The sequence below is a fragment of the Notamacropus eugenii genome, chromosome 5, assembly GCF_028372415.1.
Source record: "Notamacropus eugenii isolate mMacEug1 chromosome 5, mMacEug1.pri_v2, whole genome shotgun sequence".
NCBI classification, from domain to species: domain Eukaryota; kingdom Metazoa; phylum Chordata; class Mammalia; order Diprotodontia; family Macropodidae; genus Notamacropus; species Notamacropus eugenii.
Window position 1 is genome coordinate 392,633,962 of NC_092876.1, and position 72,089 is coordinate 392,706,050.

The following is a 72,089-nucleotide window of genomic DNA, read 5'->3' on the forward strand; positions in this document are numbered from 1 at the left end:
CATAAAGTCATTAGCCTCCATCTGAGCCATTTGAATTTTAAAAGAACTATTTTCTTCAGTGAGCTTTTGAATCTCCTTTTCCATTTGCCTAATTCTGCTTTTGAAAGCATTCTTCTCCTCACTGGCTTTTTGAACCTCTTTTGCCAGTTCAGTTAGGCTAGTTTTCAAGGTGTTAATTTCTTCAACATTTTTTGGGTCTCCTTTAGCAGGGAGCTGATCTGCTGTTCATGCTTTTCTTTCATCTCTCTCATTTCTCTTCCCAGTTTTTCCTCCACCTCTCTAACTTGATTTTCAAAATTCTTTTTGAGCTCTTCCATGGCCTGAGCCCATTGGATGGGCTCGGACACAGAAGCCTTGATTTCTGTGTCTTTGCCTGATGGTAAGCATTGTTCTTCCTCATCAGAAAGGAAGGGAGGAAATGTCTGTTTTCCAAGAAAGTAACCTTCTATTGTCTTATTTCTTTTCCCTTTTCTGGGCATTTTCCCAGCCAGTGACTTGACCTCTGAATATTCTCCTCACACCCACCTTGCCTCTTGATCCTCCCAGCCAGAGTTTGGGGTCTGAGATTCAAATGCTGCTTCCAGCCTTAGGGCTTTTGGCCGGGGGCAGGGCTGCTATTCAGTGTGTGAATTAAGTTCAGGTGGTCAGGTTGGGGCAGGGCCGCCTCTCAGGCTCAGTTCCCTCAGGGGGTTTATGCACAGACCTTCAACAATGGATCCAGGCTCCCGCCCGCTTGGGGAGCCCTGGTCTGCAGCTGCCTCTCAGCTTCTACCTCCCGGGGAGGGGGCCTGAGTTATAGGGGCACCCCACTCCCCTCTCGACCCGCCAAAGAGACTCTCTCACCGACCCCCGTCACCTGTGGGTGGAGGGACTTGTGCGGCCGCTGGAGATCCCATCCCTGAAGCCTGCTCGAATCTGTATCTCTCGGTGCCGCGGCCGCTGCCACAGCAGGTCTTGGCTGGGCTCCGCGTCTGCAGCACGACGGACCTTTTGCGAGAGGTTTGCAGGTCCCTCTGTGGGTGGAGGTACCCGCGTGGCCACTGGAGATCCCATCCCTGAAGCCCACTCGGATCTTTTCCTCTCGGTGCCGCAGCTGCAGCAGGGCTGCACTCAGCTCCCAGTCCTGGCGCCCAGTCCGCAGCGCAAAGGACCCCCCACGCGAGAGGTTTGCAGGTCTCTCCGGAACAGAAATCTCCCTCGCTCCAATGTTCCGTGGCCTCTGTGTGCAGAATTCGCTGTGAGTTACTTCCTTGTAACCATTCTATGTGTTGTGGGTTCAGAGATATGTGTATGTACTCTGCCATCTTGGCTCCGCCCCTCCAGATCCTTCTTAAAGTAGAATTGAATTTTAGGTTGGCTCTGAAACTTACCCAAATTTCGTAAAGACCTCCTGAGCCTCTTCCATACTGCATTCACTGATGAAAAGACACCTAGAACATAGTAACTTCTTAATAAACATTTGCTGGATTGAATTGAATTAAGTTACATCAGTCACACTAGCTCTCAACTCAGTTAATCAGTTGTTCTGTCCATTTTCTGTAGCATCTAATAAATTCCTATACATGCCAATGATCAACGGATTTTATCTTCTCCCACCAATCAAAGTTCAGACTCCAAGTGTGCAGTTCTAAAAATTATACTCCAGAGATTCAGCTTTCACAGTTCAATGTAACATCCTTGATTAAAGCATCAATTCATAATTTTAGACTATCAAAAGACACTTCAATGTAGTTTCTTGAATTTTATGTCTGTTTCAAATGAGCTTGTACTTTCTCAATTTGTAATCAAGCTTGAACAGTTGAAAAAAATTCATTTTAATACTTATAATTACTTTTTAGTATAGGAAGCCCAATAATAATTGCAACCTGGGAGAACTGTGACAGAAAATTTCACTTCTAGTATAAGCATATGCATTGGTCGCATCTCTAAACTTTATTTAGAAAAGAAGGAATGAAGGGGAAAGCTGAGTAACTCATTCAGACCATCCTTATCACTTCAATTTCACAATCATTCTTCCTTGAATTCATACTCATCTTTGATTTAAAAACAAACTTTTCTGCAGTACTAAGTAGCATATTCTGAATTATTTTCGAAAAGTGAGATATAGTAAAAAAGGAACAAGTTTCGTTTATAAGGAAGAAAGACAGGGAAGAGAAAGCCACAGATTTGGGGTCTAAAATATTTGCTCCTTGGGATAAGACCAATATGGTACAAAGGTCATTTTTATTTAGTTGTATGATATTCTTCAATAAAGGACTCTGGGTCTGTTATCTTAGTTTATGTTCTTTAGGCAAAGTGCATTCTGGTAATTTGTGGTGAGGACACAGAAAATAGGTGTTTTATGAATTAATATTTACCATAGTTGAAAATTTGGGCATTTTTGTCTTTCAAAAGCATTGATTGAAGACAGAATGGTGGTACCTATGTTTGCATTAAGTGAAAGTATCCAAAGAACAATTTATAATAGTTCAATCAAAAACACAGATGGGACTTAAAACCAAAGTCTTCCTAACTCTAAGGTCATTTCTCCATGTCATGCTTCATCTCTTTAAGGCTATTCTATGATTATAAATACCAGGGAAGGAATAAACCAGCATTACTGGAGAAGTACTGCACAAGGAGTTCTCATACTGAGATAATAAAAGACTCTGTCTCTACCTATAGGCATATATGTATATATATACACACACATACATATGTACATGTACACACAAAGATAAATAAACACATATCAGAAAGAGGAAAAACTATTTGATAAAAATAGTTTTGTATCATGTGAATCATTCAGGTTAGCTGTTTAAATTGATCAAACCCATCTGTTTGGATATATACACAAAACCTTATAACAGACAGTCAAATTTACATAAAAAATATATTTTACCTTCAAAAATGAATGTTAAGAAAAGCTTAACAGGGGGCGGAGCCAAGATGGCGGAGTAGAAAGATGCAAATACACATAGCTCTGAACCCACAACCAATACAACATCGGTATAAAGTAACTCACTGCGAATTCTGGAGCACTGAGGCCACAGAACAGTGAAGAGAAGGAGATTTCTGTTCCAGAGGGACCTGCAAACCTCTCGCAAAAGGTCCGTCGTGCTGCAGACGCGGAGCCCAGCCCAGCACAGACCTGCAGCGGCTGTGGCACCAAAAGGAACAGACCCGAGCAGGCTTCAGGGATGGGATCTCCAGCGGCCGCACAAGTCCCTCCACCCACAGGTGACGGGGGTCGGTGACAGAGTCTCTTTGGTGCATCAAGAGGGGAGTGGGGTGCCCCCACAACTCAGGCCCCCTCCCCGGGAGGTAGAAGCTGAGAGGCAGCTGCAGACCAGGGCTCCCCAAGCAGGCAGGAGCCTGGATCCATTGTTGAAGGTCTGTGCATAAACCCCCTGAGGGAACTGAGCCTGAGAGGCGGCCCTGCCCCAACCTGACCACCTGAACTTAATTCTCACACTGAATAGCAGCCCTGCCCCCACCAAAAGCCCTAAGGCTGGAAGCAGCATTTGAATCTCAGACCCCAAACTCTGGCTGGGAGGATCAGGAGGCAAGGTGGGTGTGAGGAGAATACTCAGAAGTCAAGTCACTGGCTGGGAAAATGCCCAGAAAAGGGAAAAGAAATAAGACAATAGAAAGTTACTTTCTTGGAAAACAGACATTTCCTTCCTGCCTTTCTGATGAGGAAGAACAATGCTTACCATCAGGCAAAGACACAGAAATCAAGGCTTCTGTGTCCCAGCCCACTCAATGGGCTCAGGCCATGGAAGAGCTCAAAAAGAATTTTGAAAGTCAAGTTAGAGAGGTAGAGGAAAAGCTGGGAAGAGAAATGAAAGATATGAAGTCAAAGCATGAACAGCAGATCAGCTCCCTGCTAAAGGAGACCCAAAAAATGTTGAAGAAAATAACACCTTGAAAAATAGGCTAAATCAATTGGCAAAAGAGGTTCAAGAAGCCAATTAGGAGAAGAATGCTTTCAAAAGCAGAATTAGGCAAATGGAAAAGGAGATTCAAAAGCTCACTGAAGAAAATAGTTCTTTTAAAATTAGAATGGCACAGATGGAGGCTAAGGACTTTGTGAGAAAGCAAGATATCACAATACTAAACCAAAAGAATGGAAAAATGGAAGATAATGTCAAATATCTCATTGGAAAAACAACTGACCTGGAAAATAGATCCAGGAGAGACAATTTAAAAATTATGGGACTACCTGAAAGCCATGATCAAAAGAAGAGCCTAGACATCATCTTTCATGAAATTATCAAGGAAAACTGCCCTGAGATTCTAGAACCAGAGGGCAAAATAAATATTCACGAAATCCACAGAACACCGCCTGAAAGAGATCCAAAAAGAGAAACTCCTAGGAACATTGTGGCCAAATTCCAGAATTTCCAGGTGAAGGAGAAAATATTGCAAGCAGCTAGAAAGAAACAATTCAAGTATTGTGGAAATACAATCAGGATAACACAAGATCTAGCAGCCTCTACATTAAGGGATCGAAGGGCATGGAATAGGATATTCCAGAAGTCAAAGGAACTAGGACTAAAACCAAGAATCACCTACCCAGCAAAACTGAGTATAATACTTCAAGGGGAATATTGGTCTTTCAATGAAATAGAGGATTTTCAAGCATTCTTGATGAAAAGACCAGAGCTGAAAAGAAAATTTGACTTTCAAACACAAGAATGAAGAGAAGCATGAAAAGGTGAACAGCAAAGAAAAGTCATAAGGGACTTACTAAAGTTGAACTGTTTACATTCCTACATGGAAAGACAATATTTATAAGTCTTGAAACTTTTCAGTATCTGGGTACTGGGTGGGATTACACACACACACATGCACACACGCACACACACATAGAGACAGAGTTCACAGAGTGAATTGAAGAGGATGGGATCAGATCTTAAAAAAAAATGAAATCAAGCAGTGAGAGAGAAATATATTGGGAGGAGAAAGGGAGAAAATGAATGGGGCAAATTATCTCTCATAAAAGAGGCAAGCAAAAGACTCATTAATGGAGGGATAAAGAGGGGAGGTGAGAGAAAAACATGAAGTCTACTCTCATCACATTCCACTAAAGGGAAGAATAAAATGCACACTCATTTTGGTATGAAAACCTATCTTACAATACAGGACAGTGGGGGATAAGGGGATAAGCAGGGTGGGGGGGGGGATGATAGAAGGGAGGGCATGGGGAGGAGGGTGCAATTTGAAGTCGATTCTCATGGGGAGGGATAGGATCAAAAGAGAATAGAAGTAATGGGGGACAGGATAGGATGGAGGGAAATACAGTTTGTCTTATACAACACAACTATTATGGAAGTCATTTGCAAAACTACACAGATTTGGCCTATATTGAATTGCTTGCCTTCCAAAGGGAAGGGGTGGAGAGGGAGGGAGGTAAAGAAGTTGGAACTCAAAGTGTTAGGATCAACTGTCGAGTAATGTTCTTGCCACTAGGAAACAAGAAATATAGGTAAAGGGGTATAGAAAACTATCTGGCCCTACAGGACAAAAGAGAAGACAGAGACAAAGGCAGAGAGGGATGATAGAAGAGAGAGCAGGTTGGTCATAGGGGCAATTATAATGCTGGTGTTTGGGGGGGGAGGGGATAAAAGGGGAGAAAATTTGTAACCCAAAATTTTGTGAAAATGAATGTTAAAAGTTAAACAAAAAAAAAGAAAAAGAAAAGCTTAACAAAAAGATAGATAAAGTTGAACTGGACTTTTCAAAATGGTTCAGATCCATTCAATGTGTAGAAGAGATGTTATATTCTTAACTTTTTCAAGATACTTTGTTATTTATTGTGATGAATGGCTGGTGCCGAAGTAGGAGAGATTAATAATGGGCTTCATTAGGGATGTGTTTGGGGACTAGCACAATTTAATATATAATTAAACATTTATAGAAAAAGGCAGAAAAGAATTTGTGTGTATTCAGGTTATTAGTCTCCATTGCTGCAAAACAAATGAAGAAAAGGTCCAGGGACTTTCAGAAGCAAAAGATGTGATAACATGAGGCAAATATCCTTGTGGGGATTATTGCCTAGATTCAAATACCGGCTCTGACCAAAGCCTACTCCTGGCCCATGGTATAGAACTATCATTGTGCTCTTTTCCTTTTAACATTTGTTTGTGGTGATCCTTAGGGAAACATACAACTGTTCTTTGGATGCCATATAATCAGTTTAGGAAATCATCACTGAAGTCAACCAGAGAAAATGCTTTATGGAAACTGGATCTGAAAATTTGGTGAATGAACACTTGAAACTTGCCATATTTTGGTTGTAGAGTTATGGGAGAGTTGTGAAGTTTGAAGCATCAGGGCCTAACCTGTTTGTTATTGAATCGATACACCATAATTACTCCCTGCACAGGGCAGAAGAAAATGTTTTTAATGGACTCAAGCATCACTTACTCATGGAATGTAATTGATTTAAATGGTCCACAAGTAGTGTCCATCAAAACAAATCCTGCTTTCCTCAATCTATTTTTTTTTTTTTTGCTCTTGTACTTGGATAAGTTCCCCAGACTGCAGATTTTCATTACTTTGAAAATAATGGCCCTGGCTGAAACAAAACTAAGAAAAATATAAGGAAAGGATGCAAAATATGTACTTTAGTTAAAACATAGATATTAACTATTGTAGTCCCCCCTATAGGCTTCTTACATGCTATTTATCAAAGAACACAGAGAAAAATTACATTTGTTTTCTTATTTTATATAAAAAAGCTTTATAACATATGTTAGCCTACATGCAGGAGTGAAATTTAATATATGAATATTCCATTTTCCTTAAATTTTGCTAAAAGAATCATAAACTATAACAATAAAAGTAAAGAAGGCAATTAAATGTAGATACCTAGAAATTTTTTTCATCTTCTATTTTAAGTTCTTCTGCAAAAAAAAATATTTTAGAAAATCTTACATTATCTAACCCCTCTGAAATGAATCATAGACAAATACTTAGGTTCTTTTTTATTAACTATTATTTATGTGTAAATAATCATTTTTAAAGAAAAAAATTCATATTATGATATCAAGACAGTTATGTAACATTTCAGCATCATAAAAAAACTTTGATTATATTTTATAGAATACATGCCTCAGTTATATTTTATTTCAATTCATTCTTCCTAAGCACAAATTTATTTTCCTTTTTGGAACTTCTTTGAAGCTATCCTTTCACATCTGCTTTCTGTGTTTGTCCTTTGATATGTCCTTTTACTACAAATAATGGTGTTGCTCTGGTTGAATGGTTTTAATGAAATTTTGAATCAGAGGAAATGCTGTGGGGTAAATGAAGGAGTATAGGACTTAGATTCAGGAGACCTGGCTCCTGATCCTGTCCGTGACATTACTATATCTTATTTCTTTAACAAATATTTAATCTATCCAGTATTCAATTCCATGACCTTCAAGATAGGTATCATAAAACCTATAACTCTTACTTTACTTTGCTATTTTATGTCAAAAATTTTATAAATATTAAAATATCAAATAAATGAGAGTTACAATAACATATATTACTACAAATGCCACTTTAGTTTCAATTGATCTCTAGGTTCATTAACATGAATACTCTTTCCAGTAGGAAGGAAAACAACCAATCCATGCCTTATCATCCTATGACTCTCCTCCATGTTCCCATAAATCATCCTAGAATGTCCTTAGGAATTCTCTCTAGTTATTTTAACATTATGTAGATAAAGTAGGACATTCTTACCATATGACAAATGGTTTCTCAATGATGCTGTTTACATCACTTCATGTATTTAAATAATCACAGTAATATGCTACAAACTATAATGTCTGGTACAAGGATACTATTACCTTATGGGTCAATAGTGTTTATTTTTGTATTTTCATGATGTGAGAGATCTAAATTCTGTCACTATTGACTCTTTCTTTTCCTTTCACATCTACTCAGTTGCCTGATTCCTCCTCCACAATACCTCTCACATCCAACTTTTCTATTTCCGCTCCTACTACCCTTGTTCATTAGCCTTGGATTGATCCACTTCGATAAATTTTAGGCAAATTTTAACACATTCTGTTTTGTCTTAAAAAGTTAAAGTTTGAATATATTCAAAGACTCCATTTCTTACGTTATGTCAAAAACAATGTTTGTGGAATCAGGTAGGTTAAAGTCTAGGTAAGAATAAAATCTATCAGAGTCAGAGTCAAGATGGCAGAGTAGAAGCAGGGACCTGTCTGAGCCCTCCCACTAAACCCCTCAAAATACCTGTAAAAATTACTCTAAACAAATTCTAGAGAGACAGAAGTAATAAAGTGACAGAGTGAAACAGATTTCCAGAAAAAAACAGTCTGGAAAGCCAACAAGAATATCTATTGCACCAGACTCAGAGTGGAGCACCGCACAGCATAGCTTGTGCCAGCACACACACTACTGGAGCAGGGCTCAGGGATCTGAATCACTGGAAGCTGCAGTGGTTTCCAGACTTCACAACCTACAAACACCAAATATAGCTTCAAAGGTCAGTGGGAAAACTTACTCACTTAGGTGAGAGAGGAATGTGGTCTGGCCCTGGCATGAGCCCCAGGGCAGCTGCAGCCAGTGATGAAAGAGTGGTTGCTTCTGGAGCTCTCGGCCTACAGAGATGGTGAAATTGAGCAGCTGATCTGGGTTGCAGTACTGGATGGTGGTCCTGGAGCAGGGAGGATGCTGGCATGGCAGAGCTGGTGGCAGCAATGGAGAGGGAATCTTATTCACAGTTCCAGAGTGGAAAAGAGCACTTGTGGTTGCTCACAGAGTATAATGCAGGTCAGGAGAGGAATAAACACCTCTGTTTTGATCATACCACTTTGGAGAAATTGAGAATTTATAGGTCCCTGGAAATATCTCTGAAAACAACTGCACAAAATTCACTAAATTTGGGGTAGTACAACCACCACTTAACAAAGACCTCAAAAGTTAAGTAACTGGCTAGGTAAATGACCAAGAGGGGAAAAAAATAAGAATATAGAAAGTTACTTTCTTGGTGAAAAGGAGTTTTCTCATGACAAGGAAGATCAAAGCATACAACTGGAGGAAGAAAGCAAGATCAAGTCTCCTACACCCAAAGCCTACAAGAAAATTATGAGATGGTTTCAGGCCATGGAAGAGCTTAAAAATGATTTTGAAAATCAAGTGAAAAAACAGAGGAAAAACTGGGAAGAGAAATGAGAGTGATACCATAAAACATGAAAAATGAGTCAAGAGCTTGCTAAAGGAGACTCCAAAAATGCTGAAGAAAATAGCACCTTTAAAATTAGACTAACCCAAATGGTAAAAGAGGTCTAAAAAGTCAACAAGGAGAAGATTGGCTTAAAAAGCAGAATGGGCCAAATGGAAAAAGAAGTCCAAAAGCTCATTGAAGAAAATAATTATTTTAAAATTAGAATGGAGCAAATGGAAGCTAATGACTTCAGAAGAAATTAGGAAATTATAAAAGAAAATGAAAAGAATGAATAAAATAAAAGACAATGTGAAGTGTCTCATTGGAAAAACAATTGACCTGAAAAATGGATCCAGTAGCAATAATTTTAAAATTATTAGACTACCTGAAAGTCATGATAAAAAAAGAGCTTAGATGTCATCTTTTGGGAAGTTATCGGGGAAAACTGCCCTAATTTTTTAGAACCAGAAGGTAAAATAGAAACGGAAAGAATCTACCAATCACCTCCTGAAAGAAATCCCATAAGGAAAACTTCTAGGAGTATTGTAGCCAAAAGCCAGAATTCCCAGGTCAAGGAGAAAATATTATAAGCAGTCAGAAAATAATAATTCTAATATTGCGGAAATATAATCAAGATAACACAAAATTTAGCAGCTTCTCCCCTAAGGGATCTTGGAATATGATATTGCAGAGGACAAAGGAGCTAGGATTAAAACCAAGAATCACTTACCCAGTAAATCTGAGTATAGTATTTTAGGGGGAAAATAGATTTTCAATGAAATAGAGGATCTTCAAGCATAATTGTTGAAAAGACAAGATCTGAAAAGAAAGTTTGACTTTCAAATACAAGAATCAAGAGAAGCATGAAAAGGTAAATAGGAAAGAGAAGCCATAAAAACTCATTAAATTTGAAATTCTGTGCATTCTTACATGGAAAGATGATATTTGTAACTAATGAGACCTTTATCAGTATTTAGGCAATTAGACGGAATATGTGTATGTGTGTGTGTGTGTGTGTGTGTGTGTACATGTGTGTGTGGGGTATTATATATGTGTAGGTATATGTTAATGTATATATATATGAATATATTTATAGACAGAAGGCACAGGGTGAGCTGAATATGAAGGGAGAATACCTGAACAATAAAAATAAGTGTTGAGAGGAATATACTGGAAGAAAGAGAAAGGGAGATGTGGAATGTAGCAAATCATCTCACATACAAGAGGCAAGGAAGGGCTTTTACAATGGAAGGGAAGAGGGGGAAGGTGAGAGGGAATAAGTGGTTTGGCTTAAGCAGAAAATAACACGCATTCAATTGGATATGGAAATCTCTTTAATCCTGTGGGAAGGCAGGAGGAAGGGGAAGGAGAGGGAGGATAACAGAAAGGTTGATAAATTGGAGTAAGAGTTAATCAGAAGTAAACACTATTGTGGGAAAACAGGTCAAAAGAGAGAATAGAATAAATGGACAACAGGACAAGATAGAGTGAAATGTGGTTAGTCTTTTGTAACATGACTGTTATGGATATATTTTGCATGACTACACATGTATCACCTGTATCAATTGCTTGCTTTATCAATGAGGGTGAATGGGGAGGGAGAAAGGAAGAGAATGTGGAGCTCAAAACTTTTAAAATGAATGTGAAAAAATTGCTTTTGCCTGAATCTGAAAAATAAGTTGTACAAGCATTGGGGTACAGAAATCTATCTTGCTCTACTGGAAAAGAGAGGGATGGGGGATGACAGTAGCAGGGCGATAGAAGGGAGGGCAATTTGGGTAAAGCAGTGGTTTGGGTACACCCCATACTGGAGTAGGGGAGGGGAGAGATGAGAGAAAATTTGGAATTCAAAATCTTTTGGAAATGAATGTTGAAAACTGTAAATAAGTAAATTATATTTTGAAAATAATAAAAATCTATTTATTTTCCTAAGATTTTTTCCAGGTTCTATTTTTGGAGAGAGAGAGAATGGTATAATATGTATTCCAAGACCTGGATTCAAGTTTCACCTCTGACACATCCTAGCAAGTGTGATCCTGGGCAAGTCATTTAAATTCTCAGTGGTCTAAGTAACTCTCTAAAAATATTAAGTTTTAGAGAAGGTACATACTTGAATTGGTAAAGGAAATTTCCTCACCTGGTAGTTCCCTAAATGAAATTCTAAATTCAATCCCAATACCTGTCTCTATAGATAAATATTCTCCTGCAGTCCTGATTCTTTTCTTTTGTTTTTCTTTTCATTCCTGATCTATCAAATGTGTCCTGGATCAATACTCGAGGAAAAAACCAAATAAGTCTCCTACTCTAGTTCTAGGGTACCTCTAAGTGATTTGGGACATTTTTTCTCTCCTGTTGAAATTTTGAACTATCCCCCTACCCCTACCCCTGCTGTTTTTTTCTTCTACTCTAACCCATTAGTGATTAATATTCCAGTTGAGCTTAAATGCTTAATAACAACTTGATTTTACAAAGGGATATTTACTTCAACCTTATGAGCAATAAAAATGCACTGATACTCCCAAGACCTGAGAAAAGACACATTGTCCTATATGCCATTCTCTCAGGAAAGTAACCAGACTTAGCAAACGTTTTCATAGCATTGCTCCATTCAGTTCACTTCTAAATGCACTACTAATATCAAATACTCCTGTTCTTAGATACTTGGGTTGGGAAGCAAAGGACATTTCCTGTTCCTTAGAATATTGACCTAGGAACAACTAGGTGATTCAGTGGATAAAACACCAAGTCTAGAATCAGGAAGACTCATTTTTCTGAGTTCAAATCTGGCCTTGGACATGACTAGCTTTGTGACACTGGTCAAGCTATTTAACCCTGTTTGCCTTATTTTCCTCATCTATAAAATGAACTGGAGAAGGAAATGGAAAATCACTTCAGTATCTTTGTCAAGTAAACTCCAACTATAATCACAAAGAGTTGCAACCAACCGAAAATGAGTGAAAAATAACATGCCTTATGTAGAAATCTTCCTTCACAAATTTATTTTGGTAGGGAAATGTACCTGGGAAAGGTCACCCAAATTTCATTGCCCCTTCATGAGCATTTCATAGCCTACTTCTCTTTCAGCGCAGAAGGGAAACTTCAAGCAACTGGACTTTAAAGGAAAAATTTTTCATTGGCCAAACTACAACTACACAATGCCTCTCAGAAACAATACTGAATGAAAACAATTAAGTATCAAACCCAAATTAAAACCATCACATTCTCACAAGCTAGAATTTTAGTGAAGTACAACATAAAAAATGAGTATTCACTGCCCTAAAACCTAGTTTTTTCCATGGTAGAGTTTGAAGCTATCACAGATAACCCCAATTCCTTTTTTTCATTAGCACCCAGGGATTTAGGAGGCTGTAAGGTGAGACATTATAGATATTTGCATTTCTGTGAGGCCAAAGGGACCATCCTATCTCCCTCATCCAAGAATTCCCTTTTTCCTTGCCTGTAGCATCATACTCTGTAGTCTAGCCACTTGAAGACAATGAAGAAAGCCATTCTTTAATGTAAAATTTCGCAAAAAAAAATCCTAGACTGAAATCAGGTCTAAGTGAAAAAAATAGAAGAGGCTTATCACTTATGCAGTTAAAGAATAAAAAGAAGATTCATCTCTGATGCAGTTTCAATTCCCAGTAGGGATTAAAAAATAGGGACAGAAAGACAAAGTCTGAGAAGTTCACTGTTTCATGTTTTGACACCTCATTAAAATGAACTTCCGCTAATGTAATTTGGGAGCTCACTCAGAGGCGGTTCATCCTCCTTCAGTGCATTCATTCCCAGGAGTTTCTGTAAAATCTGAAGAAATTTAGGCAACTCAGCAATAATTTCCAGACAGTTCAGACACTGCAAACTTCCTAAAAGAATTCAATGTGACTTTCTTTTAAAGTCAAGGAGAAATTTGGAGAAAAAAACAGATAAGGATACTAACAGAGATTATTTCAAGAATAGGACTGGGAGGAGAATGAATAACTGGACCACAGAAAAGATAGATGTAAAAATGCAAGATACAATATCACACTCTATAGTTGAAAGGTAGCTGAATGTGACCAACAAAATGGAAGACTAGACATTTTTTACTATCCTCATTTACCCTTGCTGCCTCCCCTCTACCATCAAAGATAGAGAAATGAAAGCTGTCCCTACATGATGAGACAATAAGCTCAACAAAGTAACAGCACTAAGAACTAATAGCAAATAATACTAATTCAAAAAACATTGGCTTGAGCTCTGTTACTCAGGAATATTCCTGCTAATGCAATCTCTGCCTAGATATTCTACATGGGTCCTTCTCCCAAGCATCTTTGCTACAGCACTGAGTAGATATCAATTTTGCTCAGCAAAATTCTGAGCAGAGAAAGAGACAGAAGGATGTGGTCATGCTCAGAAGGGGGCAGTTACTGAGTTTAGAAACATCAAATGTCAGAAACTCTGCCAAGAACACTCACTGTATCCTTTGTCAAGCCCGAAACAAAGTGCCAGACACTAAAATAGTCCATACTCTGGTCCTGGGAAGGACTGGCATCTAGATGGAACAATCCTCTACTTCTAGATGTTACTTGGATCAAGGACCAATGACCATAAAATGTGAATTTATAAATGTGGAAGGAAGCAGGAAGACCTTGAATTCTAACCCCAATAGTAAATCCACCATCAAAGGGAAAGTCAGAAATGGAGCACAATGAAATAGAGCAAGGGGGAAGATTTAGGGAAGTGGAGACAAATTATCAAGGGGGAAAAAAGCAAAACTTAAAATTCTAGAGAATAATCAGGAAAAATTTAGTGAAGATACTGAAAAAGAAGGAAAATAAGTAGGAAGGATAGTAATAATGACATAGTAAATAATGAACCAATTTGAGAACAAGTAATAAATCAAATTTATTATTTATGAAGGCCACGCTAAGGGCAAAATAACATACTAAAAATTTCTGGGATGAAAATAAAGCAGTTCTCAAGGGAATTTTTTTCATTCCTTCAAAACATTCATTATCATAATAGAATAGTAGAGGATTAAGAAATTAAATGTACATTTTAAACATAAAAATAAAATCCTAAGAAATACAAAACAGAAAGAAAAAAGAAAAAAATATTTAAAATTGGAATATAAATTGGTTAGAATATCAAATAAATGAAGTGAAATCTTTTCCAAATTATGGAGAAATGTTCAAAGCATTATTAGAACCTACTCAGTACAGGTATATGGTAACACACCTGAGAAAAACAAAAGAAATATAGAATTACCTTCAAAACCAATAGCCAAACTTCCAAAATATCAAATAAAGATCTTGAATTATCCAATCTCAGAATAAAGTAAGTTTCTTAAAAGGAACTACTAAAGAAAAATTGGTCTTGATGGATTCACAGGAGGTTTTATTCAAACTTTTAAAAAACAATTGGTACAGTACCACACAAATTATCCTTAAAATTGAGAACCAACGTCCCCAACTCTTTTCAGTGGACAAATGTAATCCTAACCTCTAAACTATGGAAGTATGTATCAAAGAGTGGGAACAATGGACCAATATAATTAATAAATACTGATGAAATTTTTTAAAATAAAATCCAATCAAAATACTAGAGGAATTTATATAAGAAATTGCAATTTGTGACCAAATAGGATCTATACCAGGTTTGTAAGGATGGTTCACCATTAATTAAGAAATTAATCAAGATAATCACATTAAAAACAAAAATCCAAAATAGTCCACTTTTCTCAACAGATGCAGAAAACTGTCTTTGACAAAGTACAATGTTCACTTATATGTATAATCATAATACTTGTGTATGTAACATACATACTACATATAACATGTATACACTCTATATATAATTACATACATACACACATAGAGGGATCTATTATTGGTGCAATAAAATATATATCTAAAACCAAAATTAAGAATTGTATGCATTGAAATACACTAGTTTTTCCCCAATAAACAGAAGACTAAAGCAACAATGCCCATACTCCTTATCATTGTTTGATATAATTCTAGAAATACTAGCAAGAACAGTAAGAAAAGAGGAGGGGGGTGGAAAGTCCTAAAAATTGAAGATTAAAGTATCTTCATATGTCATCAGATTTTTTCAATGCATTCAGTAATTTCTCTGTTTTTTTTTCCTCTTGTTCCCCCTTTTCCCCCAAAACAAAACTTCGTTATATTGAATAGCTCTCTAGGAGAAAGGAGAGGGAGGAATATAGAGGCAAATTTTAGGTACAGAAATGAAGTTATCAACAAAAGGCATATAAAAGTAAAAATAACCAATCATTAGAACTTACTGTCTCTTAGATAGTATTTAATCAGACCACATTGTCTCAAACAAATAGAAAAAATAAATAAAAAGTGTTATCACCTAATATTTACTTTGTCTCTTCTTTCAGTTCTCTTTAGCTCTTTATATAATCATAGTGGGTAATAGGACATGTTCCTTTAATACTCTTACCAGCGAACCCACCCAGGCTAATCAAGTTTCTTCCACCCATGCTCAGTACCAAATTTCTATGTAGTTAATTTAAAATTCAGGATACAATATGCTCCCTCCACATAAACATAATTTAGTCTGTCATACTCAGAAACTGTCAACAAAATAGTGCCGTAACAGAATGTTAGAAATTTATCACACAATGCAAAATAAAGAAAAAATTCTTAATCTGAACAAAAATTAAGAGTTCATTATTAGATCTAACTTTGAGGAACCACAAAAATGAAACATTAAACCAGAAAATTTATCTAATTCAATAATAAATTTTTGGTAATAATTTAAATTAATAAAGCCACTAAAACCTCACAAATTGGGGTTATGTATATAGCCAACCACATTTCTTTCTTGTTCAGCTTCTCAACTTCATTTCTTGTCCTTTGATCTTTCCCATTTCTTCTTCTCTTCCTGACCTTTTCTCCTTAATTATACTATGCCTCATATGCCATTTCATTGCCTGTTTCAGGGATAACTTTGTTAGTTATATAAAAACAGTTTTCTTCTGTTTGATTCAAATGTATTTTTAAATGTTCAGGGACAAAATAATCACTATCTTCATGCACTTTGTAAGAGGTTAGGAAGCATGGTATGATAAATAAAAGGCTATTCTGGAAAGTCTAGGTTGCAAGGTTCTCATCTTACCTCTGACACTGACAGTATGAGGCAAGTTAAGCAATCTCTTGGTAGCCTAGGAAACTTTCTAATAGCTAAAATTTATACAGCAGTTTAAAGCTCTCTCAGTGTTATACAAATATTGTCTCATTTGATCTTTTTAAGCACAGTAGGAGTTCGGTGCTTTTTACAGATGACGAAACACTGACAGGCAACAGCTAAATCACTTGCCTAGGAGCATACTAGTACGTTTCAGACTTCTCATTTAAAATCAGGTCTTCCTGACTCCATGTTCACAGTTCTTTCTGCTGTGCCACCCAGCAACCTCTATGATTATAAATGATAGTTTAATTACTAATCTGTATCAGTGGTTTATGATCTCATACTCCCCTTGCCTGTTTCAAAAAGAAAATTCTGTGAAAATTTAATCTTTAGAATTCTAAGCAAAATAAGTTGCGTACAAACATTAATAATGGATTAATTTAATAATTTACGATTTATCTTCTTTTACTCTGTGATAGTCCCTTTCTATATGGTTTTCTGAAACGCTTAGCCCTATTATCCACCCTCTGTCTTTCATGCTTTCCCCTCCTTTTTTACATTCTCTGACCTCAGTCTCTGGATTGCTATATTTTTTTCTTTCTATTTTAAAAAATATTTTCTTCATGGGTTCTATTTTAACATTGCAAATATTTAGAGATCAGTCACAATCTAAAGAAAACTAATATAATGAACTCTTCTAAAAGTTCATACATCTGTATGAATCTGTAGCATTCCTCCTGTAGAAACAGGTGAAAAAAAACCCATAAATATATTTTCACTCTCTCTTGTCCTCTACTCTATTGGAAAGAGAAAAAAAAGCAAAGAGAAGAAAGCTCCATCACTCTTTAGAGTGAACCACTGATCCATATGCACAGGACATTTTCTGCCATGCCATAGAAACCTCTTTATTCTGGAAGCTCACAATACCCCTGGACTACTTCTCACATTGGAAGTACTTTTTGTGCCTGAGTCCTGACCTACTGATTACCTCATTTCTCCCAGAACTTCCAATTTAAAGAGGAAACCCAAACAAAGATATCTTCATCCTTCTCAAGACAGCACTACAGATTCATTGCTACAGAATTTAATATTTTATTAAATATTTAATGTTTATAAATTTTAATTTATTTGTAATAATTATTTATTGAATATTAAATATTTAGTATTTTATTTTTTCCCAATTACATGCAGAGATTATTTCCAACATTCATTTTCTCTCATTTTCAGTTGCAATTTATCTTCCTTCTTATTTTCCTCTCCCTCACTGAGACAATAAGCAATTTGATATAGGTAAAAATGTGCAATCACATAAAACATTTCTTTATTTGTTGTATTGTGAAATAAGATGCAGGCAAAAGATAAACAAATAAACATGAAAAAATAAAGTAAAAATTAATATGCTTGATCTTTATTCAGACTCCATCAGTTCTTTCTTTGGATGTGGACAGCATGGAAATGTCCTGCATCAGTGTATTGTTGAGAATAGCTAAGTAATTCACAATTGATCATTGTACAATAATGCTGTTAACAGTGTACGTTGTTCTCCTGGTTCTTCTCACTTCATTTTCCTGGTTGAGATCACTTCACTCCACAGGTTTTTAGCTACAGTGGCCCGTGTTGGGTACTCTCTTCCATCCTAACCTCAGGGTTCAGTTCCCTTTTGTCAGTTGCCTTCCCTCCCTAAATTGTGAACAGCATCCATATCTATTTGCTTTTATTTGTATTCAAAGTGCTTATCACAGTGCCCACCACATAGTAGATGCTTCATAAATGCTTGTTGAGCAGCAAATTCAGTAAGATATACATACATACACAAGTACACAAATACGCGTATATGTGGATATATCTTCATATACATTTAAGGAAAACAAATTAATTCTCACAATGGCTGCATACATTTAAAATGCATACTATATATACATGTATGTGTGTATTTTATATGTATATACACACATATCTGTACATAGAGATATATAGAGATAGATATCAGGATATATGGATAAATAAGTGTATGTATGTAGATGTATGTGTGTGTGTATGTATATATATATATGAATTTGTGTATATGTGTGTATGTGTGTGTGCTAAGAGGAGGTTTTTTTAAATAACTTCTGAGGGAAATGGAATAGGCCATCTGAATCCGGGCTAGGGAGATTGATAAATAGAAGTACTTATAGAATAATTTTACACATATTATCTATTTGTGACTAATAGTAGTCATCTCTGGGGAGTAGGGGGAGGGAAGAAAAAAAGAAAAAGAAATTTGCATAGTAACTTTGTGTATTTGAAAGGAATAACAAATTGTGCATAATATATTTATGGTTTCATTTAAAATCATGCTTTTTTAAATTGTACTATAAAATGGAAATGTTTTTTTTTTTTCTATTCAGGAATTTGAAAAGAATTGTTTTTAAATAAAAAAGCATAGGGCAGTGAATAACTGAAATGGCTGACTAGTTGTAGTACCAATGAAATATTCATGGCACCTAAGATGACCATGAGTATACTGGCACAATTCTGAACTGCAAAATACAACAGACTCTCCACATGGAAGACAGAACCAAAACACTTATTCAGACAACAGAAAGCCAAATCCCAACACCAGAAAACCAAACCCATCATAGTAACAAAGAAATCTATACACAATAACAATGCAGAGTGCAGCACCATCCCCAAGACTTCCCTCTGTTAGGCTTTCTACAAACAATTCCCTTAAACAAATCACAAACAAGCTTGCTCACTCATACTTAGCCAGGCAGCCTGCTTTCTCTCTCTCCCTCAGTTCTGACTTCTCTGACCAATTTCCGCTCAGCTCCACTCTAGCTCTGCCTTCTCCTGTTTCACCCTTCTTGCTCCACCCTTCCTGTTTCATGCGACTTGACTCATGTGACTCAGGCTTCTATGTAACTTAAGCAAGTCACATGAGCCTATTAATGGATGGGAAAGATCTTCCCATTAAGAAGCAAAATTACATTAACAATAAACAAAAATGATTTATCAAGAAACTAGTGAGTGGAGGTTGACAAAGAAAAAAATTGTGAAGTCAGAACAAAGGACTATATCTATTAGGGTGTCAAGAAACTGGGATCTATATCAATGCAGGAACTACATGTAACAGTGAAATCATAGATATATAAAGTAGTTTTAATCCAGTCAGGGTAGACAGCAATGCTACCTATAATCATCATCATTGATGATATATTTTTGATAATACTAATGATTAAGATGTACATCCCCTTTAGTGCTTCTAAAGTACTATTCTAATCTCTCATTGTGCATATGACTTTGGTTTCTTGATAACTACCAAGATGGAAAGGCTCAAGCTTATATTTAATCATCAACTATGTTGATGATTGGATTGATCATGAACATAGCTTGTCATGACTTGCCAGATCTTGGTAGTAGTCTAGATTTTGAATATCCAAAATGAATGTTTTGTTATAACTGAGCCCCAAGACAGAATGATAGTGGAGAAATTTGTGTAATTTCACTACACACATACCATTCAATCTTATGCTATTTATATTATTCTCTCTTTCTTTTGTTTATCTTTTGTCCCACTCCATTAGATTATGAGAACTATAAAGACACTTAGCACAAAAGTATCGGTCAAATAGGGGTTCAATCACTATTTAATTTCAAAAATTCTACATATGGGTGTATGCATACATATATGCACATGTACATATGTATGTATATGCACATATACAAATACAAACATAGGAACACGTACAGAAAAAATGTATATCTATGTATACACTCAAATATATGCAGAAATAGCATAGCTTTTTCTTAAACATATCAATTAAAATGCTGATTGAATTCCTAGTATTTTTTTCGTTCATTTCATTTGTATTCTCAAAATCTAGCAAAAAATCAGCACTTTATAAAAGTTACTTTAATGATTGATTGAATTTCGATTCAGTTAGATTGGGTTAATTTGTTTATATTGGATTGAATGGAGAGCAAACCTTAGAGTCAGAAAGACCTGAGGTCAACCTCTCATATACTGCCTAGGTTACCCTTGGAAAGTCACTCAACCTTTCTGCACTCCAGGTAAATCTCTGAGATTATAATTTGAGTGGCAGAAACTGATCTGCATTGGTAAAGGGAGTTTACTCAACAACATAAATTCCCCAAATCAATTACATCCTTTCACTAGTCTAATATTTATATGAGTGTTCTCATGCATTTGTGTGTATACAGATGTATGTGCATGTTTAAAGGAATATCTATAATCTGAGCAGCCATACAAAATCTGAGACAAGATAGAGATAGATGATATATGAATAGATAGAGATAAAAAGAGAGACAGAAGAAAGAGAGAGAGAGAGAGAGAGAGAGAGAGAGAGAGAGAGGTGGAAATGACTCACCTTGTGAGTTCATATAATTCCAGGTGAGTTCTCTATCAACAGAGATGGACATGTGCTCTGAAAGTTATAGTCTTAGAGAGTTGCTTAGAATATTGAAAGGTAAAGTGACTTACCCAGAGTAGCAGTTAGTCCATGCCAGGGATGGAACTTGAACTTGTTCTTCGTGACTCCATGCTGCTTCTCTCTCTCTCTTTCTCTCTCTCTCTCTCTCTCTCTCTCTCTCTCTCTCTGTATGTGTATATATGCATGTATATATGTATGTGTATATGTGTATATGCATATACACACACACACACATGGATACATAAATGCATATACATGTTATGTGTGTATGTATATACACATTCACATATACATATATGCACATGTGTGTGCATACATGTATACATGTGTATGCATAGACATATGTATGGATAGATGTGTATATGCAAACACACATGTTGGGGGTGTAAGCTCAGTTCCATGTGGACAGTCTCGGGCGGGTAAAGGTGAGAGCTTCTAAACCTTAGAGTTCTCATGAGGCCCCCCAAGAAACAGCAGGGAATTGAGGTGTGAGACTGAGCTATCTCGTGCATTTCCGCCTCTTCCCATGAGAAAAGTGATGGGAGAGACCATCCCCGCCCTCGAGACTGGCCCAGATCTGAGCACACCTATTGTTATCTAACAGGCATGGTATTCAGGTGCAAAATATGCGGCAGGAGAGCTTAAGTAGGGTCAGGAAAGCCTGAAGGCACTCTTAGCGCTGAGGGGCCTTTAGAGGACAGAAGGCCCCTCTTCCTTCTCTCTTCCTTCGCTCTTCCCTCCCCCCTCTCTCCCCACTTCCACTTCTGCTTTCATTCTCTTACTGTAAGATCTTTGCCTCCTTGGGAGATTTCTCTCTCTCTCCTAAGGAAGAGTTCCCCCTGCACATGTAACCAGGACCCTGAATAAAGCCTAACCCTTGTTCGACTCCGGAAAGTCTCTTCTCTCATACGTTTATCCAGTTTGGCCAGCCAAAGACCTGCAATAGGTAAGGTAAGACTCGGGTAGCCCTCAGGCCTCTAGGCCTGGCACACACATATATGTATGTATATGTATTTATCCATATTAAAATTCAAGAAACATTCATTAAGCACTTATTATGGACAAAGTGATGTGTTAGGAATAGAGGATCCAAAGACAAAAAACATTAAAAGTCTCTGCCCTCATGGAACTTAAATGATACTGGGCAGTATTTATATAGTGGGAATAAATGGATTCTACTATCTGCTTTTGTTAGGAAATGAGGCATTCTGATTAATAAAGATTTTTTGTCTCCATCATGCTTAAAATCCTGTCTTTTAAAAAAGAAATAGAATATGATTAAAGGCATAATTGCATTTTATAGGACCTAGGTATTTGTTCTTGGAAGATTGAGAGTTCCTTTACTGTCTTATAGTGCATCAGAGTCACCATCATGACATCAATTATCATTGCACTATGAAACAAAAGATTTAGCTAATAGAGAGATGTGATTGAGAAACTGGTATATACCAGATAATTTACTATTATTATTTCAGTTGGCACTTCTTTGAATAATTGTTTATCTTCAAAGAATGAGCTGTCAATTGATATAATGTATAATATTATGACTATAAATATATAATTAATGAAAGGAAATAAATGAAAACACCAGAGTACAATGTACTGAGTGGAAAGAACAAGTTAGGCAATGCAACATGATAAAATAAATTAATTCTATTTGAAATAATCAATGCTCCATTTGAAAATTGATTAACTACTGTTAGTTTAGAAGGACTTCATTCAAAGCAAAGAAATCTTCCTTTACATTTCATGATTTATTTTATAAGCCTTTGAAAATAATTTTTGTGAAAATTTTGCAAATATGCTAAGGCATAGAATTTAAAATGCTATGAACTGATATTATTTGTATATGGGTTTTCAAACTTAATATTGAATATTGGCCTCAAATTTTTCTTCACAACTAAAAACAATTATCTTGACTGACATGTTTCATCATATTCCTGGGAGTGACTATCCAATAAATACCAATGACTCCCCATTACCTGTAGCATAAAATATAAGATCCTCTTTTGATGTTCAAATCCCTTCATAAACCATTTTCTTTCAACTTCCCAAGTCTTCTTATATTTTACCATGCTCCACATACTCTACAATATAGTAAAAAGGGTAAGGAGCCTGTAAAGTGAGGATAGTGTCAGGTTTTGAAGAGCTTTACGTGCCATACAGAAGATTTAGTATTTGATCTGTGTTGTGGGACCAATATTCTAACCACTATCTTTATGCAAGGAACTGAAACCATCCTCAGTTTGGTTCAGCCTAAAGATTCAAGATGTTGTTGTTCAAGTTGATTCCTAGATAGGCCCAATAGCCAGTTGGTGATAGAGAGACCAACTCAGGAGAAAGATTAAGGATGGATATATAGATCTGAGGAACATCTGCATGGAAATGATATTTGAATCCAGAGGAACAAATGAGGTCATCAAGAGAAATGGTATGGATGCCAGGACAGTTGAGAGGAGCCTAGAACCGGAAGAACAAGTAGAACAAAACGAGACAAGAGGATATTTATCTAGTCATAGAAGTGGATTGATAGTTTAAAAATTAAAAAAAAAAAGGATAGGTATTGAGGATATCTTCAATTGATATTTCTCTGATGGCATGGTCTTCTTTGGCAATGAAGGATGAACACACAATACAGCAACAGTGACCTCTAGCGACAGAAGATATTCCAATTACTCACCCTAGTAATTTTCACTTACTGTCTCCCATTCCTCATGTTCATGGTCTCCTTCTCCTTGTCTTCCTGGCTTCCTTCAAGTCAGAGCTAAAATCCCGAGTTCTTTAAGAAACCTTTCCCAATCCTTCTTTATATATCTTCTCTGTAAAATGTTGTTTGGATGTTGTTCCCTCCATTAGACTTTGCTCTCTTTGAGAGCAAGGATTATATTCTGACTTTCTTTTTATCTTTAGCATTTAGCATAATGCCTGGCACATAACTGGTACTTAATAAATGCTTGGTGACTTACTGATTGAACTCCAACTATAGTCACAAGAGGATTTTTACCAAATTGCAGTATAAAAATAAATGATCTTCCTAGCCCATGGATTCAGAAGGAAAAGGGACATCAGAGACCATCTAGTTTGAACTGGACAAACTACAGTCCATGGGTCAAATCTGGCCTGTTCCTATTTCTAGTTTGCTGATCCCTGGACAAGTCCAATTCAGTATTTTACAGATGGGGAAAATGAGCCCCAGTGGGTCTTAAGGATGTGCCCCAGTTCACATGGGTAGTAATCATGTTGTTGATGATAAATTAGCAGCAAGACAAAAGCACTATGTTAGATCATGAGAAGTGAGGATTTTCAGTAATTCATTTAATTAATACTTATTAAAGACAACCATGCCCTAAGAAGAATATAGTTCCTTGCACATAATAGACATTTAATAAATGATTGCTGACAGACTAATTGCTAATTTCTTTGTAGAATGTCTGTACTTATTTTTCCTTTGTGAAAGGCATAAGGGCATAACTTTCCATTATTAAAGTGTGATGTTTAGAAGTTTAGCAAGGGACAAGGTATCTTACTTAGTGATAACAATGCACTGCCCCAAATCTATAGGTATCAAAGCTCTGTAAGCCTGAACATCTTATACAGCACAGAAAATTTCTCCAATTTTTTCTTTTAATTAGGGCAGCTATACTGAAAAGTTTTGACCTTTTGTCTACTAGAAAGTGGAAGTAGTCAGTTTTGCCTAATTATTTCCTTCTTCCTTCAGATTTTTTATGACTTCTAAGATTAGCAGGGCAAATTACAAATAATAACAGCAAAGAGGTCATTAACAAATTTCTTATACAAGTATAACTATAGAGACCTAAATACAGCATCTTTTAATTTTTAAGCCTTTATTTCTTTTCTATTTTTTATTTATTAGTAAAATGGATTTTTTACTTTCAATATTCCATGTGTATTGGATCTTGACACAGATAGTACTTATGAAAGAAAACTATCATTTATGGATATAGATTTTCTTTATTTATCTATTTTATATCAGATATACCACTGCTACCATCACTTTTATACACACAATTTTTTGAAAGGGCAGAATCTTTCCTCTCCAGGTAACTGCTTCCTACTTTTTTTTAAATGACAAATAAATAAAAAATGAAGTCATCAGCAAATTTCTTATACAATTATAACTATAGAAACTTAAATAAAGCATCTTTGAGTTTTAAACCTTTATTTCTTTCCTATTCTTATCTGTTATTCAAATTGATTTTACACTCTTTACCTCCCACATATGTGGGGTCTTGGCACAGATAGTATCTAACAGAAGAAATCATTTGTGGGTACAGACTTCCTTTATTTATATTCTTTTTGCAGAGTACACTACCACCACTTTTTGAAAGGATAGAATCTTATCTCTACAGGCAACCGATCATCATAAAAAAAGAAAAGTCAATGACAAATAAACAACAAAATGTCCTGTAAATACGGAGAATAATGATTAATGTCATGGGCTAGAAATCTAAAGTCCTTGGTTTTCTTCTTAGTTTTTCCATGGAGACCAAGTCTACAATGATAAAGCAAAACAGAAGAAAGAACAAATATTTATTTAAACTCATGGAAAATTAATAACCAGTTCAGAAATTTTTGTTCAAAGAAATAATACAATCAAAAAGGTCACATTTTGTATCTTGGGACAATTTGGTGTATGTTTATTGCGAATTTGAGTCTTTTAAAATTGCCCCAATTATATATTATTGCTATTCAAATTTTTTTATGATTTAAAATGACCTGCCTTGAATGATTTGGGTCAGGTAGTTTGAAAAATATTATCTCCATTCAGGCTGTTAAGAGGGAGGAAAATATATTCTTACTGAAGGATGATAGAATTTAAAACTAGGAGAATTCGGAGAGCTGAAACAACCCATGCTAGGCTTATACATTTTACTGATCTTTTGGGAGAAATATTCCTTTCCTTACATTCTGATTCTTGAGAATAGACACCTTAGGAAACTTCAAAGAATCAACTATAAGATATAAATTCAATTGCTGATATATATGAAACAGTTTTATCACCAATTCTTGACTTTCCATGGACAGATACATTCAATCTGAACACTCAGTCCTTTCCTCTGTCCAGAAATAACAGAGAAGACTTCATCCTATCACGGACTCCAAGGCCAAAAAACATCTCCCTGGAGCCTAACCTGGGTGCTCAGGAACATAGAAGTAGATAAATTTACACAAGTTGATAAATAAGAACAACATCCCTGGAAAGCTCTTTACTTAACTATGTTACCTTGATATAAGCTCACAAATGAAAAATAGATAGGGACCATTTGACAATAAAAAGTCTGATTATTTCAAGACCAGCAGTTTTTGATAAGAGATCAGCACCCTAATGTTATTACTTCTGAAATTTATTTATTGGTTTCACTACAGGGAGACAGTTAATAAAAATGAGCCCAGCTTCTCAACTTCTTATTCCTCCAAACCTACTACAGATGGTAATGATTATGTGGAAATAGTTTTCTCCTTCTTAATTCCACTTTGCTATCTTCTTCCTGACTCCTACATCCTCGCCCTTCAGAAGTCTTGTCCTTGATCATCTTTGAGCAAGTCATTTTTTAGTTCTTTTTTATAGTTTAATATGAAAGTAAATCTGAAATGGCAATGAGTTTAATATTACATTTATCACCTGAAACATTGTTATGACCTATGAGGAATTTTTTGGCATTCATAATAGCTGACAGTAAAGAAATGGCAACGTGTAATTTTTAAAAAGGTTCAAATTCGGGTAAACTACCTACCTTCCCAAGTGGTTCTGGTTTTGAAATATTCTGTAAATGTTTAAAATAAAATTTTATGGCAGAGACAAAACTTAAATATTTTTTAAACATTTTAAAATATGGGGAAGACAACATATAGGAACTTATTTATTCATATTTTTCTAGTATGTAAAAAATTAAGGAAATTCCAAAAGTGAAATAATTTTTCAGGAAAGAATGCAATTGAGAGTATTGGAGCTTACAATCTATGTCTTTTATGTATGAAAGTACCTTTGCCAGTTGCTTCACAAACATGTTCCTTTAATTGGTACAGTTATACATTAAAGCTTGTTCTCAAGTACATGAAATAGGGTAATCCATGGATGGCTGTGCCAGTCATTTCACTTCAATTCAGTTCAATTCAACAAAAAAATTATTAGTCAAATACTCTATATAAATGACACCATCTCTGACACTGATGCACTTTCAATTTAAAAGAGCGATGAGATGTATGGAAAAGTAAATATAACACAAGTTAAAATTCAAAAAGCAAAGAGGAGAAGCTAATCATGAAGAATTTGGGAAGGGATTTCCTTTACATAATAAAATCAGAACAACCTTCATATAGAGATTTCATGACCTTAACTAGGACTTGAAATAATCAGAAAATGTGTAGTAGGCAGTAATACTGAAACACTTGTATAGAAATGAGAATAACTTGCACAAATAAACAAGGAAAAAGGATAAGATCAAAGAATAATAAGTATTGCAAATTGACTGGAATATACAGTATGCAGAGATTGCTGAGAAATGTTGTTGTGTGTCTTTCATTTTCAAAGAGCATCAATGATATTGTGGAACGATGTCTTGAGTTGGATTTAAATGAGGTAGAACTGCACAAAGCTGTCAGCCTTTCTGTCTCTTCCTGAGTCACGTTAGTCCAGTGACAAGATAAAAGTTGTGCCAAATGGTGATGTTCTGAGAGGCAACCTTGGCATCTTTAATGTTTGACCAACCTCTAAGTGCTCCCCAGGGCCTGCTTCAGCTTTTCATGGATGCTGGAACAAATTGTTCTCATCATTCCATTCTAATGGGGAGTCTTCATATGCTTGGAGCAGATATCTTTCCAACTCACCAATGGGTTTGAGGTTTGTTGATTACCCTTAACTTGGTTCAGCGCATCTGTGGAGGCAATTTACTGGAGTGTGGCCATTAGGCATTTCACAACTTCTTGGAGCCACAGGTGAGAACTGGGTGACAGATAGACAAGAAAGGTGGATGAGCAGCCCTGAAAAGGGCTCAGCAAGCCCCCACACCAGAGGTGCTAATCTAGCCTGCTTTACAAGAGACAGTAAGTTTTTGGCTATGTATGAAGGTGACTAGGAATTTTTCACTGAGACTATTTGGAAGATGAAACCCAAAGGCAATAAGAAAAGACAGAGGCAGAAATTGAATCTCAGGGTACATCCTCTATCTTTGAAAAGGGAAAAATGGATAATTCTGATTGTTGCTCATGAACCTTTAATTTAGAGAGAAAACAAAAATAATTCATTTCCACCAGACTGCTGAAGAAGGTGTGGCTGTTGCGGTGCCAAGGAAATCTGTTTTAGTTGTACTGCCCCATTTATAAAAAGATGGAAATAAGCTTTTCAAATCTCTATTTATTGGACAGGAATATTGTTCATGGAGGAAAGGCAAATTAGTATATGTTCTAAGGAGTGGGCCCTCCTAGTCTAGTATTCCCAGTATGGAGAAAAACTGGAGACAGATTGTGGAGAATCTGAAACTATCTTAATGGTTAATGAAAACTTCCAGTGATTTAGGAATGGAGATTGATACATACCAGCCAGATAATCAAAGTGACCATATTGCACTTGCTAAGGACTAGTTTTCTTGCCACTCTGAAACTAGTAAAAAATGTTCTCCTGATAATAAGTATACTAGCACTTTGCATCTACCCTATAAATGAAAATTAAAATCACTCAGTCATATATCTCATTCAGGCCTCGACTTGGCCTAATTTAAGCTTGAGTATCTGATACTGAATTTATTAGTAGAATCATTTCCACATTGCCATGTCATTTGTTGAGGTAGCCTTTGTGGTGCCACACAGAATCACAAATTTGGTAAATCACCTTGAAAGGAGTTAGGAAAGAACCTTCCCCCAAAACAGTGAAAATTGCTTCAAGTTAGAAAAGAAACATTTGAAAACTCTGCACCAACATAATATATAGGGCTGCCTTCATAAGTCATTGCTCTACAGGACCAAGAAATTTTTCTCCTAATCCCAGCTCTCTGATTATGACCTCTCTGTACTTACTTATCCAGAGTTAGATTGGATAGCAGATAAAGTCTATCTCAGGGCCTTTACTCAAACATTTTCTGGTTTCATAGAACTTGCCAGAATTTATAAGAAAATGTCACATTTTAGAATCCAACTTAAACTATATGCCACACTGAGGCATAAAATGCTGTGAGACAGAAAAATTATATTCAGTCAATTCCAGATATTCATAAACACATGCATATACACAACATTCTCCTGTAAATTGCAAATATATGTTTTGTTTTGGCACATCGTATGTGCTACTCAGATAAAGTATGATTGTCCCACCACACTAATATAAGCCGAATAATAGGCAAAATAAGCTTTGAGTTTTTTGAAGAGACAATGAGGCAATTCTGATATATGGTTAAAAAAAAAGACTTAGTCATTGGGGCCTCATCTTCACTGGTATTTCCCACTTCTGTCTGGAAGTTCAATCAAAATGAAATGGTATTTCTTGCAGTAGATAAGAAGGTTATGTAGGAAAAGGAACAAGACATAATTCTAGACCCTGAAAAAAAGTCTTAAGAAAATTTTCCAGAGATTTAAGATTTAGCCCATGTAATTTAAAAAATGAAAATGTCTGGAATAGTCAAAACTTTAAAACTGTTTTCTAAAGCTTTTTATAGGTGTGTATATATTTGCAAGTATAACTCACAAATGGAAATTTAAAATATGGAAAAGTGGTCTATATTGTGAAACAGAAAATATTATCATTTGTGCTTCAGGGGACTACATTTTGAATATACTTATAAACCATAAGCAAGTTAGACTTTTATGTCATCTCTACAAGATTAAGCCAGCCTTGGAATTCTATACCATTAGCATTTTTCAATTCTTGCACAATTCAGGTATTTGGTGTTTTTAACCTAGTCAGCTCATTTTTAAGTTTAAAATTTACTGTTAAAAAGTACCACTCCAATAGAAGATGTTGAATGACTAGGAAGAGAAGAATGTTAGGATTATGTGACTGTTCTAATAGATGTCTGTGTCTTGAGCTCTTATCTGTATTAAACTAGCATATGCAAACTAAATGGTGCCACTAAGAACCTATTTCCCAGCCCCACAACCCCCAAAAATATTAAGTCTGAGGTGTTGAAATCTGTAGCATTATATTCTTTAAGATTCTGTGCATAAATATTAGGGGAAAAATACATAAACTAGGAAAATTCAATAGCAGATTTTAATGGGAAGACTTCCTCATTAATCCTTTAAAATTTCACATTTGTATACTTTGAACACCTTTCTTTCCCCCAAGAGCCAGTTCTTTCGCTGATCTGTATATAAGCTATTTGGATATGCAGAGCTCATGGTGCCAGGGATTAGGTGCTGGACTTCGGTTCAGGAAGACCAAAGTTTCAACCCTTTCTCTGCCACTTTCTAGTTCTGTGACCATTAACAAATCAATGAATCTCTCAGATACTTAGTTCCCCCTTCCATAATAGGCTGATGATGCCTGCCATATTTACCTCGTAGAGTTATTGTGAGGCTCAAAGTAGTTAATGTTTCAAAGTGATTTGAAAACTTTAACATACTATATAAATGTCAACAAAAATAATAATTACAATTATTATAGTATTATTATATGCTAAAGGTAAATCATATCTTTTAAAATATCCCAACAATTGAACAACAAAAACATATAATATGACAAATATTTATTAAACACCTACTTTGTGCGGTAGCCATTCTCAAGGCATTTGAACTCTTCATTGGCACAATAATTCAGTTTAAATAAAACAGTGATAGACCCTCATAGTAAAATTCCTCTTAATTTTTATTATAATGCTTATTATAAAAATATAAGCTTGGTTTCAAAACAATTACAAGCAAACCATCTTGCAATATTTCATGTTTCTTTGGAATACTTTAAGGCAACATCGATAGAGTGAATACAGTGCTGAGAAGATAAAAAGTTTAGAAATAGCACAGTCCTCACCCTTAATCTGTGATCTAATGGAGGATAAGACACAGGCACAGAAAATTATAATACAAAATATTGCTTGATGAGAGCGGTAGAGAAAAGAGGGAGGAGAGGAGAAAGGCGAAAGAGGAGAGGATAGAGAAAGAAGAGGAGAGGAAGAGGAGAGGGGAGGGGAGGGGAGAGAATGTGCCCTGAGGTCTGAGAAAAAACATCAGTGTCAACTGGTTATAACAGGAATAGGTTTCCAGGAAAAGATAACATTTCAGTATGGCACTATTGTTAATTGAGAAGGGATATTGTTATTTCTTTAGACATCAATAGTGCAACAGTTATTTAGATAGAAGTAAATATTTTCATATTATCTCTCTCCTCTTAATAACTGGGCTTCATCAGGGCAACTACAGGATATAGGTCTTGTGCTTAAAGATAAAATGAAGTAGAGCTGAGAGTGGGAAGGTTTGGAATTTTTGTCATTGAACAGTTGACATACTAATATTTATTTGTATCAGTTATAATTTTGTACATTTCCTAGATTGCTTTTACATGCATTGTTTTGTCTGATTCTCACAATTTTTTTATATTTAATGAAAATAACGTTATCATGCCTATTTTGCAGATGAGGAAACTGAGGCTTGAAGATTTCTTTCCTGTCATAAAGCTAATAAAGGCAGGATTCTGGTTGGTTTACTGTAATACAGCTAATAAATAGCAGAATTCTGAGTTGAATCCAGCTCTTCTAATTTCAATCAACTTTGTAGCTTCTTCCACTATGTTGTAATTGTCTTAGGTCAAAATTAAGAATTTTCCTGATGGAAAATTAGCAAATATCTAATAGTTACAATTTATAATTAGATGTGATTTTATTGTTTAAATATAGTTAATATACTTCCAATTTCCAAAGGTTTCTAAATCATAGTTAATTGTTTCTCCTAGCACTCAATTCAGAGGCAGGTAGCTGGCATAATAAACCAGTCAGTTCTTGGAGTTAGGAACACCAGGGTTTTAATTATACCTCAGACCAAGTCACTTAATCTCTATTTGTCACAGTTATTCATTCTATAAAATCAAGAAAATAATGGCACATACATACTACATTTGTTAGAAAGAAAAAATGAGAAACTAAGTAAAGTAATTTATAAACCTTAAAGTACTAGACAGATGCCATTGGTATTATTATTATTATTATTATGTAATTATAAGTCAAATTTACATGCAACAAATTTTTATCTTATAAATATTTTGTATTTTGTTTTATTTTTCACTTTATTATGTATTTTTTAGCAATTTTTATTCTGAGTTTCAATTAATTTCTCTCCCTCCTTCCAGCCCCTGTACCACCCCATGAGAAGGCAAGCAATTTGATAACAAGAGTATATGTAAAATAATGCAAAATATATTTCTATATTAGCCATGTAGCAAAGCAAAAAAGTAAGAAAATTAAAGGGAGAAAAATATTTTAATTTACAATCAGAGCATTTTTCCTCATGAATTCTTTGGAACTATCTTTGATCATTGCATTGATGAGAGTATTTGACTCTCTCACAGTTGATCATCATTAGAATATTGCTATTACTATGTACAATGGTCTCCATCTCCTGCTCTCTTCACTTCACATTAGTTCATAAAGATCTACCCATTTTTTTTCCTGAAAACATTCTCCTGATCAATTCTGAGAGCATGAGTATTCCGTCACAATAATATACTACAACTTGTTCAACCCAATTGACCCTCATATTTTCAGCACTGTGTATGTGGGTGTGTCTTTCTGTTTCAAGTGTATTTCTGATTTCTGTTTACTAATTCATTTTTTCTGTTGGCTTCCATTTTATGGGTAAGTTCATTCCATTCACATTAGCAGTTGTAATTACTGTGTATTTCTCTCCATCCTATTTTCTTCTGTTTCCCTTTTTCTCTCTCCCCTTTTCCTTCTCTAAAATCTGTTTGGCTTCTTATCACTGTCTCCCTAAATCCATCCTTTTCCCCTCCTCCTTTTTTTCTTGTCTCCCCTTCCTACTTTTCTGTTGGGTAAAATAGATTTCTATATTCAAGTGAAAATGTATGCATGTATTAGTATGGGTATATGCACATATATGCGTATGTATGTGTGTAGATGGATATATAAATATGTGCCTTTGAAACAATTCCAATAAGAGTATAGTTCAAGTGCTAACTACCCTACCATTTTCCCCTCCACTATAAAATCTCTTCTTTGTGCACTACTTTTATGTGAGATAATTTTCCCATTCTTCTTCTCCCTTTCTACTTCTCCCAGTGCATCTTTATTTCTCACCCCTTCACTTTTTAAAGATCATCCTAACATAATCAGGACATACACATGTCCTCTGTCTATGAGACTTCTTAATAATGTCTTAATGATGATAAAATTCTTAGGAGTTGCATGTATTATCTTCTCATATAGGAGTATAAGGAGTGAAATCTTTTTGGGCCCCTTATGATTTCTCTTTCATTTTCATATTTTTATTCTTCTTTTTAGTCTTATATTTGAAAGTCAAATTTTCTATTCAGCTCTGATCTTTTCATTAGGAATTCTTTAAAGTTCTATATTCTATTAAATATTAATCCTCTCCCCCACCAGAGGATTATATTCAATTTTGCTGAATAGGTTATTATTGGTTGTAGTGCTAGCAGCCTTTGCCATTCAGAATATATTCCAAGCCCTCTGTTTATCTAAGGTAGAAACTGTTAAATTTTGTGTGATCTTAACTATTGGGTCCACAATACTTGAATGGTTTCTTTCTGGATGCTTTCCGGGGGTTCTGCAATTTGGTTATGCTATTTCTAGACATTTTGATTTTTGGAATCTCTTTTGGGAGGTGATCAGTGGATTCTTTCAATTTCTATTTTCCCCTCTGCATCTAAAATGCCAGAGTGGTTTCCCTTTCTAATTTCTTGAAATATTATATTTAGGCTTTTTTTGGATCATGGCTTTCAGGAAGTCCAATAATTCTTAAATTAACTCTCCAGAGTATGTTTTTCAGGTCAATTGGTTTTTTTCCAATGGGATATTTCACATTTTCCTATGTTTTTCCATTCTTTTGAATTTGTTTGTTTCTTGATGTCTCATGGTACCATTGGGTCCCACTTGTAAAATTACGCTTTTAAAGTAATTATTTTTTTCACTGAGCTTTTTACTTCCTTTACTCTGCTTTTTAAGGAGTTCTTTTCTTCACTGGATTCTTGTGCCTCTTTTATCATTAAGTCAATTGTGAGAAAATGAGAAACTCTAGTTAAGGTCATTGGTCTAGATGTGTGAATCTGGGAAAATCATTTTGCATTTCTGAACTTCAATTTCCTCATCTGAACTTGCTTATACTTGTAATTTCAAAGTGCTGTAAAGTGACTACTCTGAAATTTTAAAGCAGTATGTATACTTGTGCTACTTCTATGCCTTGCTCTATGCCAGGTATCAAAGTTTCCTGCTGCTAACAAAATTGGGGGGTGGTGTTGAAACAATCAGAGTAACCAAGATAAAATTGAACACTTTTTATTGTTTTTATTTAGACTGTAGAAAAAACTCATGTACCCCATTACACAAAATAGATTAAGCATTTCCCCATATAATATCAGAAACAAATCTTATAAAACCTCCCTAAACCACTATAAATGCATCATCAATCAATCATCCACCAAATAGTCACTAAGTACATACTATGTGCCAGTCACTGTGCTTGGTAGTGAGGATACAAAGACAAAAGTGAAACTGTCCCTTACACTAGCATTTTATGACAAACAACTTTACATGAATAAATAAATATATAGAAAATCAATACTTAGTAATTGAAGGGGACCACTAGAAATTAGGGCAGGAATTAGGGAAAATCTCCTGTAGAAGGTGGTGCTTGAGCTGTTGTATTTCAAAACTCCTCCCAAATTTTTACCAATTCCTGTTATGTTGCCCTTCCTAACAAATGCAAATGCTCTCCATTGATCATCTGGTACTTGGAAGGGATGCACCATTCCCTCTGTCCAACTTAGCCCTCAATTGGATTTTAGAGGTAATTTATTCTCCCAATTTGGGTCCAACTTTTTTTAATGGTTATGATAAATATTTTGCTTTCTACGTTGGGTACAAAGGTAGAAGTGGAATGAGGGAATGTACATCTAATTACCTCTTTATCTTAGCAACCTCTCCTCATTTAAGGGCTAAATTTTTATTTGCAATGTTTAATATATTGCACATGTTCTCTCACTCATAACTTCTGATCCCAGTTTGGTGGAGGATGTAAAGCTCCTGTTACACTGTTCTGTCATTTCTTGAAAGAAATCTCTCTTTGTCTGTTAACGGAAACCTTAATTTTGTTCCCTTATAGTCTGAACTTTTTATATTAACTTTACTGAATCATTCAGTTGAAAAAAGAAAACCTAGTTACCAATCTGCCAATTTGTGTGTGTGTGTGTGTGTGTGTGTGTGTGTGTGTGTGTGTTTGTGTAACTTTGGGCAAGTCAACTCCCATCTCTGGTCTCAGTTTTCTTATCTGTATAACAAAAGGGTTAAACTAAAGTAGATGCCTTTTCAGTGTCATAGTTCTATGAGCACATAGTAAAACAAAAATGACCTTTTCCTTTAATTATCACAGTTGAAAATTACTGCAGAAATGTCCAACTAGCCTTTTAAAAAATAGCGACTAAATCTCATTATCAGTGTACTGTGTGTAAGTTGGGCTGTATTTAACTTCATCAAAACTTCTCAGAAGAGTACAGGATGTATCTAAGCACATTTAGTATAAGTGTAAGATTAATCTCTTACAGAATAATTGGAGTATATTACAGATAAATCATTTGAAAGCTGTCTAAACCTTAAAATGTTGCATTAATGTGTTCTATTTTTTTATCATTAGCATTATTTTGATACAAATGTGATATACCTATTATGGGCTAGGCATATATAATATAACAGAAGTTCACCAAGATCAAGAGGACAACCAAATAGCAGAATGGTATTCATTTTGATGAGAAATCTTTAAATCTTTTTATTCAAGATTTGTTTATTATGATTGAATTTATATTTATAGGTTTAAGGTCTAAGGAAACCAAATAAGCCATCAGTTTTTTCGGACTGATTGGCATAAAGATTAAAGAAAATTCATTTTGTAGAACTTGGTCAAAAAATAAAAAGCTGTCCTGAGGAAATAGTATGTTTGAATGAGCACAAAGAAAATCAAAAGGGGATGTCTTAGGTAATATCTTTGATATGAGGAGACATTCAACATAATTTTCGTCTAAATATTTCATGATTCACTCATCACATTACTAATTTAGGTAGGTTAGGAATACCAAGTAAACGTCCACTGGTTGTTCAGTCATTTCAGAAGAAGGAGGAGGAGGAAAAGATGGAAGAAGAAGAGGAGGAGGAGAAGAAAGAAGAGATGGAGAAGGAGGTAAGAAAGAAAGAATATCAGAGACAGGCAGAAGAGGATGAGAAAGAAAAAAGGAAAGAAAAAAGGAAAGAAAAAAGGAAAGAAGGAAGGAAGGAAGGAAGGAAGGAAGGAAGGAAGGAAGGAAGGAAGGAAGGAAGGAAGGAAGGAAGGAAGGAAGGAAGGAAGAAAAGGAAGGAAAGGAAGGAAGGAAAGGAAAACAAGATGGTACTAGGAGGAAGAATGGAGAAGAGAAGATAACACATGGCTTCAGGTTTTTCACCTATAAAATTGAACTAGATGGCATTTTTTTCCGCCTAAACTCTCCTGAAATTTTGGACTTAGAGTCAAAAAAAAAAAGCAAATACTTCCTCAGACAATTCCCATACCACCACTTATACTCTCATATCTTATACACTCATACCCTGAGTCTCGATATATTAATCTGAAAAGATGGAGATTACCATACCTACCTCAGATTGTTGTCATGAGACTGATATGAGATGGTATTTGGAAGAGTCATGTAGACTTTAAAGTGGAATATGGTGTGTCAATTGAGAGTGACCTCAGTATAACAGTGAGAAGATTGTCATTGAAATCAAAAAGGTGCAAGCTCAAGTTCTGTCTTGGACACTGAGTGGCTATGTGACCATAAGAAATTTGTTTAATTTCTCAGTGTTCCAACCAACACTCTGAGATTGTGCCTATATACCAAGTACTACTCAGAACCAATGAATTTTATTCCCCTTCATGTAATCATGGACAAGTAAGTCCCTTTTTCTCATTGTAGCCTGTCCTGAAAAAATAAATTAAACAACCTATCACTTAACTTACAGTTTTGGGAAAGAAAGCACAAAGTGCATTATAAAGAATTAAATAGATAGATGTCATATTTTAAAGTATATTCTCCTTATACTCCTATATAAGTAATTAAAGTCATTAAGCAGTTATTTATTAAGTGTCTACTATGTGCCAGGCATTGACCAAACTGGTGGAGATAAAAAAGAAAAGCAAAACTCTCCCTATTATCAAGTAGATAACTGGGGTAGATAATAGGCAAACAAGATAAGTACAGGATGAATCAGAGAAAATTAATGGATGGAAGGCACTGAAATTAAGGGGGACCAGGGAAAGAATTTTTTGTAGAAGGAGTGATTTTAGCTGAGACCTGAAGGAAAATAAGAAGCCAAGAAGAGAAATGAGAAGGAAAAGAATTCCAGGCATGAGGGACAACCTGTGAAAATTCAGGGAGTTGGGAAATGAAATGTCTTACATGAAGAAGAGCAAGAAGACACATATTAAAGAATTTTTACAGTGAAAGTATGCTTAAGAAGACTAGAAATATATAAAGAAGCCTGGTTATGGAGGACTTTAAAAGTCAAACAGAAGATATTATATTTTTATTCTGGAGATGTTGAATAGGAAAGGGGGATGTTATCAGACCTGTTATTTAAGAAGATAAATTTGACATCTGAGTAGAAAATTTCCTTGGGGAAGGACTTGTAGAGTTGAACTGAATTATCAAGGGAATGGAGGAAAATGTGACTGGCACAGAGTTGGTGGCCTGGGAAAAATTGAGAGGTGGAGAGACCAAAAATCATGGTAAGGATAAAGAACAGGTTTCTGGGTCATAAGGCAAAGGGAGAATGGAATGAAAAAAGATTTTGATTAGATAAATGAGTTTCAGAGTTAATTGACACGGAAGGGCACCACGTATGGTTGATGATAAAATCAAGGGAGTGACCCTTTCTGTGAATAACTGAGGAATGTTGTGGGAAATTATTAAGTCCAGAAAGCATTAAGTTAGGGTGTTTGAAGGAATACTAATATAATAGGACTTAAGAAGTAGAGAAAATTGTGTGAGTCAGACAATGAACTCATTGATGAGGTATCTAGAAGACGAGCATATAATAGGTACCAGAATTTTGGTTGTGTGATAAATATGGATTGGTTAGACTACAAAAGAAGAGAGGATCTTGCCTGACAAGGGTAGAAGAGGAGTCAAGATGTGATAATGGGGATCAAGGAACATTCTGACTTCCCCTTCATGAGCAGTAAGTGTGTGGTGAGCAGTAATGAATGAAAGTACAACTAGTGCTAGAAATAGTAACTAGGGATTCCATGTCATCAAGAGGTAGCAGTTCTCAGGGAAAGCAAAAGTATAAAAGGCATGCAGAAGGGGAAAATGTTTAAGATGAAAAGAAGTTGTCTACTAAAGAAACAAGTTCTAGAGAGAAAAATGGAAAGATCAGGTCAGTCTTCAGTGGGATGCTGTGAGGAGAAAGGATAAGGTTGAAAGGAGGATAGGAATAAAAGAGTAGGCAGTGAAGTCTGAGGAACAGATTTTGAACATCCAGGGGTTCAAAATCACTACTGTTGGGACAGTAGGATGGCAGTCACAAGCTAATCATTGAGCTCATACAAGTTATCATCATCCTTGGAATATTAGTCACTTGGTGTGGTGGTAGTACCAGAGGAGAAAAAGAGTATTATTTAGAATGAATAATAAGGCTAAGTCTTTTCAGGGATGACAGATCCAGGCAGAGACTGAATAATCATTACGTCAGAATCAGGGTGAAGTCCTCTAGGCTTAGGCAGCAATATGTGCTGGGGATCAGGATAAGGAGGGTTTACTCAGGCAGAAGTGAGTCAGCAATGAAACTCATTCCCATAAAGATTTTATAAAGATGAGAAAGTCATTTTACCAATGAGATATTTCACATTATGTTCCATTTTTCCATTCTTCTCTCTTTGTTCTGTGATTTCTTGGTTTTGCATAAAGTCCTTAGCCTCCATCTGTGCCATTCTAATTTTGAAAGAACTATTTTCTTCAGTGAGCTTTTGAATCTCCTTTTCCATTTGGCTAATTCTGCTTTTGAAAGCATTCTTCTCCTCATTGGCTTTTTGAACCTCTTTTGCCAATTGAGTTAGGCTAGTTTTTAAGGTGTTAATTTCTTCAACATTTTTTTGGGTCTCCCTTAGCAGGGAGCTGATCTGCTGTTCATGCTTTGACTGCATGTCTCTCATTTCTCTTCCCAGCTTTTCCTCCACCTCTCTAACTTGATTTTCAAAATTCTTTTTGAGCTCTTCCATGGCCTGAGCCCATTGGGTGGGCTGGGACACAGAAGCCTTGATTTCTGTGTCTTTGCCTGATGGTAAGCATTGTTCTTCCTCATCAGAAAGGAAGGGAGGAAATGCCTGTTCGCCAAGAAAGTAACCTTCTATAGTCTTATTTCTTTTCCCTTTTCTGGGCATTTTCCCAGCCAGTGACTTGACCTCTGAATATTTTCCTCACACCCACCTCACCTCCTGATCCTCCCAGCCCGTGTTTGTGGTCTGAGATTCAAATGCTGCTTCCAGCCTCAGGGCTTTTGGCGGGGGCAGGGCTGCTATTCAGTATGAGATTATGTTCTGGTGCTGAGATCGGGGCAGGGCCACCTCTCAGGCTCAGTTCCCTCAGGGGGTTTATGCACAGACCTTCTGCAATGGATTCAGGCTCCCGCCCGCTTGGGGAGCCCCTGTCTGCAGCCGCCTCTCAGCTTCTACCTCCTGGGGGGGGGCCTGAATTATGGGGACACCCCACTCCCCTCTCGACCCGCCAAAGAGACTCTCTCACCCACCCCTGTCACCTGTGGGTGGAGGGACTTGTGCGGCCGCTGGAGATCCCGTCCCTGAAGCCTGCTCGGATCTGTTTCTCTCGGTGCCGCAGCCGTGGCCGCAGCAGGTCTGGGCTGGGCTTTGTGTCTGCAGCGCGACGGACCTTTTGCGAGAGGTTTGCAGATCCCTCTGTGGGTGGAGGGACCCGCGTGGCCGCTGGAGATCCTGTCTGTGAAGCCTGCTCGGATCTTTTCCTCTCGGTGCCGCGGCCGCGGCAGGGCTGCACTCAGCTCCCAGTCCCGGCACCCAGTCCGCAGTGCGAAGGACCCCCCCGCGAGAGGTTTGCAGGTCTCTCTGGAACAGAAATCTCCCTCGCTCCAATGTTCCGTGGCCTCTGGGTGCGGAATTCGCCGTGAGTTACTTCCCTGTAGCCATTCTATGGGTTGTGGGTTCAGAGCTATGTGTATGTGCGTCTTTCTACTCCGCCATCTTGGCTCCGCCCCCGAGAAAGTCATTTTATAAGACAATAGTTACTGAAGTTTTCACAGTTATAGAGTCTGCACACATCAGAAATGGAAACGACCTCAAAAACCACCTAATCCAATCTATAACTAAACAAGAATCTCCTTAACAGCATATATAGCAAGTAGTCATCTAACCTTTACTTAAAATTTTTCGGTGATGGGAACATACTGCTTCCAGAGGCAGCAACAGTTTTACTTGTTATGAAGAATTTTTTCCCTTAAATTAAGTCTAAAGCATTCTCTTTCCAACACCTAAACAAATCCACTCCCCCTTCCACATAAATATACTCCTTATACTTGAAGACACCTGTCATGATCTCTAAAGTCTTTTTTTTCTCCAAGCTAACTGTCTTGATTTCTTTCAAGTCATCATCACGCAGTATGTTTTTGAGACCCTTCACTTTTCTAGTTGCTTTGCCCTGGATGCTCTCCATCTTATCAATTTCTTTTCTAAAATTCTGTTTTTGAAGATAAAAAAAGTATTACAATTCTAAACTGACCAGGGAAAAAGACTATTGCCTCCCTAACTCTCCACATCAATTCTCTTTTACTGAAGTCTAAAATGACATCAGCTATTTTTTTGCTTGCTATGGTATTTTCTTGGTTAAGTTTGAGTTTGAAGTCCATGGAAATCCTTATTTTTTTTCAATACCACCACCTAGCCAAAATTCTCTGGGTCTCAGTTTCCTCATCTATAAAATGAGAAAGGGATGGGCAAGATGACCACTAAAATTCCTTTTAAATATAAATCTGTGATTTTCTACTATTGAATTTCATTTTGTTAGTCTGATTCCAATTTTCTAGATTGTCAAAAAACTTAGAATTTTAACCATGAGCAAGGAATTTAACTAATCCTCCCAGCTTTTTGCCTTCTATAAATTTTTTAGCATGTTCACTATGCCTTTAAGCATGTTCACTTTAAAGAGCTTGGGGATGACCATAGGTCTCTGAATCTCCATTGGACTCTTTCCTTTTAAACTGATATTAAACTATACTCATCACTGTTTGTGCCAGGTTAGTACATTAGTTCCAAATCCTTCTAAATATAGAATCATCTAGGACATATTTCTCCAGGTTTCCCATAAGACTATCATTAGAAACTGGCATAATTGTTGCAAAAAACCAAGGTAAACTAAATCTTCAACAGTTCTCTAATCTACAAGTCCATAAAAGAAACAGAGAAAAGAAATATTGTTATTATTGTTTGAACTCTCCTTTATGAACCTTGTTGAAACTTTATGATCCCTGCTTCTCTTTCCACATGCTCATTAAAAAAATATTTGGCAAAGAATTCAAGAATTTTACAAGTGATCAAAAGAATGACCACTGACCCAATAGTTTTCTAATTCCACTCATTTCCTATTTTCTTTATTAAATCAAAACATTTGATGTTCTCCCTTATCTTTAAAAGCTCACTCAAGAATTATCTTCACTGATAGCTTCCACGTGAAGAGAAAGAAACACCATAATCATCTAACTGGAAAAAGGAATGGTAAAAGTGACAGTATTCTGATATCTGCTTCTGGCTGGCTTATCTCCTCAAATGATTACTCTATGACCATTAACTCATAGTGCTGCCTTCATTTCTTGCGTGTGTGTGTGTGTGTGTGTCTGTGTGTGTGTTTCTTTTTTGACTTTAGGGAAATGCATATTAGAAGTAAATAAATCAAGCTACAACTTTAAGAGCATCAAAAGGATGGAAGAGCCAATAGAAATCCAGCAACTGGAGTCATGGCATAATCTGCAAGTAGACACCACAGTAAGGAGTAACTAGCTTAACCACACAGAGAAGTTAACTTGGGCAATGGTGGGGTTGGAGATGTTATATAAAAACCACTTTAAATTTGAGTCCACTCTCCCCAGTGACTGAGGTAGTTAAAGAGATGATGATCTGAGTTCTGGATGCTTTTGTGCTTAAGTTCTTTTGTAACTTGTCAACACATCTGTATATAAAAGTTTTTTGAAAAATGAATGAGAGGTTCTGTGATTCAAAATCCAGGGTTATTTCTTTAAAAATATTCTGCCAGGGGGGCAGAGCCAAGATGGTAGAGTAGAAAGATGAACATACACTAGCTCTCAACCCACAGCCCATAATATACCTGTAAAGAGGAACTCTCAATAAATTCTAGAGCAGTAGAAGCCACAGAACAGAGTGGAGGAGATTTCTATCCCAGACTGTCCTGAAAGACCAATGGGAAAGGTCTGTCATGCACTGATTCCGGAGCAGAGCCCAGCCTTGCCTTGGCCACATGGCACAGAAAGGAGCATATCCGAGCAGGTGTCAAGGACAGAAACTCCAGCTGCAGTGCAGATCCTTCAAACCACAGGCACCAAAGATCAGTGAGAGGGTCTTTTAAGCTGGCCAAGAAGAGAGCAGGGTGTCCCCATAACTCGGGTCTCCTCAGGTAGCAGCAGTGGAGGCAGCAGTAGATGGGGATCCCAAAGCAGGCAGTACCCTGCATACACTGTTGAAGGTCTCATTGTAAAACCCCTGAGGGAACTGAGCCCTGTGTGACTATCCTGCCCCTACCTGAGCAGCTGATCTTAATCTCACACTGAATAGCAGCCCTGCCCCTGCCTAAAGCCCCTGAGGCTTTGGAGCAGCTCATCTGAATCTCAACCTCCAGTGCTGGCTTGGGGGAACTGGAGGCCAGGTGGTTGTGGAGAGGAAGCTCAGAAACCAAGTAACTGGTTGGTAAAAATGCCCAAAAAAGGAAAAAAAAAATAAGACTATGGAAGGTTACTTTCTTGGGGAAGAAGTGTCTCCTCCCATCCTTTCAGATGAGGAAGAACAAGGCATACTGTCAGAGGAAGTTAAGGCCTCTACTTCTAGGGCCTCCAAAGGGAACTTAAACTGGGAAACAGAAGACCTTAAAAACAAGTTAGCAGCTTACTAAAGGAGAATGAAAAAAATGCTGAGAAAAATAACAGCTTTTAAAAGAGGCTAATTCAATTGGAAAAAGAGGTCCAAAAACCCAATGAGGAGAAGGAGTTTTTAAAAAGCAGAATTAGCCAAATGGAGGAGAAGGTTCAAAACCTCACTGAACAAAATAATTTGTTGAAAGAGAGAATTGAGTTCAGGGAAATGAATGACTATGAGTTAAACCAAGAAGTTAGTAAACAAAACCAAAAGACTGAAAAAATAGAAGACAATGTAAAACATCTCATTGGAAAAACAACTGACCTGGAAAATAGATTCAGGAGAAAGAATTTAAAAATTATGGGACTACCTGAAAGCCATGATCAAAAAAAAGAGACTAGACATTATCTTCCACAAAATTGCCAAGGAAAACTGCCCTGATGTTCTAGAATCAGAGGGTAAAATAAATATGGAAAGAATCCACTGATCACATTCTGAAAGAGTCCTGAAGAGAAAAACTCCTAGGAATATTGTGACCAAATTTCAGAGTTCCCAGATCAAGGAGAAAATAGTACAAGCAGCTAGAAAGAAACAATTTGAGTATTGTGGAAATACAATCAGGATAACACAGGATCTGGCAGCTTCAACATTAAGGGATCAAAAGGCTTGGGATGGGATATTTCAGAGGTCAAAGGAACTGTGACTGAAACCAAGAATCACCTACCCAGAAAATCTGAGTATAATACTTCAAGGGAATTCAGTGATATAGAGGACTTTCAATCATTCATATTGAGGAAAAGACCAGATTTGTATAGAAAATTTGACTTCCCAAGACAAGAATCAAGAGAAGCATGAAAAGTTAAACAGGAAAGAAAAATCATAAAAGACTCTCTAAAGCTGAGCTGTTTACATTCCTACATGGAAAGAAAATATAACTCTTGAATCTTTTCTCAGTATTTGGATAGATGGATACACATACACACATATACACATATGTAGATAGATAGTACAGGGTGTGTTGAATCAGAAGAGATGATATCCACACAAGAAATAAAATAAAATAAAAATTAAGAGGCAAAGGAGGAAAACACCAGGAAGAGAAAGGGAGAAATGGAATGGGGCAGGCTATAACTCATAAAAGAGATAAGAAAAATCTTGTTCAATGGAGGAGAAAAGGGGGAAGGGGAGAGGGGAAAAATGAAGCTACTCTCTCCATATGTGGCTGGAAGAGGGAATAACATGCTCATTAAATTTGATATGAAAATTTATATCACACCACAGGAAAGCAGGAGAGGAGGTGACAAGTGGGGTGAGGGGAATGATAGAAGGGAGGGCAAATGGGAGAAGGGAGTCACCAGAAATAAACACTTTCAAGCAGGGATAAGGTCAGTTGTGGGGGAAAAATAAGGGGGATAGAGTAGGACAGAGGGCAATATAATTAATATTACGCAGCATGATTATTATGGAAGTCTTTTGTAAAACAACACATATTTAGGCTGAATTGAATTGCTTGCCTTCTCAGTGAGGATGGGTAGGCAAGGAGGGGGGAAGGGAGAGAAGTTGGAATTCAAAGTATTAGCAATGAATGTTGAGAATTTTTATTGCATATAATTGGGAAATAAGAAATACAGGGAATGGGATAAAGAAATTTATCTTGCCCTACAAGAAAAGAGAGAAGATGGGGATAAGGGAAGGGTGGGTTATGATAGAAGGGACGGTACATTTAGGGAAGGGGTAATCAGAATGCAAGGTATTAGGAAGTGGGAGAGGGGAGTGATGAGGAGAAAAACTGGACATGTTACAAAGTGAGGTAAAAGCAATTAGTATTAAAACAATTGACTGAATTAGTTCCTGAGAATAAATCAATGACATCTTTAGTTTGGGGGAAAGAATTTTAATCTAAATTTCCTAGAGCAAAGTAACTTCAGGTAAAATTTAGTATTGATGGAAAAGTTAAGGTTTTAATGGTAAATTTGATTTTATGATTGCTATGTAATCAGTAACTAGAACATGTATAGAAAGGCATGTAAGCCACTTAAGACTTCCCTCAAAAGATACTCCTTAGCCAAAGTGAAATTATAATCATATTTGAAATCTGGTTATTGGAACTTGCCATTTTTAGATGCTATGGGACTATTAAGTGACTATTCTTCTGAGTCTAACTCTAGGTATGGATAGCACGAAAGGTGGTCTGAGCCTCCAATCCATGATGCCAGTAATCCTGTGAGATGCTGGTATGAACTGCAAAAGGTGATCTCATGGGAAGGGTGGGAGAGTGACTGTCCAGCCTGGGCTGAGCTAGTATTTTCCTGACTCAATTTCCTCACTGATACCTGTCAGACTTTAAACCTGACTGAATGCAAGTGGACAATCTCATCCTTCCTGGAATTGACATGAAGTTGGGGAAATATTGTATCCCTGCAATGTCCCTACTCTTGGCAGCAATTTCCTATTGTCAAAAGGTTTGTAAGCTTAATACCAGATCTATTAAATTATAGATTATTTGTACGGGAATATCCAAGGTTAAGTCTAAAATTAAGCTATTAGGCATAGGACTGTAGACCATCAACAATAAGTTAGGGTCCTTTAATTCTTACTAATACTGTGGAAACAATTAGGTCAAGAGCTTGTGAAGTTAGCAACATAAATATCATTTGTGTCTCAGTTGGTTAATGTTTAAAAAAATTCTTTTGTGGTCCATATTGTAAATGCTTTAAAAAGAAGTATCACCTGACCAAAAGTTTGAATTGTTTTATCTGTTACACACTGTGTTAAAAATGAAAAATAAAATGGAAAAAAATGAATAAGAAATAAAAATTCATTCATAAGAGACCAGGATATATGTTCCATTATTTTTCCTTACCCAAAAATGCCATTGACCTGCATGTTGTGACTTGAAATCATTAAGGATAGTTGTTTGCTTTTTGTTGGGAGTGAAAACAGAGGGTAAAGTATATTTGAATGGTTATGTCTCCTGCCTTCCTCTAACTGCAAAAGCACCCAATCTCTCTCTTTCAGCTCTGGGCATCAACTCCTTCGTACACTTAATTGTGTGGGTAAAATTCTTCTGGCTGAAGAATACCCACAACTACTCCCATAGATCAGTACATTACCATGTGTGCTAGATGCTCCTCAGTGAGTTCTGTGCTTTTAAGTAGTGGTCACAAATTAAGGGCCTTGCACCCTATTCCCTTCCATTTTCTGTGAGATTGAATGAGTCACACATATAAACAGGCATGAATGGTTTGCAAACTGGACAACAGATCTCATTAGATTGCCATTTCATCAAAATCCATCCCTCTTCTGAACTTCCCTATTTTTGTTGTGAGCACCCCAGTCATGAGGTTCACAACCTCAGTTTCAATCTCAGATCCTCTCTCATCATCACCTCACGCATCTAAGCTATTGAACGTCTTAATGTTTCTGTCTTTACATCTCTCTTATATTCATTCCTCTGTATTTACTTTGGTTTGATTCACATGCATTTTATTTACTTACATTCATACATATTGTTTCTCCTAAACTTAAACTCTTCAAGTGCAGGCATTATGTTATTATGTCCTTCACATCTACGACAGTGTCTGGAACATAATAAGCCCTTAACAAATTTTGTTAATTGATTCATAGTATTCATAGTCTGGGTTCAAATCCTGGCTATATTACTTACTATTTGTGGAACTTTCAGCCAATAAGACCTCAAAGTCTTAGTAAGATCTCAAAAGGTCTCAATTTTCTTGTATATTTTATGAGAAAGATGGAACAGGTATTCTAAGGAGTAATTTTTACATCTCAAACTAGTCTAAGGCAGTAAATAGAAGTAACTTCATTACAAAAGAGATAACTAACCATTCCTTACAATTTGAATATGCATTTTTCTTCAGGCTGGTTAATCAGAATACAGAGTAAGTGTAACAGCACTGACACCTACAGTGGAAGATAAAGGATGCAATTCTCAAGTTAGAAAATTATTCCTGATCCCAAGGGGAGGTAGCTTGTGAGACAAGATGGACAAGAATATTTCTTGTTTAAACTTCCAAGGAATTAAAAATTACTTTCTCTGACCCAATGATTCATTGACAAACTGAGAGAGAAATGTATGTTCATCCATCATTGCCAAAGAAGACCATGCCATCAGAGAAATAATGACATGACTTGCACTTGACTTCGTTTTGAGTGAGGGAGGGCTATGCAGGTCACCAACCTCACTTCTCCTCCAGAGCCATCTGAATCCAGTGACCAGATATTCATCAGGATGACTGGAGATGACCCAGGATGAGGAAATTGGGGTTAAGTGACTTGCCCAAGGTCACATAGCTAGTGAGTGTCAAGTGTCTGAGGTGAGATTTGACCTCAGGTCCTCCTGACTCCTGCACTGGTACTCTATCCACTGCACCACCTAGCTGCCCCTTGAGAGAGAAATACGTGAGAAAAGAAGGAAGGGGAGGAGGGAACTTATTTATACAACACATTAACATTGTAGACCAACAAAATTTAATCATTACAAAGATAAGTTACAGGGATTTTCCTTTTGAAAAGAATAGAATAGCTAGACTGAATTTGACAATTTAAATTATGAATTTTTTTCTGTAAGCTTTAAAATATTATTCTTCTGGGGGGAGAGCCAAGGTGGCAGAGTAGAAGAATGGACCTGCTGTAGCTCTCTCCCCAAAGCCCATAAAATACCTGTAAAAATGACTCTAAACAAATTCTAGAGCAGCATAAGACATAAACGACAGAGTGAAAGAGGTTTCCAGCCCAAGGCAGCCTGGAAGGCCAACAAGAAAGTTCTATCACATCAGCTCAGAACAGAGTACAGCCCAGCATTGGTCCATGCAACAAGGCATGGACAGGACTGGAACAGGCTTCAGGGTGTGGAATTCTGAGCAGCAGCTGCGGTTCCCAGATTTCTCAACCCACAAATGTCAAAGACAGCTTAAAATGTCATTGAGAAAGCTCTTTCACCCAGGTGAGAAGTGAGCAGGTTTCCACCCTAGCCCCAGCCCCAGGCAGGCCCAGGTGTCAGCAGCATCCATTTTTGGCCCTCTGCCTAAAGACCCTGGAGGAATCAAGCAGCTGATCTGAATCTCAGCCCTGAGTGGCAGCCCTGGGGTGAGAAGAAGCACTGACGTTATGGAGCTGGAAGCAGTTGTGGAGAGGGAACCCTACTCCCAGATCCTGGGCAGAAAGGCTTGTGGTTGCTCCCAGACCAGAGTGAAGGCCAGGAGAGGAGTAAACTCCTCTCCCTTGATTGTGTCACCTTGGAGGAACTGAGAACTTACAGGTCCCTAGAGTATACTCTCCACTTGACAAAGTCAAGTAACTGGCTGGGAAAATGCCCCAAAACAGGAAAAAAAATAAGACTATAGAAGGTTACTTTCTTGGTGAATAGGTTAATTCCTCCATCCTTTTGGATGATGAAGAACAAAGCATACCATTAGAGGAAGACATCAAAGTCAAGGCTTCTTCATCTAAAACCTCCAAAATAAATTTGCAGTGGTCTCAGGAAGAGCTCAAAAAAGATTTTGAAAGTCAAATAAGAAAGATGCAAGAAAAATTGGAAAGAGAAATGAGAACAATGCAAGAAAATCTTAGCTATCTTGAGTGGAGGTCCCCTTTAGAATTCAAGTCTAATTGGGGCAGTTAGTTGGTGTAGTGCATAGAGCACTGACCTTTGATTCAGGAGGGTCTGAGTTCAAATCTGGCTGTAGACACTTACAGTTGTGTGATCCTGGGCAAGTCACTTAAGCACCTTGATTATTCTACTCCCATCCACCCCCAGCAAAAAATAAAGAATTCAAGTCCAGCCATTCTGAAAAACAAGCTGAAATCATGCCCAAAAGGCTATAAAATTGTGCGTATCCTTTGATCCAGTAATGCCACTCCTTGGTCTGTATCTCAGATATCAAAAGAAAAGGGCCTATATGTATAAAAATATTTATAGCAGCTCTTTTTTCAGTAGCAAAGAATTGGAAGTTGAGGGGATGCCCATTAATTGGGGAATGGCTGAATAAGTTGTGGAATATGATTGAAATGGAATACTATTGTGCTATAAGAATGATGAGGGGGATGATTTCAGAAAAAAAAAAAAAAAAACCAAGGTAAGACCTATATAAACTGATGCAAAGTGAAGTAAATAGAACTAGGAGATCATTGAGCATAGCAACCATAATGTTGCAATGATGATCAACTGTGAAAGACTTGGCTACTATGATCAATACAATGATTGAAGACAAATCTAAAGGACTCATGATGAAAAAATGCTATCCACCTCCAGAGACAACTGTTGACCTCTGAATACAAATTGAAGTATAATTTTCTCACTTTCTTTAGATTATTTTTTCATTTAAAAATGTATTTATTTAGTTTTAGTTTTTAGCATTCACTTTCATAAGATATTGAGTTTTAAATTCTCTTCCCTTCCTTCTCTTCCTCCTTCCCAAGATGCCAGGGTTTTGTTTTCTTTTTTCATTTCTTTGCATTGTGACTAATGTGGAAATATGCTTTGCATGATTTCACATGCATAATTGATAAATTGTTTGCCTTCTCAATGGGTGGGAAGAGAACCTGGAACTCAAAACTTAAAAAGAAAAGAATGTTTAAAATAAATTATTTTTTTCATTAAAAAATAATTTGAGTCCAAAAAAAAGTATTCTTCTGAATGCTACCTAATAGCACAGTTGGTGTTTTCTTTCTTTCCTTCCTTCTTTCTTTCTTTCTTTCTTTCTTTCTTTCTTTCTTTCTTTCTTTCTTTCTTTTTTTCTTTCTTTCTTTCTTTCTTTCCTCCTTTCTTTCTTTCTCTCTCTCTTTCTTTCTCTTTCTTTCCTTCTTTCTTTCCTTTCTTTCTTTCTTTCTCTCTTTTTCTTTCTTTCTTTCCTTCTTTCTTTCTTTCTTTCTTTCTCTCTCTCTCTTTCTTTCTCTCTCTCTTTCTTTCTTTTTCTTTCTTTCTTTCTTTGTTTCTTTCTTTCTTTCTCTCTCTCTCTCTCTCTCTCTCTCTCTCTCCCTTCCTTCCTTCCTTCCTTCCTTCCTTCCTTCCTTCCTTCCTTCCTTCCTTCCTTCCTTCCTTCCTTCCTTCCTTTTTTAGGCAATCAGGGTTAAGTAACTTGCCCAGAATCACACAGCTAGTAAGTGATAAGTATTTCAGCCCCAATTTGAACTCAGGTACTCCTGATTACAGGACTGGTGCTCTAACCACTGTGACACCTCATTGCCCCCTGTTTTCAATCAGATTAATTTGTTTTAGTCCATTACCTGCCACAAAGTATGTATTCAATAAATATTTGTTGATTGATTATTTTGCTCAAAAATTTCTCTGATTCCCTCTACCCCTAGTGAGAGAGGTAACTAACTGGTGGTGCAGTATAAAGAGTGCTAGATTTGGAGTCAGGAAGATATGAATACAAATCCAGCTTCAGACCTTAGATGTATGACCTTGGGCAAGTCACATAATCTCTGTTTGCCTCAGTTTCTTTAACTATAAATTGGGATAATAATAGCACTTACCTCAAAGGGTTGTTATGAGGATTAAATGAGATAATATTTGTAAGAAACATTTAAGACAGATTCTGAAGCATAGTAAGTACTATATGAATGCTTGTTTCCTTACCATCACTTTCCTTTCCTTGGTATGCCACATCTCCAAAGAAATCAGGCTACTGAGATGGGCCATGTATGGGCCAGAAGATCACTGAATTAGAGGAGCAAGGGATATTAGAAGTTACCTACCTTAAGCTCATCATGATTTCTGTTAAACTGAGGTCTGCAGATATTGTGACTTGCTAAAAGTTATCTAGGTAACAAGCAAAAAAACCTCAGATTTGAACTATGTCTTCTGAAGACATAACTGTCATGTTTCCCAATACTGAATAACAAACTTTCCATAGACAAATTTAGAAACTCTAAGTTAGGTGTATCCTTTTTGTAAGCAGGAGGAAGGACTAAATCAGTTCGTAATGTGTCATGCAACTTTTACTGCCTACAAACATCTTGGAATTTAATGATTCGACAAGTATTGCAGAACTACAAGCTTTAATTATTTTATTTGTAGATCTTTTATTAAGACGTTATGAATATTGCTTACTTTAATATAAAGTTGAGAGGAGGCATTATTAAAATTGATCTTCAGCAACAAAATGATGGTTTAGAGCATGTATAAAATACCAAATCACTGAAAATAGTCTTTTACTAAATACTACTTTATTGTCATAATAAAAATCAGCAAAATAACTAAAATAATAATGGACATCAACTGAAGTTTTCTTTTAATGCCTCATGATGGTGTGGAGGTGATCTTGTACTTTTATAAGGATGTTGGTGGCTAGAACACTGCAAACTGAAAATGCTTGAAATTAGTCTAATGGTGAACTATGCATCAGTGTCTGAATACTACCCTAGTTTAGATTGTTCATAATCTTACCCAAAAAGACCAGATACCAGGTAATTTTTTAGCTGTAGTTCCTCAGGAATACTTGGAAAAATTACCCATACCATTAAAATGAAGTATCTTTCCTTCAGGTAGTAGTAAGTAGCTTCCCCCCCCCCCTCCTTTACCTGGCCTCCTCTTCTATCTGTCTCTGTCTAACTCCCTCTCACTCTGCTTTCATATAAATAGAAACTTACTCCAGTTAATTTCATTAATTCATTGAAGATGCATCATTTGTAGCATCTACATTACTAACATAAACATAGAAAACATTTTTTTCCTTCATTTTAATATATGCAAATAGAAAGACATACCATGTCACACAAGCCAGTACAACTAAAAAAGGAAAACATGAGAAAACAAATATAAATGAAACATCTTCCATCACTGCAAGAAGAAAAAGTGTGATTTGCTCATTTTAACATTCAACTTTGTGCACAAACCATCTGGTAGTTTCATTTATGATCAATGTTAAACATTGCCAGTAGTGTTTTAGTTATATCTCTCTGCCAAATATTTTCTTATGCAAAGAAGCCACTTTGTTTTCAATGAGAAACACTACTTTCATCTTTTAGAAGGGACTATTAACTTTTGTATAATTATAGGCCTTTAGCACAAAGTAATCAAATTTCTAGGTAAGAAAAATGTGTGTATTGATAATATGTGGATATTTCACTTAAGAAAGTGTGTGTGTGTCTGTGTTCTCTGCCATATCTATTTCTATATATAGCAAGTAAATAGTAATGTGACTTGTTTATATATTTATATCTTTATTTCCATTATTTATACATGCATATATACACACATATGTGTGTGAAGCTGGATATATATGCATGTGTGTATATACATATGTGTATGTATATATGTATGTGTGCATATATACATATATTCATGTATATCTGAACACTGGAAAAGCAAAACTTCCTGGAAAGCAGCTGCTAGACTGAAAACATTTACTGAATTTCAACTATGTGAAATTAATTTTTCTAGATGCTATGATGGATTCAGGTAACTTTTAATCTAATTATGATGACAGGAGAAAAAATGAGGTCTAAGTTGAAGAACATAGGATGAAAGTACCAAGGTAACTATACAGAAGATATCAGATAAAGGTTTGTATAGTAAAAGAATAAAATTAATTTAAATTGATAAATGTATATCTATGTGTTGTTCCTTCGTTGCCGAAGAAGACCATGTCATCACAGAAATAATGACATGACTTGCACTTGACTTTGTTTTGAGTGAGGGAGAGCTGTGCAGGTCACCAGTCTCACTTCTTTTCCAGAGTCATCTGAATCCAGTGACCAGATATTCATCAGGATGACTGGAGATGACCCTGGATGAGGCAACTGGGGTTTAGTGACTTGCCCAAGGTCACACAGCTAGTGAGTGTCAAGTGTCTGAGGTAAGATTTGAGTCAGGTCCTCCTGACTCCTGCACTAGTGTTCTATCCACTGCACCACTATGCATATCTATGAATAGATAGATGATAGGTAGATAGATAGATAGAAATGTATATCTATAAACATATATACATACATGTGTGTGTACATACATATGCCTATGAACGTGTTTGTGTATGCATAATCAGTCATAATCAACCTCTCACCTTCCCACAGAGGCAGCTGGCACATCAGTAGATAGAACACTAGGTCAGGAATCAGGAAATCCTGAGTTCAAAATCTATCTTAGACATATACTCTGTGACTGAGCAAGTCACTTAAGCTCTGTTTGCTGCAGTTTCCTCAACTGTAAAATGGCAGTAATAAAAATACCCATCTCACAGGTTGATTTTGAGGATTGAATGAGATTTTTGTAAAAAACACTTAGCAGCATGCTTAATACATAGTAAATGTTATATGAATGCCTATTCCCTTTCCTTTCTTTCTATCCTACCCCATCCCCCCAGTGAAAACATAAGAATATCAAAAGCCATTGCATATATGTATAGATGTTCATGCTTGCATATCTCCCTTGGGAATGGCCTCAAAATTGTCCATGTCATTTTGCATTCTGAGTCCTTCATTGCCCTTTTTTGTGGGGAGTGGGGGCGGGTGGCATTATCAAGAGTCCTCAATACCTGTGGTTGGTCATTAGGCTGGTGAATTGAGAACAATATTATTCCCTCCAATTTATATATCATAACTTGATATCCATTCCTCTATTTATGGGTACTCCTTTAGATACCTATTTTTGCCAGCCCTTAAACAGCTATAAATATCCTTAGAATTTGTTTTGCCTCAGACTAATCCCTTCCTTAATTTACCCTCCCTCTAAATCTTCCTCTTCCTTTCTCCTTTTTCCCTCCTATTCCCTTGTTGGGTGAAATGGCGAAATATATTTCTGTAGTCAGCAGTGTATGTGTGTTCCTCCTTTATACACACACACACACACATATATACATATGTACATACATACATATATTGTTCAGATGATAATTAAGGTCAAGAAATTGCTCCCTTCATCTCTTTCTCATCATTTTATATAGATGTCTACTTGTACAACCTGACTATGTGAGGTAATTTTTGAAAACTTTCAATTCCCTTCCCCTTCCCATATGTTTCTTTTTCACTTTCTCTTCTTTTAAAAACGAGACGTATAATATCTGTGTATTAAGGTTCAAAGGAAAAACATGCATCATTTCGTGTATTTGAATGTCAGCAGTTTGTCCTTGTTTAGTTCTCTATCATTCTTCATACATGTTTATCTTTATATATTTTTCTTCATCACTGTGTTTGAACTAAAAATTTTTGTATGATTTTTTAATCAAGAATACGTCCTTTATTTTGTAAAACTTTTAATTTTGCTCTTGTAACATTATCTCCAGTTTATTGAGCTAAATATCCTTTACCTTCCTGAATATCATTTTCCAAGTTCTCCACTCCTTTACAATGGTGGCTGCTAAATCATGTGTGACTCTAACTATAGTTTCTCAGTATTTGAATTTTTTTCTTTCTGGTGAATTGTGATATCTCTTTGTTTTTACCTGAAAGCTCTAAAATGTGGCTACTGTATTCCTGGGAGTTCTCATTTTGAAGATGGTTGGAGGAGTCCTTCTATTTCCACTTTACTCTCTGATTTGAAATGATCTAGAGATTTTTTTCTTTATTCTAAGTTCTTTCTCAGTGATGGAGTTAAGATATTCCAATAATTTCTATGCTCTGCAATCTGTTTTGCTTTGGGTTTTTTGGTGGGAGGGGGGCTAGGAAATATCTTGGATTTCCTTCTTTTTCAGTTTTTTTAACTTTATTTTAATATTAATTGTTACTTCATAGAGTTATTGGCTTCTATTTAATCCATTATAATTTTCAGAAAGTTTGTTGCTTAGGCAAGATTTTTATCTCTTCTGCCAATATATTAATTTTCCAAATATTTCTTCCATAGGCTTCATTTCATTTTATTTTTTCCCTTAAGTGCTCTTATTCCTTTTATAATTAGAAAAAATTTAAACTCTTTTTTAACTCTTACTTTATCTCTTTTGGGTATTTTTATGGAGTTTGTGCCCAATCTCTTGTTTTCTTTGAAGTTTCACTTGTAGATGTTTTCTAATCATTCAGTTCTTCAGGGTTTGTATCTTAACTTCCACTGTTACCATGATAACTCTTCATGGTGGGATTGTTTTTATTTGTTGTTTGGTTGCTTGCTTAATTTCCTCATTCTTGAAGCCTACTTCCTGATTTCAGATTTGATGTTAGTACTAGACTCTGTGGGACTTCTAGAGGAAAAGTGTCAGGTGATGACCTAGCTACTTTCATTGGATACTAAGTGTTTTATTATTCCAGGACCTCAGAGACATGCTGGGTACCTCCAAACTTTCTGCCATTGCAAAATGATCTAACCCAGGGCAAAGGTTGATTTTTGTATTGTTTCATTCTTACAATACCATAATATAGGTGTTATTTTTGCCTTCATTTTACAATTGAAGAAAGTGAGACTAAGAAAGAGTTAGTGCTGTGCCTTGAATCACAAAGCTAGTACATATCTGAGACAGAATTTAGAATTTCTTCTCTCCAAGGCTAAGAGTCTCTATAACACTTCACCTAATGGCCACAACTGAGATGGAAATATTTCCAGGAAAGTGGAAGAAAACTTTGAATCTTGAGAGAATAGTAGAACATGAAAAATATTAGAACTACAAAACAATTATTAGATTTTGATCTTTTTTGAAGGCAAGAATTGTTTTTGCCGTATTTTCCATCCCCAGTACTTAGCATAGTTCCTAATGTGTAATAAGCACCTAGTGGATCCTTTGATGATTTTTATACACCCTCACAGACTTTCATTCCTTCTCACTGAAATATCATAGGAGGTTAAAAATCTGGCTTATTTTGATTCTTGGACTTTCACATGTCCGACAATGTGATGCAGGGCCTTCACAGTAATATTTCCTCAATCCATCTTTTGCCTTTTACTGAGCATAACCATTGTGTTTGATGAGCAAATTTATTCGTTTGTGGCAGCAACGGTATCTTTGTTCATCTTCTTTCCTTTCTTTTCTTGAAATAGCAGAAATGTAAGGTTGAAGTACATGGCAAAAAATACAATAAAAATGAGATATGAGGGAAAGGAACACAAAATTTGCATTTTGGGTCTGTTTGCCTAAGCTTAATCATGTGTAGGCTTGCTTTAAAGTAATAAAAACCACAGCACTGCTTGAGTAGAAAATTGCTGAAATCCAACTGTGTGGTAAGAATTCTTGACACAGAGATGATTGTGTTACGAAGCCAGGGAAACTATTGTTAATTTTAAACTTTTTAAAGTTTGTTTTTTTAAAGCTCATCTGCTTTACCTTGTTTTCACTTTATTTATTTGGAGTCATAAATATTCTTTGCTAATTAAATAGAATTCAGATGCAGCAAACATTTAGTATGTAGCACTTTTTCTGGGCAGTAGGAGATATACATTAATAATTTCCATAGGAGTAAAAAATGAATCAAAATAAAAATGTAGCACAGAATTTCAAAAGAAATGTGCATTAAAGAGTAATATGAAAAACACTGTGCTATATGGTATCTGAAAGAGAGTTCAACCATGTAGGGGGAGGGTAATGAGGAAGAAATTTCATTGGAGTTGTTCTTCAAAGAACAGATGAGAATGAAGTTTAAAAAGGAGAAGGAGACTGCTACATACATGAGGAACAATGTGAGCAAAGACACACAGATGGGTAAAGGGAAACCACAAGTCATGTTAAGGGGGGTAGAGACTAGAGCAATTTGGCTACAGTACAGAGTAAATAGAGAAGAATAACATGAGATAAGGCAGTTGGTTTCAGACTGTGAAGGGTCTGGAATGACAGACAGAAGAAGGTGAATTTTATTTGGTGTGCTATAGAAAATTATTGAGACTTTTTGAGCAAAGAAATGATATGAGCAGGTCCAGGTCTAGAAAAAAAGATTATTCTGGAACAGTGTAGATGAGTAATAAGAAAGGTTGCTAGAAATTTATTAAAATAATACTCCCAGTATTAAATAATATCTATTTGCGAGTGGCTGGCTATGACAATAGAGAGAAGGGGTAGAAGAATTAGTGGACTGGGATTTGAAAGAACTAAATTCAGATACTAGTTCTTCCTCCTATGTGAACTTGGGCAAGTATTTTTTACCTTTTTAGGCCCTTGCTTTCTCATATGTAAAATGAAGGGTTGGGACTGGATGACCTTTAAGGTCTCTACTAGTTCTAAGTATATGAACTGGAATGCTGTGGACTGTTAACAAATTACATATGAGAAATGAGGAGATGGAATTCATCAAAAATAACCCCAAGGCTTTGAGTATGGCAGAGAAGATGAATAGAAGTAATATACATATATAGTGAAGTCAGAAAAAATAATCTTCATAAAGTAAGATAAGACGTTGAATTTGAGTTGGTAGTGGGAAACTCAAGTGGATATGTCATGAAGCTGAAATTAGGTATAAAGATCAAAACTGAGGTAAAAATACTGGTACGCATCTGAAAATCATCTGTATAGTGGTACTATTTGAAACCATAGGAACTAATCAAATAGTCAAAGGGGAAAATGCCAAAGAAGAAAATGAATAATATGACCATAGATCTTCAAAGAAACCTATAATAAGGAGTTGGGAAGAATAACCAGAAAAACAGATAAAGAAGGAATTGTTAGAGATAGAAGACAAACCATAAGAGTGTGATCTCTATAAAGACAAAGGAGTCAGTCAGTCAACGGTCAATCAATGAGCAATTATCCAATACGAAGAGGTTTCTAATAGGAAGTGTCTAATTGGCAAGAGTTAGCAACAGTCTCAAAATCTTTGGAGCTATCCAAATCAATTTACAAAGATTCAGGATCATTTCACCACTTGTCATTAGGAATAATCATATCCAGAAACCGCAGTTACTGACTTCTCCATCAACACTCTCTTTTCCAAAGTAAAAATGCTGGCTCACATAATTATGTCGTTTGGGTTTATCACATATTCTCACAGGATTTTGTCATCATTGTTCCGGGGTGTTAGAAACAAACCATAAAAACTTGTACTCTGACCGAAATCTACATAGCTACTCTGACCAGATACACAAGAAGGAAAGCCTGGTTGTGCCTTGCTCTAGAAATTCCTTTCCATTTACCCATAATTTAATATTTAAGTACTGTCTTTTAAGGATTGAAAGGTATAGATATCTGTAGATATCTCATTTGATCCTCACAACAATCCTGTGAGGTAGGTGTATTATTATTTCCATTTTTCAGGTGAAGAAACTGAGGCTAAGAGGTTATGGTTATGGTTATGGTTATTAATGGTCACACAGTTAGTAAGTCTCTAAGGAAAGATTTGCATTCTGCACTTCTTGACTCTATGTCGAGTACTATATGCACCATGCAATATAGCTACCTTTTGAATAAAGAATTCCTACAGTTCATATGTTGATGTTCTTTCTCCCTCATATATAATAACTAAAAATCAGTTTTCAGAATCTTCCCTGGAAACAAGAAATCAGCAACAACGGTTTGGATTAGTTATGTTTTTCTCCTTCATTCTCATCCACCTGAATTACCTCTTATTCTCTGTCTTTCACTCTATCTCTATCTCTTTTTGTCTCTTTCTCCCTCTCGCTAACTCATGTTGTATTAAGAAATATTTTCCTGATTAATTTCTCCCCCTCTCCCCACTGGTTAAAGTAATATGTTATAGTCATCTGTACCTTTCAAAGAACAGGTGTTAAAGGTGTTATTAGGAGCATTGGCTGTCTCTGCTATTTATAGAAAAGATTTCCCCTCTCCTGGCAAACAAGGGGCATATTTAAGTACAACATATGGATAAGTGTTATTTTTTCACTAATGAGATGAACACATGGGGGTGAAACATTCCCTTCATATGCCTCTTAGTCTCTAACTTTCCTTCATTAATTCCAAAGTCATTTTCATCTATACAGTTCTGACTTCAGTAAATGTCATATGTCAAATTTTCTCCAAATTTATATCATCTATCTACTTTTACTTCAATACGTCAGAGAATTATCATTTCTACATTACAGTCACTCCCTACATCAATATAAACTGCCCTGACGTTATATGTAAAGAGGTTGTAAGTTGCTAGGTCAATTTAAAAAATCTTACAACTAGTGCTCAAACTTCCAGTGAAGGGTAACTTGGTTGGTTCTTGGTTGCCTGGCAAATTTTTCAGTTGCAGACTCCCACCTTTTCTGTCATGGTAGGGCTTACCTTGAGGCAGTTAGGTGACTTAGTGGATAAAGCACTAGGTCAGGAGTCAGGAACACCTGAATTCAAATTCAACCTTAGACACTCACTAGCAGTGGGATCCTGAGCCAGTCACTGAACCTCTGTTGCCCTACTCCACTGGAGAAAGAAATGGCAAGCCACTATAGTATCATTGCCAAGAAAACCCCGTAGCAGGTCACCAAAAATCAGACATGAGTAAAAAACAAGAATCTACATTAACTTATGGTCTACTTAAATTCCTAACCCATGATGAAACTTCAGAGTAAGACCTTCACGGAGAACATAGAAAATTTTTAATCTAAACAAGAAGAAAATATATTGTACCTCCTTTTGTTCCATTACCTAAACAGTATACACTTATGAACAAAAGCCAGAATACATGGCTAATAGTTCATGTCACTAGTACATCTTCCATGTCTATTCTTTTCAGTATTCTTAGTATTGTCTGCAAAAGATAATAGTTTCAAAATATAAAGATTAAAACTAAGGGAGGAACTTTTAAAAGGAACTCTCCTTTTAGAGAGGAACTTTTGATGTATATATCTGGGAAATTTTAAAGTCAGTATTAAACTATTTCTATAACCTTGTGTTTTCTTTAACTTCTTTCTTTATAGTTTCAATAACTTTAAATTGTGCCAAGGATGTGAAAAGGCAAGTCCTAAGAGGTCTTCATTTGGGTATTAATTTTTTATACAGTAGCATATTAATAAACAGCAATTTTACTCATAATTTTCTGTAGGCTATAAATAACTGCTAGCAAGGAAAGAGTTTAGAATCTTCCCTATTGATTTATCTTCTTATGCTATAGATTTTTAACTAAATTTTCTTCTACCTGGAATCTTTGGCAACTCCTGTTCATTACCCTACTCCATCATTCACTTGCTCATTCCTTGTCTTTGTATGTGAATCTCCTATGGCCTGACCCTCAAAAGCTCTCTTGCTTTCCTCCAATTGATGAAAATTCACTTTTCACCAGGTCAGTTTCTGTTCCAAGTGAATTCTGGGAAAACAGAATTAGCCTCAGCTGTATACCAGTCCCTTGTCCTTCAGGCCTGTTGCAGCCTCACACTCATACAAACAGCCTGCACCAGTCCTCCCTGTTTTTTAGGTTTCTGACTGAGTGGGCTGGAACACTCTTCTATTCAAGGTGGAACACATCTCTGCTTTCCTATACTTCTACCTTCTTCTTCTAGAGGCAGAGTTGATTTGTTGTTTATCATCGTAGAATAGTAGGATGAAGGTAGTTTCAGGATGTGTTGGTAGACTGTAGTAATAGTACAAAAGTCTTTGGATAGATCCCAGAGCAGAAGCCTCTGGGTCAAATAATATCATCTGTCAGAGCATATAGAGACTGATGGGAAGGGAGCACTGGGGTGTCATGTTAGGGATTAGAGTTTAGCCTTCTCTGTTGTCACCTTGTAACACTTCTTAGTTTCACAATCTGAAGAAATAGATGCAGTTATTTTACTTGCATGTAATTCCTATTTGGGGAGATTTTGAGAGTTTGTGAGGAGTGAATAAAATGCCTAATCCTCCATCTTATTTGGCATGTGACTGAATCATCCCTGATCAGTTAAGAAAATGCCATTTTTATATCACCTTATGAAGTCAATCATGACATTTTATTAAAAGGTTCCTCTTGTTCAACTGTGAGGCAACCTTATTATCCATTTGAAGTAATTTTCCTAAATAGATATCCTAAAAGACTAAGTTAACATGCTGCATATCAAATTGCATGTCATAATGTTGTCAATAAACAGACTTCTTGCATGTTTTTTTTTCTTTTTCTTTCTTCCCAAGTAGATTTATTGGATGATTTGTTCTCTATAGATATGATTGAAAAGTTTCCAAATTCTTTTGAGACTCAATGAAGTTATCCTGATGTTACATATAGAAATGTTTGGCATATCTTACCGTCTATTGGGAATTTCTCTTCTATATTGAGCATTTTTTAGATTCTAAAGGCAGAAAATAAAAGAATTTCAAAGCTTAGATACCATCTAGTCCAAACCTGTAATTTTATAGATGAGGAAACTGAAGCCTAGGAAGTTATAACTTGTCATGGGCATACAGTAAGAGTGTTAAAACTTTCTGTTTGAAATGGAAAATGCCCTATAAAGGCAGGCAAACTGCAATTTGAGGCTTTCAGATTTTGAACCAATTCCAGAGAATCAGATCACACTCCATTTAATACAATTTCCTGATAACAAATCTTGTAGGTGTTATTGGGATGATAACACCGAGTCCTTTGTCTTAACATCTCATAGCACATCCCAATATTTTCATTCTGTGTATGAAGGTTTTTAGTTTGTCTTTATCTGTAGGAGATATTCTAAAGCTTCTTTGAAGTATGTTAAATATGTTTGACTCATGGGTAAATAAAAAAAATAAATATTTTTTCCTGTACCAAAATATGTCATCCATTTCCATGGTCAAACAATACATCAGAGGCAACTGAAATAAATGGATGAGTGATGCAAATGCTAGCTATCATCTCCAAGCCTAGAAATAAAAAGTCATTATGTGCTCTATTTCAAGGAGAAAAAAATGTGTATATTGAATTGTGTCTATTCTTCTAAAACTTCTAATTTAATTTAGTATATATTACCAATGACATTTATAATAAACATAGAATAGCAATATCTCAGATTGATATAATCATTAATTGTTAACATATAGTGGTTTAAAGTTTGTAAAATATATTATTATTTCATTTGAATAATCTCAGGAGAGAGGAGTTTTATAATTATCCATTTTACAGATGACAAAACTGAAGCTGAGATTAAATACCTTACTTGCTAGGCTCATGCAGCTAAATACGTACCTCAGGTAGAATTTTAACTTGGTTTTTCTTGGTTCCAAATCTAAACATCCTGTCATTATGCCACCTAGATTTCTCTTTATATGATATTTTATAATTTATGTATACTTTCTTTGTATATGTATATATTTATGTATACTTTCTTTCCCTGTGAAGGAGATACTTGAAAGGTTCCTATCATCATCTGACAGTAAAGAAACTCAGAGATATTAAATTACTTACCCAAAGTCAGACTGCTATCAAGTAGTAGAGTTAAGATATGAAACAGGTCTCCTATCATCTGTTCCACTACCCTTTATTCTATATTAAGATGTCTAAGGATAAAAATTAAATGCAATTGATCTTTGTCAGCAAAGAGATAGAAATCACTAAAACATTACACACAATTCCTATCTCTATGTCCATCTCTGCACTGTCCCATTTTCTGAGTTGAGGACATCTGTTTCTCAATTATTACAGCTAATCTTCATCATTGACCAAATAACATTTGAGGAAGATTAGGAATAGTGAAAAATTATATGCAGAAAACTTTTTCTCACATTTGAATTAATAAATCAAATAGCAAGTAATGATCATGTGATATGTGCTCTTTGCTATATCAGGTATTGCAGAGAAGCCTATCTAATTCAGCCCAATCTAATCTATTCCTATACAATAAGATCCAAGAAGTATATATTAATAGCCTGCTATATGCTAGGCATTGTACTGGGTGTTTTGAATACAATGACCTACCCAAAAATGTATTTTCCCTCAAAGAACTTACATTGCAGCCCAAGGTATATCTATTGGCCTGGAGATGCTTATTATTTAATTGAAGAAACAAGAGCAGTTATGTAATTAGAGAGCATTACAAGATAGTATATTGGCCAATGTTGACTGAGTATGACATAGTAGGAGCTCTGGAGCTCGGACTTTGAAGGAAAAGATCAAAGAGTACAAAAATCATCAGGAAACTCTTTGTAGAAGTGGGCTTTAAGTTGTGTGTTGTAAAATTTATAAAATTTTGATAGGTAGAGGGGAAATATTTTCAGGCAAAGGGAAAAATATTTCTGAAACAATATTTATGAAAAAATAATGTTTGAAATGTTCATGAAACAATACCAGCTTGATTAGAGGGAAGGGTATATTTGGGTCAGTACATGTTTCATTCCTTCCAGGATATAGAATTTTAAAAAAAAAGAAAGGATATGAAATTTCATTTGGTGTGAGTTTTTCCTCCAGTGATGCAAATCTTGATCCCTATATATCTTAATAAAAGGTCTTTGTGAGTTCTGTGGATAAAGTTAAAACCCTTGTCCAGTGGTGGTATCCCTAAAAATTTAACAAGGTAGACATACAATCCATTGTTTAATCTATATGCAAAGGCTTTCCAAAGTCATAAGAACTACCTGATCATCTGTACTGATACAAAGCCTTTGATGATTCAGACTCATCTCCACACCATGCTTATGCATCAGGGTAAGACTTTATGGAGGTTAGGGGTAGGAATGGAAAATATTATATTTGTGGCATGCTATAGGTAGTGAGCTTGTCTCAAAAGCAATTGGAATTTTAGAGACCTTGATGATATCCACATACAGCATTCCATCTGTGACATCTATGCTTTAGCATGTGCTATTCCCAATACTGGAATGTTCTCCCTCTTTGACCATATAACTGCCAACTTACAGCAAAATTCCCATTTCTCTTGGAAAATATATGACAATCTGCTGCTTTATGACTCCACTTAGAACCCTTGTGTCCTGATTTCTAGCTTCCCTGCATCAAACCTACCATACCCTCTCTCCTGCAGTCATCCATCTCAACCCTATCCCAATCTGGATCTATTTTTAACAACTTACTCTTCATGACATACAGTCTTTCCATATCCTTGCAACAGATATCTAGCTATCCCTTGAAGACATTATATCTTTGACTATCCTTCTCAGAATGAATGTACTTTATCCCACGTCTCCAGGTTCACAGGAACAAAAGGCATTGTAGGCATATTTCTTGTTCGCTGTCACTTCCAGGTTCTCAACTACCGCTTTCATCTGACTTCTCTTCCTTGGAAACTCAAGGTTCAGTTTAAATTTCATCCCATTCAAGAGGTTTAATTCCTAATTATCTTAATTGATAGTGACCTAACCTCCATACTCTCATTACTGTATATTTATTTTGTATATATCCTGTGTTTACTTATTTGTGAATAGATTTTTCCTGATAGAATATGTTTCCTGAAAGCAAGATTTGTATTTATATTTATATCTCCAGGACCAGATGTGTCAGTATGTGACACATCTTAGTCCCTCAATAAATGCTTGCTGATTGATCACTTGGTTGATTGAATGACTGACTGAGAGCAGGGACTGACCTCCTAATTTATTTTTATCACTATCATTTGCATTGAGCAAATGTCAGGTCTAACAAACATTTCTTTTCCTCAATTACTTATTGATTTAAAAGAAAACAACAAAAAAGAAAAACAAATTATAAGATATAAAAACAAAACAATGTTTTATATGGTGAGAAAATTGTCAGCATGTTTAAAAAAAATAGACCATCCCTTCCTTTAAGAAAAACCTGGCATATAGGCAATTGGTTTGAATTGAAATAAAAAGTATGAATCTCCATTCCTGAATATACCTTTATTCCCCTCTCAAGCAAAAATCCATCCTCACAATCTATCCTATCTACCCTCTACACACTCTGAACAATAGTACTGCCTTCATTAAAATGTATCCATTTTGTTAAGAACCTCATCTAACTTGCCCTTTGACCTGGAAGTCATCTTATATAGTTTGTTGTGCTCCTTTTCCTCCTCTTCCCCTGTATTTATTAAAATACTATTCCCTTCACCAAAACACATCATTTTCTTCCTCTCTTTCTCTCTGTGTTTTTTTTTCTTTATTCCCATTCTCTTTCTCTATGGGTCTGTTCTCTCCACCCCATTTAAAGAGTAAAGTCTTTAAGAGCTTAGAGTTCATCTTCTTTCTTCAGCATTTCCCCCCAGCACCTGGCACAATACTTTGTGCTCTACAGGCTTTCAGTAAATGTTGACTGACTGCATGTCAGGACCTGGGAGTACACAGAACAATCCTCACAGTGAAAAATGATTGACTCTGTAACTAAGGGAACACAAACCAGAATCACTAGTCTGTCTATCAAAAGGGCATTTCTATTGACACAGAGTCCATGAGTAAAAATAAAAGTATGAAATAAAGCAGAAATAAAAGCCTGGGAAGACTTTGTCTTCAGCAAGCATGATCCTAGCACATACACGCACACGCGCGCGCGCGCACACACACACACACACACACACACACACACACACTTTTTGTTCCCAAGACCTATTTACATTGCATTCTAATATGAATTATGATTATATGGTGAAATTGGTGTTTTAGGCAATACTGGTAGAGATGGGGGACTATTACTTAAAATGCAGAGAGGTAGCCCAGACCTTGAGACATTTTAACCTGATATCTTCATCCAACTCACTTATGTTATCAATGCAGACTTGAGGATACGTTTAGGCCTTGGGATGGCAACAGTAGATGCTAAATGATCACCATAATACCATAAACTATGGATATGCAAAATTACCTTGTTCTTCATAAGGAAAGAATAATGGAATTGGAGTCAAGAGGACCAAGCTCTGAACAGTCATTTCATTCAAATCTCACTGATCTTCAGTTTCTCACATGTCTAAACTATAGCTGAGAATTGTTGAACAATCAATTCACAGGGTTATTGTGAGGGTATTGTAAACTTTTAAGTGATATATAAATGTGAATCATCAGGCTGGGTAGGTGTTATATTTCCAAACAGAATATATTGAATACAAGTTACAAATAATAGCCTTTATTGAGGGTAATAATTGAAAACATCTCACTGTACCCACAGTATCTATCCAGTCTCATATTTCTCACTTCCCATCCCATCATCTATCAGGAGACCAGAGTGACTACACATATGCATGCCTCTCCATTCCCCGCTCACCTTTTGCTCTTGCTCTCAGAATCACAGTTAAATCTGTATTACCATTCCTACTAGAAAGTGCATAACACGTTACTGCCTTATAGCTCCACTCACAACCCTGAGACCATCTAAACCAAAACTGCTTTCCCTGATCACCACTTCCTCCTTCAGTGGATTGTATCCCTCTTTAGAATATAAGTGCCTTGAGGGTAGAAACTCTTAGTCTTATATTTGGATCTTTGGGGCATAACACAATTCCTGTTAGACCAGACTTGTGATTTCACTGGCATAAGAAAGTGCCTATGAGGGAAATCCCTCAATTCACGCAGATCAACATCTACAGTGCAAAAAATGTAATCTTAGAGATTTGCCTGGAAATGCTGAGTGATTGCCAAGGATTACACAGCCAGTATGTGTCAGAGGCTTAAACCCACGTCTTCTTGACCCTGAGGTCAGCTCTTTATCCACTGTAACATGTTCCATCTCCGTCTGGCACATAGCAGACACTTAATAAATGTTTGCTAATTGCTTGATTAACTACAGCTCATTCCTAAACCAGACTCAATTTATGTCTTCCTGAGTACATAAAATGAACAAAGCCCTATGGAATTTTCCTTCCACCTCAATGGGAGATGAGTCAAACTAAACATTAAGTAACTTACTTTCCTCCTTATTGAACTATGCTTAAAGAATTAAACTTTTAAAAGGCTCTCTAATAAGACTTACAGAACAAGTGAGAGTTTTCACTTTGTGGGCATAAGCAAAAAAGCAAGGGAGAAAAATTCTTGTTTCTTCTATATCTGCAAATCTGTGATAACTTTAAAATTCTCATTGTTCATTCAAATTGTTATTGGGCAAAAAGTACAAAATACATTGTTTAGAGAACAATATAAGAAGCTGGAGTCAATTTTACAGCCTTTTTTTTTTTTTTAAAGCAATGTAGCCATAAAAAGCACTAATGGAACAACTTCTAAAAAATATACATGCTATTTGCAAATATTAGATAATGAGTTTTTATTAAGGGTAAGAGGCTGCTGGTCTCATCAGGAGCTTTTGTAAACTCTCTTCTTTCAGGGCGTGACATTGTGGCTACACAGTAGGTTAAGGTGAGAGTGCTGAACAAAGGCAATAGTTATGACTGATGGAAAACAAGGGTGCTGTTGGTGCTGTTTTTTTGTTATTTCTTGCCCACTCTCCAAGGAACAACTAATCTTAGTCAAAGGTTTTTGTCTTTTATTGCTTTAAGAGTTGGTTTTCCTGGTGTTACTGAAGCCATATCCCTATGATGTAAAAAAGATTGACTGTTCTAGCTTTTACTATCAGATAAATGGGGGCAGCTAGGTGGTGCAGTGGATAGAGCACCAGTGCAGGAGTCAGGAGAACCTGAGATCAAATCTCACCTCAGACTCTTGACACTCACTAGTTGTGTGACCTTGGGCAAGTCACTAAACCCCAGTTGCCTCATCCTGGGTCATCTCCAGTCATCCTGATGAATAACAGATCATTGGATTTAGATGACTGTGGAGGAGAAGTGAGGCTGGTGACCTGCACAGCCTCACTCAAAATCAAGTGCAAGTCATGTCATTATTTCTGTGATGGTCTTCTTGAGCATGAAGGACGAACAGGCATCAAACAAATGACTGATGAGGCAGGAATGTTCAGCAGAAAGGACATGTACTAGAGTTAGGGGACTTAGAGATTTCAAAGCCCACCTCTACTGCTTACTACCTATGTAAGTCTGGATAGGTCACTTAACCAACCCAGACCTCACTTTTCATGTCCACAAAATGCAGGATTTGAGCTAGATAGTCCTAGAGGTCCCTTCCAACTCGATATCTTTGATCCTACGATTTTTCTGGCAGAATGTTTGTTCTGCAGTAACACTGTTTACACTGAAGTAGATCCTAGAGTAAGAATGGTTTACACCTTGGTCCTCATTTAGGGATTTATTGTTACTGAAGAAGTAGGTCCATGGCATAAACCCCTGAGTAAACTTTAGAACAATATTAAAGAGTATGGCATTTTTAGTATCATGGAATTATTACTCTAGAGTTGTTAGGACCTCAGAGACCATCTAGAGTCAACTGTCTCATTTTACAGTTGAAGAAACTAAAGCCCAAGGAGATTATGAGATGGATTCCTAATGAAGGAAACATGTTTACACAGGAAGGCAAGTCTTGAATTCAGTGAAATTTTACCCAGGTTAATAATTTTTGAACTGTCTTTGTGAGCCTTCAATCTCTATTACTTTTAGTACCAAATTTTTAAGAAATATATTGATATCTACATATATATATGTGCATACACACATGTATATATGCATGTATTGTTTATGTGCATATACATACATGATGTGTGACATACATAACACATATGCCTACACATATGTGTGAATTGCATGGGTATGTATTGTATGTGTGTACATGTCTGTACATGTGTATGTGTTGTGCATGTATGTGTGTGCATATACACATTATGTGTAAATACACTGGGGAGTAGAAATCTTTATTAGGATCACCTGATATGTGACCTTCTCTCCATAGCAAAATATAGGTGAGGAAATTAATGCATTAATTAATAATGCTTTGTTAACAGTCCCTCCCAAATGCCAGAACAATGGTATACTCAGGAATACTAAGCCAGAAAAAATTCCTTTTTGACACCATAACTTGTGGACTGTGGCAAAAAAACAACACTACAGTAATAGACATTCTGAGGTAGTTTTAACCTAGTCATTTATAGCTTACATCATCATAATTTTGCTTTTGAAATGCAGCCTAAGGTCTTTTAATGCATGATATCCAACTGTACTGATATATGATGGTATTCCTATTCCAAACTTTTGATCTTGATCCAAAGTGACTAGTGAACTTCTTGCAATAATAAATTGTCAATGAATATTTGTTGAATTGAATGTAATAATATGATCTGAAGAACAATATACTCATATTTAAACCTTAGGCTACATGCACTTGCATTACTACTCTGTTTAATAATTTATATTGAATAGTGAATACAGTGCTGCTCTCAAAGCCAGGAAGATTTGGTTTTAAGCTTTGTCTGTGATAAACTTTGTGACCTGGTGTAATGTTAATTAGAGATTTAAAGATGGTCCCCACCCATTGATGTGCCTGCCCTAGGGGAGGCTAATTTCTAATGAGGGACCGGTTCTCAATGTGATGTTCTTGGGCTCTGAAAAGTGTATAAATATTCTGAAGTCAGGTTTTACTTTAGGGCTTGCTCATTGGAAGTGTTCATTTGGCCAGACAAGACTCTGGGCAGCCACTAAGGAGCCCGCTGGCTTTAAAAGCACAGATGTTGGTGCTTCTCTCTCTGGTAACTATGTACATATGTAATGGTCAGACAGTTGGAAGCCCTGTCTGTTGATCTTTATTCCTCTGTTTGTATTTTCTCTGAAGTTTAGGGTGCTGTTTTTCACCTGAATTAAGTGAATGATATATGTGCTTGACCTCTCAAAAGTTGCCTTTTCTTTTAGAAAAGCAGATCAAACAACGTGTACAGCAGGCCCTCCTGTGTATGCCAGGGTCCTTGCTGTCATACTGTGGGCCTACCCAAGCCTCCATGTACCCCTAGGAAATTCTCTAAATCTATGTGCTACAAAGCAGTTGCTAATCTCAATTGCTAGAGGAGAATTTCTTTGCCTATAATTCCCTGTATCAATACAGTCATAGGACAAACCCACAATAAAATAAGGAAATAAATTGGACTATGTAGTTATATCCCCACTACGAATCATCATGAAGCTATTGACATTACATGTCTGCGTTGGCTTTCTCTTAACACCTCATAGTCCTTTTGAGCATTATCTCATTTATCCCCTAAAGCACCTTGCAATTACAGAAACCAATAAAAGATGATTTGATTGGCAAATGAATTTCAGTAATTATAAGAAAGGAGAAATTATAGGGTCAATAGATTGCTGGCATTTATCTTAATTATATTTCCTGCCCCAGAAGCTCCCTACAGTCAGAGTATTCAGGGGACACCTTGAGAGGTCAGCTAATTTGTGCCCCAACTTCATGTTTAAAACAGAACAAACAGATGAGAGTATTTATTACAGATGAGAGTATTTATTTAAAACCTTTATGTATCTAATGTGATGATTTCTCAGTATGATAGATGTGCTATTAATTTTGTAAATATCTAAATCTTTAGTAGGTGAAATATGTCATTTGAACCATGGGACCCTACACTGTGAGGCATCTTTGTTTTCAAGAGTGTGAATACAGTCTCCTTCCAGTAATACAGACCACAGAACCTCCAGTTTTCTCATCCTGTGAAATTTTTCACATGTGATTCCTTAAATCCTACATAGAAAATCTGTCCTACATGTGGGACACCTTATTTTGCTTCCATTAATATTTTGGACATCTAGTACAATGCATGAATTATCCAACTATTGTCCCTTTTTTCTGATCAGATCAGAAGTCTGAATTTCTGATAATTCAACTCTTTTCATGATCATTAATTTCTTTAAGATGTCTTTTTAAGTTACTTTTCAAGAAGCACAAACATTGAAAATAGGTAACAAACTACTTGCCTTTCCACTGCTCTTTCATTTGCTTGGAATTTTCATTTTGATATGTTGTTCTGTGACTAAATCATAAGTCATCACCAAAAAAAAACCAAAAACAAAAGCTGGTGGTAAATGAGTTTTTATAGCATCAAACAGCTTATAATAAGAGAAAGGGCAGTGCAGGTTCTCCATGTGATCTAATCCTCTTAGCTTATAGTACATATTCAGTAACTAAAAAAGATGTATTAAAATATAATATACAGAAAGAAATTAAGCATGTATGCAAGCTGTCCCAAAAATTTTAGTGAAATTATGTTTAATAGGAGAGCAACAGAAGAATTAAGGTCTATTGTTTGTTGCCACGGAATAGTGGGGTGAGAACGAAGGTAACCTCCATTGGCAGAGGCTGCAACAACAAGTAGGAAATTGTTGAATAGATCCTAAAACTAATAAATCAGTGAATGAGATTATGATGACCTGCCACAATATGGGAGTTCACAGGGTAAGGGATTTCTAAATAAGCACTTTAAAGATTAGGAATTGGTCTTCTCTTTTGTTAACTTATTAGGTTTGTACTTTGTGTTTATTAGGTTTTGTTAATTTATTAGGTTAATTTATTAGGTTTGGACTTTCAAGTGGAACTCCAGACCATGGAAATGGCTGCAATTATTCTACTTCTCCTGCAGAATTTGTATTTCCCAGAATTTTAAGAGTTTCTAAGAATTGGGGAAAATGTCTTATGTTCCATCTTGTTGTTCACATGATACAAAGGTCCCCATTTTTGTTTCATGTAAGGATTGAGAGTGGATACATCTAATATCTTCTGATTATTTTTATGAATAAAGTATTCATGTTGTATAGTCCTGAAAGTTTTTAGTACTAGTCTAGTCTTTTCCTTCTCTCATTTCTAGATGCTAAATCTTATTTTAAAACATAGGTTTTCCATACTCTCCTGTGTCTACCTTTTCATTAACGTATCTGAGTAGGAATGAATATGTTGATTTATTTTAAAGTATCATCTCAGTTCCTTCATAGAATTTCTCTATTTTGTCATTCTCTTACAAAAGATATTAGCACACACAATGCAATTGTCTTCATGATGATCCATTTAACTACAACTCTCTAAAAATGTTCTGCTTAAAAAAGTAAGCAAGCAATCAATAAACATTGATTAAGTACATACTATATGCCAGGCACCTTGTTCCCTGGCACAGTGGTGAAAGATTAATCCCTAGATTTGCTGGATTAAAGCAACTTCCATAAATCTGGACGTGTAAACTTGACCTCTAACTTAATGTAAGTGTTTTTCTGGGATGACACAGAAATGCTGTTTGGTCCACATGACTTGAGGTTTATATATGAGATGAATGACCTCTGAATATTGTGTGATGAAGACTCTTATGGTAGGACCAACCCCTTTTGGAAGCTTATAAAAATAACAGTTTGGTCTTTCTTTGAGGCCTTTTGTATCGCTGAGGCAACATTCACAGCACTGGTGGTGACTATGAATATGCCAGCATAGTTCTCAATTGCCAAGTATAAAAAGACTCTCCATATAGAAGGCACAAGAAACACATTTATTTAA